The sequence below is a fragment of the Rhopalosiphum maidis genome, chromosome 3, assembly GCF_003676215.2.
Source record: "Rhopalosiphum maidis isolate BTI-1 chromosome 3, ASM367621v3, whole genome shotgun sequence".
Taxonomy (NCBI): Eukaryota; Metazoa; Arthropoda; class Insecta; order Hemiptera; family Aphididae; genus Rhopalosiphum; species Rhopalosiphum maidis.
Window position 1 is genome coordinate 47,128,508 of NC_040879.1, and position 72,089 is coordinate 47,200,596.

The window sequence follows — 72,089 nt, forward strand, 5'->3', positions numbered from 1 at the left end:
TTCTTTAAATATTCATTATTAATGGTATTAAAAGCTATATCATCTAATTATGCAAACCACTACAACCTAATAACATTTACACGGAATCTAAATATTTAATAATATAATGTATACCTATATTGTATCTATATCGTATTTTGATGATTTGTTTTAGGACAAAAGTTTGCAATGCTTGTGCTCAAAATAGCTGTTGCTACAGTGATAAAATCGTATAGAGTTAAGTCAATAGATCCAGAGGAAAAGTTAGGCCTCGTCGGGGAAATCGTATTGAACGCACTGAACGGAATCAACGTGACACTTGAAGAACGGACGTAGACCTATCCTAGTGCTCATTGACTATAATAAATACATTCATTTTGTATTGACTACTTCTACTGCATAATGTTAATTTTATTAAGTATTACGTTTTTAACTATATTGGTATAATTTCTTAAGTTTTTATGCATTGGACATTTTTTTTTTCATTATTATTATTAATTAGGTATATAAGTTTATATTATAACTACTTTATTTTTTTCCATACTTATTATTATATTATTATTAGATTTACATTTTGATATAGTATTAATTTTACTATAATACAAGTATAACAATAATAATAATATAATTTTTTTTTTATATAAATAGACCGTGTTTAATTATTTTTTATATTATATTAAAACAAAACATTTAATATTAGGTTGATCTAACACGGAGAGCCACGGAGATATGGGTCTATTTCAATTTGTATACAAGACATACCGAATTTGATTGAATAAATACTTCTATAAGTCACTTAGTATGATGAATTAGATATCTATTAAAAATATTATCATTATTATTAAAATTTTTTCAGTTGTAAATTCAAATTTATTTTATCATCAAAAATTAATAACAGGTTAGTGTTATTCAGCACTTTTTATATATAGTTATAATATATATATATATATGAAGAATGAAGATAAATGAAGAATTAATTCTTTTAAATTGTTACTGTTTGTCCCATATATTTTACATAGGTATGAGAGAAAGAGCCTATATTACAATTAATCACGCACTTGTTAAACTTCAATTATATATTTATTCACGATGATTAAATTGATTAATTATATCTGGTAAAAATAAAATGAATAATACATTTTAATTCTATCTACAATTTCAAAATAATAACATTAATATTTCAATAAATACATATTATAAAATATCATTTTCTACATTTGCACATGGGCATACAGCAACATAGTTACCTGTATATTTTAATATCAAACAATAAAATATTGCAAATATCAAATCTAGAATTAACTTTATCATAAAAGGTACTCTCGTTAAATTATGTGTTATTAAGCAGGTGTTGTGTTGATCGAGTTAAATATTTAATACAGACAAATTTATTTTTCAAAAGAAAAGTACTATTTTTTTCAGCAGAAAAATATTAACTTATCTGTGTTTAAAAATTAATTTTAGGCGAATCTCTGTAAGTGATGCCTACGAGTTATGTTCATATAGTTATTTGCTATCATAATAGCTATCACTATTGCAACTAACAGTTTCAATAATATAACATAGGTGGTGTTTTTGTCAAAAATTAGTTTAACTTGCTATAACTAATAAAAAAAAAAAAGATCAAATGTCTAATAATAATATAATAATATAAAAATATAATATATATATTATCATTCTTAGAAATAGAGGCTGCACACAGTTTCCATAAAGAATCGTTTTTCGTGTGCAATAATTTGAATTCAAATTTAGTACATCCATTTCAGGCTTTAGTGGTGAACTACATAATATTATAAAAACTACGTATATTCAAAACCTACTATAGTATATGTAACCTCCAACAGCATGGTGATTTCACCAGGTTTTAAATCTTGGATTCAATTGTTGTGCTGTTATGGTTAAATTTTTTTTGAATTTTTTATTGGAAATACAATTTTTCAAAACAACGCGTCTAATTATTTTCATATCGTTTCATTATGTAAATTTATTAAAACTAATAACATTTTTGAAAGCATTATAATCTTAATGAACATATCGTTAACAATTATAAGATATATTGGTATATAAATGATATTCAGTATTCTTGTTTCAATAATAATTTCCTCATACCACTCAAAATCTAAATTATAAAGTGTAAAATGCCTGATGTATAATTTTCTTCTTTTTTTTTTACTTTTTAATGGGTGTTTCACGAGGTACAAATTTCTATTTTCCAAGTGAGAATCTTCATTTTTTACTGTAAATTACTTAGAGGATAATTTTTCTGAAAAGTAGAAATATTAAAATTATGTTTTTAGTAAGTAGTTTTTGATACTACTATTTAAGATAATAGACCCATGCTAATAATAGACTTGAATATAGAGACTATATCGCAAGTTAAAAATCTTAGTAATTAATACTAATATTTTTGATAATTTTAGATTTTTATTTGTTAAAATTTTCAGAAAAATTATCCATTAAATAATTTATAATATAAAACGAGGACTTTTGTTTGAAAAATAGAAGTTTTTTTATTTCCAGATGACACTTTTATAGTAGTACAAATAAATCTCAAAAATTTGAAAATATAATCATTAATTAGAATTTAAATAAATTAATTGTTAAATAAAAAATGGATTTGAGCATACTTGGTGAATCGCTTTGTATATTATCTTTCTTCTAATTCATATTGTACTTATTAGTTCGATAATAGTAGTTATTAATATGTGATTATGAGACGGAATTCGATAAATACCTACTTCGGAAATGTTTATAATTATATTATAAACACGATTCTACTTTTACTCAGACATGTATTGATAAAATGTTTTAAATTACTATTATTATTATTTTTATTTTTTTGACATACGTTTCTTCTAAGAATGGGTTTATTTATAATTATTTGTCAGTTAGGATCTTTAAAAAAAAATTTATTCAGTTGGTATTTTTTTTTTGTAACATCTACCTTTTTTATAAGGATCATATTAATACATATTAAAAACAGAATGATTATGTTAATAATCACAATTCATGAGCAATGTGTATACCATGATCGTTACTAAACTTAATCATATGTAGATACCGTATCATTAAAATACATAGCTGAGTAGAATTCTAAGTCAATTGAATTTATTTGTATATATTTAATAAATGTATTAATGATAAAACTATTAAACTCGTAAATGATACCTAATAAGTAACTATCAAAGGATAAAATAGTTACAGCATATTAAAATTTACAATGTTAGAATATTTTTACAAATTTTCGATTTTTTTTTTTTAATACATTATTATTTATTACTTATTAATATGAAAATATAATTTTGCAACGAACTCGAAATACCATAAGCTTGAGAAAAACTTTAAATTTCTTCTACTATTTCGCTCATTATACTTAATTGAGTGAATGTTTAAGAATTGAATAAATATTTGTATGTACACTTACATTAATATTTTAATATACATTAAAATTATCTCTGTAAATTGTTGGCATACAAAATAACTGTATTTACGCATGAATGTATGTTACAGTACACGACAATGATCGGGCGCCAAGATAAAATATTTAGATATTAAAATACCTAATTCTATCATTTTGAAAATACAAACTACAGGAAATTTAATCTTTGTTAATAATGGTGGCGCCTGTGAGCATGTTTGATTTAATGCGTGTTCCGAGATAAAAAAAAATATGATACCAATATAACTATAATAACCAATTATGTTTGTCTACTATATTTTATATTATCGATGCAATACGTAAGTGTAAAATAGCAGATGAAAAATACGTGATGATAGGTGCATTTTCTTGCAAGATTATATTATATTGGTGTCCATATTATTATAAATGTATTATATTATTTTAATATTTACTAATCGATTATAAAAACAAGATGTATTGAATACATTTCAGAGATAGTTATGATATAATCAAACAAATTATGAAGAAAAGACAGGTAAAATGCAATATTGACTCACATTTGGCGGACGGCATGATTTTGCCGATTTCGACATGATTTCGGTATAATATAGGTATTATGTTATACCTCATGCGTACGTATCGTATTATTATCTGTATAATTTTAATGATTTAATTATTTTCATATGAATTGGCCATATTAAATAATTAAAAATGTAAAAATACTGTTTAAAAAAATATTAATTTGTAAATGAAATATTTATGTAAATTATTGTTATCAATAATATTATATTAAAAAATATAAAAACGGACGAGTGTCGAAAGAATACTTATAACAATATATTTTTTATTACACGAGGTATCTTAATATGACTTTTTTTTAGATTTAATTACTTTAAATTCTTAAAACACTTCGTTGTAATACTTAATGGGGGAGGAGGAGGGGACTAGAAATATTAAATAATACGTAAATTTGTAAATAATAACACAATACAATAATTTATTATATGACGAGTCGAAGTTAGAAAATATTTAGATGACTTCAAGAGTTTTTAGGACCTTTAATCTCTCCCCGGGGGATATAGTTCACGGCTATGAACTATATAGTCTAGTATTTCATATCTTATGTTAAAAAGTACGTCTAGTAAAGTTTAAAGTATCTACCTACTAAATTTTTTGTAATTGAACATCGTAAATAATAACGATTATTCCTAGCAATCTCGCCGGTCCTGGACAAGGCTAAATACATAGACGCGCCTATGTAACTATGTTTATTGATGATTTTATTTTAAAAAAACCCGATAGAATGGTCAAAATCAAAAATAAATTAAGGTTTTTATTCATTATAATATATTTATCACATGTAAAGTTGCAAATTTAAAAACATACCTAATTATTCCGAATAAATATACTTAGAAACCTGGTACCTATTTACAAGAGTTACAATAGATAAATATGAATAATTGAAAAATCTAGTAAACAATCAAATACTTTTATATTGTCGAGTATTTTGTTATTTTGATAACAAATATCCATATTTTCACGATATTATAAGTATATAATGTAATATTGTATAAGCTGCTACAATTAAGTTACCATGTAGATATTTTTAATTTATATTATACGTCATTACTTTAGAATTTCAGCTCAGATACTTATTATTTAATTAGCTTTTGATAATGCGTGGACAACATATAAGACTGATCGCAGTTCATCGGATTCGTATAGTAGAAAACCTATTTTTTTTTTAACCAATCAACGAAAATTTATAATATCTAGATTCTAGGATATGTGACTTCTTAAAATAATGATATTTTAATTTTCTTTATTAGGTATTAAAACAAATTTAGTTAGAAGAATTTTATTAAGTAACTATCTATAATATCGATGGTTGGTAAAAGGACAATATTCGTAACCCTGGCTTTTTAAATTATATATATACATTTGTATATATTATTATAAAATTCAAATAATTAATTTTCTCGTGTTATAAAAAAGTGTCATAATTCACAATTCAATTTGGATTATACCCAAGGCCGTAACTGGGAGAGAATCCAGGGGTCTGGACCCCCTCCCCCCCCACAAAAAAAAAAAATTTTAAATGTGGAAATATTTTAGTGGTGAATATAGTTTATTGACTATAAATTTTCAGCATTTATATTTAAAAAAATTGTTGGACCCCTGAAATTTTTCAGTTATGGCTTTGATCATACCCAACGATAAAATTGTGAAAAATGTTGCTAGTCATTGATATTTGGTACAAGGTGTATTTCAAGCATTGAACTTTTAAAGTTTAATATTGAAATGTAATGATAAGAATATTTTTCTTCTTAAATTTCCAATTTTGAAATATTTTAAAATAAAAAGTTCATAACAACGTGGATACTAGTGAACACGATTCGTATGACAATCATTATAAAATTACCAGTGTGGCAGTGCAGTAATAGATAATGAAAATTCCCTATTATATCGATACACTGTATATTTTATTGACACAAGTACAAAAAAACGACCCTATCCATTAATTGAAGAGATAAAAAACGCTATTAGACAATTGAAAAAATAGTTTGAAATATTTTAATTGTATAAAAATATTAATACGACAAATCACAAATGTAGTAACACAAACAAATCACTATTAATTTAAATAATTATGTGGTCAAATAGTGTAATCCTCGAATAGGTTAAAAACAAAGATAATTTTAATGACGTCATTAATAATTTACAGCTCAATTATTTAAGATTACTATTTTATTAATTATCACAAACTAAAAAAATATTTATTTATTAGGTTTAGAACGATTATATTGATGAATATCATTTTTTATTTAAAATTTTATTTTAATTTTAATTGGCCTTAACCATATATAATATAGTGTAGATTTGAAATCAAATAATATAGGGCGACTTTGGATTAAATATATACTTAAAAATATTTTATAATAATAATAATAATAATTAATAATCTTGTATTTTCATTTAAACTTTCCAAATATCTTTTTTGTTTCGATCTACTAAAGAATTCACTGCATTCACTTACGTATTATCTAGGTAAATTATACAGTGAACTTCCATGTATATAAAGTCTCAATGGGAATTAAGAAAGTTATTATCATAAAGAAATTTTTTAAATAGAATCAAATAAATTTAGTCCCAATTTTTGGTTATGGTTTTCAGAAATATATTGCGAAACATAACATTTTGTTAATTGAAAGTTTCACTGGGATATTACATTTTTAATTTTTAAAACAATAATAATATAATGTCAATATAAATTATATTATATTACTTTCAAATTTTGTTAGTATACAAAAGTTATATAGGACGGTACCATTGATACTTGCAATACACATAATATATTATTTAATAATAATTGTCTATCTTATATATTTATTTATTTTTTGTTTAAAATAATAACATTAATAGTATCTACCTAAATTGTGTTGGCACATTAAAAAATCTTTTAAAACTAAATATTTTCAAATGATTCATTAGTGCTTTTTTATGTTGGTAGATGACAATTTGTTAAATGATAGTAATCTAAAATGTGTAATTCAATAGGTACCTAATAAATATTAGTATAATTGTATAGATTCTACCTAGCATTGCATATAATATTAAAATATGCATACTATTATTAATTAAAATATATAATTTATTTGCAAAATCAACTTATAAAATAATATTGGTCAAATACAATACCTGACACGTGTGTAAGAAACTAAGAAATCTGATTATAAAATATGTCCCTATCATTTATTTGTATTTTTATAATTATTATTGTAGGTATGTCGTACCAATGTATAATTGTAAAATAAATATTTTAAACGTATTACTAGTTGTGATTCAGTGTTTCTAATAACGCTTGTATAACACGACATTTCGAAAATGTCTATATATTTTAATGTTTGATTTTATAGAATCTTATATATTGAACCATTCACTGATATTATATAATATTAAAATATTATATTATATCTTAATATTTTTCGACCGATTATTCAAAATCACATATCTAAATCATTAGGTAAGTGCAAGGGCACAAGGCCTCAAACGGCTAGACATCTAAATATATATATACATAATAGTAAGTAAATAAGATAATTATACGATTATTTGTTTTTAAGAAAATATGGTATTTAAGGACAGATTGATATTAAAGTAAATAGAAGCCATATTAGTTGTTCGTGAGATAAGCACTGCACCGAAGTTCATATGTCAAGTTACCAGAATTCAGTATATCTTAATGGTAACCGGTTGTGTAGTATTGCCCAGCACTTTAAACTCTATAGACGTGAGCAATACAGTTGCATACTAATATTGTTAGTAAATTCTACACAATGTTGCTGCGTACGATTTATAAAAACAAGTGGTCCGTCAAATCGATTTCGACAAAAGTAAGTACTCAGATAGGTACCTAATATTATGTTATTTTAATAGTCGCTTACAATGTTATTACTACATACTCGCAAAATGTACTTACAACACTTAAATATATATGTTTAAAATTGGTTTAATGTTTAAAATGCATGCCAGCGTGCTGTAAATCGTAATTTATATATTAGATACAAGAGAAAACGAATTGATGTATTTTTAACTTTTAAGCAATGCAAATAAAAATATATGTATATTAAATTTTAACGTCAAAAATTATTACGAACGACAGTAATAACTAATGTATACTGTATAATGTAACTGTTTTTTTATGTCCTACACGTGGCATGCTAATACAGACGATAAAAAATTTGGTACGTGTACAGTCTACTTGTCTACCACATATACTTAACTGATTTTAGCAAATCACATTATTGAACAACTACACATAGGTACTTTTTACAGATAGTATAACAAAAATATAAAAACATATAGCTAGGGTACCAAGGTACTTAAATAAGCGTTGTTGTAAGATTATGAATAATTCTATATTTACCATATCTTTTAGATAAACGGATTTCTTATAAGTTATAAAAGTATATATTACTTAATGGAAATTTACTTTAAAGTTTAAGCACTCAAGACAACGTTACTCCTAAATTTGCTATCAGCTTTTTCTAAGCCTGTGTATTATACAGCTTATTTACGTTGATATATTATTAGCGTTATAATTTTGTAATAGTAAATATTATTAGGTATATTAAACATTTAAAAAATTTGTATACCTAAAAAAAAGTTGAATGTAATCAAGATTTTTAAGTGTAAAATGAGTTATAGGTACCTAAGTAAGTATTTAATAATTATAATTTGATTATTATAATTATGTTTGTATTGTATAATCTTTTAAATTTTAGTAATTTTACTAATCGAAAAGGGGAGAAAAAACATAAAATACAAACCACTAACACTTATTTTAAATTAACCGTAGGTACTTATTGACAAAAATTAAATATATTATGTGGTATAAAGTGAAGTTTATAAGATTAGAATCATAATTTTTCATTCGTAATCTTATATAGCTGTTATGCAGATTTATAACTCGGGAGAATAGGCTGGCGAAGAATGTGTATAACAAAAAATATGTGACATATTCTACTGTTTTGGATTTAGGCGAGTAAAATATTTAATGAATTATTTATTGCGTAATAAATAATAATAAAAATATGTATCACGAACGTTTCTAATAGTCGATAACATCTTATTATTTGTTTATTATTATTATTATTTTAAATCTATACCTATATACTTCACTAAACTTGTTTTTAAATTAAGTAAGTAATTTTAGGTCACTATAATGGATGTGTTATATTTGAATGCAATGACAGGTATCATTGTATACGAAAAACAATTCTGAACTGAGATGACTTGTCAGTCTAGGATAATTAGTAGGATATATTATATTATTACTTATATTTAAATTGTAATATATCGTTGTTTTACTCGATTTCGTAAAAAAATAAATTTCATACGCTCATAAAATTTTTTTCCATATTGACGCTGGAGTTTTTTTTTTACACTTTTTGAAGAAAAAGTTATGGAGAACCTTGTGTTGGGTTTTTTAACTTTGGATATAAATTAAAAAATTTTTATGAATTTTCAACTTAAAAATTCCGTGCCAATATTCGCCATTTTGACATATTTCGTAAACAATTGAACTTTTAATGCTTATAAACAAAAATTGTGATAACGATTTTTTTTATTTTTTTTTTTTACTACAACAAGAAAAACTTATAATAAACCTTGTATTAAATTTTAAAGATTTTTTGGAAAGCCAATTTTTTTTATCTCGGCATTTCAAGAAAAAAAATTTAGAAAAATCAAAAATTTCAATGGTCTATAAATAGTTTAAAAAAATTCTAAATATTTTGAAAATTTAATCGTAAATAGATAACGCTAATATAAACATTTTGTGAAAATTTCAAGTATTTACAATGATTCGTTTTTGAGTTACAGCAATATCAAAAAATCGATTTTATCAAAAAGTGGTTATGCGTAAAAATTCCCCTTTTTCCGTTATTTTTTCAAGGTTTTTCCTAACGCTTTTGAATTTTTTTACTTTTGACCTCCACAAAGTATCAACTAGATTCAATTTTCTTTTCAAAGAGGGGCTGAAGTCAAAAATTAAAGCACTATTATTACTCCAAAACGTGATGACAGACAAAAAAAAAACACATCATTGTAAAATCAATACAGTAATCACTCTGTTCAGAATCTAATAATTAGCAGATTCAAACATCATCATATTTGCAAAAGGGTTTTATTTGTACTGCATTAATGTAAAACATAAAAATATTGAAATTAATTTCGAAATTATTGTAGTTTGTATCTGCAGACTTATTAGACGATACCGTTTGTTTTCTCAAGAAATAAATTTTCCTTGTATGCAGTGCCCCCAAAAGCGGGGCTGATGGACCTTGAGTACAGGGCCCCGACTATTTTAAGGGCCCGTGGGCGTGTTGAAATTTATTTGTTATTTTTATAAAGTTTTACAAAGGGCCCGTACAAACATTTAGTACAGGGACCCGATATTATATGTGGAGGACTTGCTTGCATGTACTATATGTACAATGTTTATGTAAAATGTATGTGTATAATTTAACATTAATCTTTTTATAATCTTAATATATTATTCAATATCTAATTTATGAATAATACATTTTTTTTAGAAATCATCGTTTGATGAAGTTTTGACAGATACATTTGGCAGGAAACATAATTATCTTCGAGTGTCATTGACTGAACGTTGTAATCTTAGATGTAAGTGTACGCTATCATCTATATACCTATTATTTAGTAATTAAATACAAACCTGACTTATCAAGTTTATATAAAAAATGGCTTTATGAAAAATGTTGTAATATAAAAATAACTACAGAATATGATGTACAAAAATTATAAATAATTTTAATTATATTAATAAAATGTTTGTATTACTTTTAAAACGCGTTGTAATTAAAATAAAATTTGTCTAGGTGAATATTGTATGCCACTTAAAGGTACAAAACTGTCGGATCAGTCAAAGTTGCTTTCGAATAACGAAATAGTTCGTTTAGTTTCATTATTTGTCAAACATGGGGTCGATAAAATTCGAATTACTGGTGGAGAACCTACTGTGAAAAAAGATATTATTCAAATAGTTGGTAAGCTTATATGGTTAATGTAATTTAATTAAAGTTTTTAAGTTAATGATAATCAATATTGTATTTTGAGGGTTTTCGGTAGACATTTCAAAAATAAAAATACCTATCACCATTTTCTGATTTTCTGAAAGTTTTATCCGGTAAAAAGCAATATATTAATGGAATTTAATTACTAAATACTATTTTTAAATTTACGAGCTGTATGTTATAGAGTTGTGTTTATTACAATAACTAAAAGTGGCATCCATACATGCTATATATTTCCAATCGTTTCAACAATTCTGTAATAGAATCACTCGAAAATAAAACAATCTCATTAACGATCATCATTTTCAAAAATAAAATATTTATCTCTATTTGTTTTTAGATATATTGAACACACACTATTATGAGCTGATACTTACTTAGATTATATTTTTGTGATTTTATTCTTGTAGGAACTTATAGATATAACCACTTACTTACTATTATTCGCGTGAGAGTTTAGAAAACCCTTAAGAAGCAGGTTCCGATGTGGACAACATTTAAAATAAATAAAGCTTAACTACGTATAGAATCCGTTTAGGTTTAAGCTTTAGAAATAAATTGACTTTTAGTGGCTTTTTTAAAAATATTATCACACATTGCAAACATTAGGTAGCATGATTAAAATTCCGTATTTTCTATTAGAATCACTCAGAGATATAAAAAAACTCAAAACGATTGCAATGACCACGAATGGCTTAACTCTAACAAAACTTTTGGTGGATCTTCAACGAGCTGGATTGAACGCGTTAAACGTTAGTTTAGACACGTTACAACAAAATACGTATGGGAACATCACTAGAAGAGATGGTCGATTATTGAAAAGAGTATTGGCAGGCATCGATCTGGCATTGCAATTAGGATTCAGTCCAGTTAAGGTGCGTATATACATTGTATAATTTATAGAATTCTATCTAGTTTTACTAGATCTTTCATACTCTTAATAGTTCCTTAACCACTTAATGACGCAACAAATTACAATTGGAAATGTATTTTAATATGAGAATAAAATTATTAACTATTAAGTAATATTGTAATGGGAAAAATCGTTAAATTTGATTAAATTATATATTAATACTTTATAATATAAAACATGTTTATAAATTTAAAACATTGCGTCAACATAAAAATTAAGTTTTTTAATTAAGGAGACCTTTAAATTAGAACCGCTCCTAAACTGTCGTCTTTAAAGACCCCCGCCCCATTATGCGTGTAAATAAAGTTTTTGCGTATTTGCTTAATGACGGCGCATCCAGCTTGGTGAAAGAACCCGTTGTTTGTTGAGGTCGTTGACACATGTTTTAAATACACGACCTTCGATAAGTTATTGAATCTATGGTTGTTTTATGCATGTTTACTGTCTAGTGACTATAATGTTGTCCACCGCACTGTCTAACATACGCTAATTCGATGCCAAAATATACCGTGTCGAATCTTAAAACTCTTAAGCCAGTCGTTTTATGTTTTGATTCTTTGTTTGTTAGTTGTTTAGCTATTTTATGTGTATTATCGACCTCGAAATAGGTAAATTTATGGCTCTCGTATTTATAATCCACTCAAATGTCAATATTGATCATAGTTTTCTCATTGACGTTATTCCATTTTGGTTCCATACGCTTATTATTCCGACGTAGAGTTGGAAAATAAAGAGTTGCCGTCCATCGGACATTTTTTTAATTCATCAATCTGTTTAAATACATATTATACTTATACATTTTTCCACGCTCAGAGACTTTACAAACATGTTTCGTTGACAACATGTATTTTCTATTAGTTTCAATTACCTGGTTTTTATTTTTTTTAGTTTCTGATCGGAACAATGAATGTATTGTAGTTTTTTTTGTGAAAACACTTTTTATAGTAAAAAAAATGCTTCATTTTTAAACTTTGGGGGGTGGTTTCAAGTAGCAAATTGAGTTTAGTTGATACATAAAAAGAAGGGGTCAAATGTAAACTTTACTAGTAGTTTAAAAAATAACAGGAATAAAAAATTGAATAAAAAACGGGAATTTTTATCTATAGGTAACCTAAACTAGTATTTGAAAAACCAAACCACGAAAATTTTCAATTTATTTTGTAGTTATATATATTTATAATATGTTTAATTTTTATAGTTAAGGATTCAAATTTGAATATAAGATTTCTCATTTGTAATTCATACAGTAACCATAGAATCTAAAATATATATAAACACAGTTTTTTTTATAGTCGATTTAAATTTTAATTTGGATGGAATTAGATATTTATAAATAAAAATAACGATTTTAGTTATTTTGTTATAAATTTTTAATATTATTCAGGCACATAAAACATTCAGCGTACATTATTATTTTATACACTTAATTACATTTTCTAATGTAGTGTTTTCGGCAAAAATCAATACTGTATTACTATAATGGTAAAATAATTTATTTAAATAGCAATATACAATATACATAATACCTAATACAAGTTGACAGACCATCTTTAAAATTTTTTTTTTTAATAGTGATTTATTATTGAATTTAAATCTAACACATAAATTACTGTGAATTATTTCTCTTTGATGAGCTATAGTTGGAACCTACAGTACAGCAGAACGTTTATCTGTTTCCTCCCTTTATTCATTTAAAGTTGTTGAGCATTTATTTTATTTTATACATCATACTGATAAATTAAATTGTATTTTAAAACTGATATTTTTACTTTCGCTATTAATACTATTAATATAATACTTAAATTAAATATTTTCGTTTTCATTTCGACGAAAAACAGGTTCTATTTCATTCATGGAATGTTTCGTTTAAAAAAATACTTCAGACTTGTTATTTATTTGTAGTGTTTGTATATATATAGTTTCCATGTTAATCGGGATCATATTAAACAGGTTTTATTGTAGAATGAATATATAATGATTATTATAATTATTCCGATAATAACATCAAGAATGGTTGATGAAATACGATGAATTTATAAAGCATAATATGTATATATATAATTTAAAGGAGGACTAAAAAAATGTTGAAAATTTGTAAGTTATGTTGTTGGTAAGTTGGTTGTAAGTAAATTTGTAAATTTTTTTTAAAAATCGATTGTTTTATATACTTTATACACATTATATATAATATATATGTATATATATATATATATATATATATATATACATTATATACATAGATTTAACAATATTTTTTTCATTTTATTTATTTGTATCTTGAACCATTTAAAATTATTTCAATAACTACATTTCAATGAATGTAATAAATCGTACATAAAATAAAATAAAAATTTAAACTAATTCCAAAATTTAATTATAGGTACTATATAAATGATTAATAGGTATTTCAGTTAATAATAAAATAAATAAAAATCAGGAATATTATACATAAATCATTATGTTGATGTTATTATGGTAAATAGTAGTTACTAGTTCTATTGTTATTTATTCGATTTTTATGTATCATGATTATTGATGTGAACTCGGTAAATAATTTCATTAGGTTAATATTTCAACGATTAAAATTAAAAGTGTAGAGTAGATTATATTTTATATTATCATTTCGTCAAAATCGTTTTATAGAGAAAACATTATTATATATTTAAAAATCCAATGTCGTCGACATTTGAATTTAAAAATGTATGTGATTTTATACTAAGCTATTTTTTTAAATTCTAGTTTGAAAAATTATGAGGAATAATGTTTATGGCATTGATATAATTTTTAACTTAAATATAATTTGCAAATTGTAGTAAATTTGTACTATAAACGCTTATACAAATAATCATGTTCTCGATGTTTTTTATTTGTTGAAATAAATAGTTGTGATTGTTGTGAAGAATCTTATGTTAAATTTTCAAATTTTTTACAGAAATCATTTTTATCAACATTAAACGAATATAAAACCAAGGAAATTAAAAATAATATTCCTAAAATGTTTATAATATATATTAAATATACACAATTCTAATTATATAGCACAAAATAAACCAAAATATTTTTTAAATTATAATATCTAGAAAATTATATTATAAATATTTGATGGAATCCGAAATTTAAACTATGATTTTTCATTTTTTGTTCTGACTATTCAATAGATAATGTTATTAAATCATATTAAAAATAAATTGTTTGCAAAATCTCAAAGCCTTTAAATTTTGTATATATTATTCTTTTGAAACTTAATGTAATTTGTAGCATCAATAAGAAGATTTTTTGTATGATTATAGTTGTTGATATTATTATTCAGCAAGATTTATGTTTTGTAGTTGTTGATATTGTTGTAATTGTTGTTGTTGCAGGTGAATTGTGTGTTGATGAGAGGAATAAATTTTGACGAATTACGTGATTTTGTTGAAATGACTAGAGACCGTACAATCAGTTATCGGTTTATTGAATTCATGCCGTTTTCAATGAATGATTGGGACGAAAAGCGAATGGTACCTTATAAAGAAGCAATCCGAGAGATCAAAAAGTCGTATCCTAATTTCGAACCTTGCGATAATGAGCCAAATTCAACTTCAAAGGTAAACTTTATTTAGTGTAATAGAATCGTAAAACTAAGTATAACAACGTAATATAATATACCATAATATAAAATACTTATTTCATATATAAATAATATATTTTTTACCGCCTGTTAAAATTTTATATTATGTTGTTTGTAAAAACTGTTTCGTGTGAAAAAAAATCACTTAATTTACAGTCATGTAGTAAAAACCTATACAGGAGACAATATTTATTGTGTAGTTATATTGTTCTTATTCTGATTCTTATATTTATTATTATTATTATTATTATAGTATGAGTAGTATGTGTATTTAGTTGTTTTTATGTTTTTAAAACTTAAAAACTTTTGTATTGGTTTTACAATAGTGCATTCACTATTTATATCATTATTAAATTTTAATTAAGACGTTGAAGTAACAAAATTACTTCAATATTAAAATTTGATAATTCGTAGTATTAATTAAGATCTAGTTGGTACGTTTCCAGATAAAAACTAAAAAATTCACAGTACTTTTTGAAATAATTTGAAAAAGGGGAAAAAGTAGGTAACTGCTCTACTGAATAACTATACATCGTCATTGAAGATAAATCACTGTTATGTATGTATTAAATTTGAATTTAATGATAAACCATTGCATATAAAAAACTGGACGAAAACAGTCTATCAGTCTATATTACTAAGCATGTTTACGGTATATTTATATTGCTATTAAAGAAATTTATTTACTATTGAGTATTAGTAGGTAATGATTGAATAAATTTCTATCTGTTTTATTCTTAAATTGCTAAATGGACAAATCGATAGTCAAATTTTACTTGGTAAATTAAATTTTTCAGTCCCACGTCGAGGCAATACTAGGCAAATTTGAAATTATTACTTTTTATGAGCCATTTCAGTCAACGAACTATGGTCAAAATACTAGTATAATTAGGTGTATGAAATTAGTTAATAAGTATAAAATTGATATTTTTCCATTTGTAAATGTATATGTTTTCAATGTATCTTAATAACAGAATTATTGCAACTACCCGTATGAATAAATAAAATAAATAAAAATACTGCATTTGGGAGGTCATTGTGTGTGTATAAAATATAATAATAAATAAATAATTAATATACATATCAAAAGTTTCAAATATCCCTTGTGAATATTATTAAAACACAACAAAATAGCTAAAACTATTATTCTTAGTTTAAATATAGAATTTCATCAAAATTTGGATTAATTACACGTACGTAAAGTTGGCATCCCGATTTTGTCCGATCGTTTCCAAATCAGTCTCATTTTTTTGCGACTGAAAATGCCACAAGTAATTATGTACTATCATGGGTCAACGTGTAAAGTCATCTTAAATTAGTATTTAAATAATACCTTTATAAAATATTACAAAATTTGAATTTTTCTGAATATTTTAATAAAATTGCCTACCTATACCAAACTCTTTAAATATCGGGTTGGTGGTGTCCTATATGGCTATATAGACTTCTATTATAATATTATATATATATATGCGATACGCATTTGCCTAATAAAATAATGTTTTTATTCAAAGAACTAATCCATGTTTCATAGATGTATCGGGTGCCAGGATTTGCAGGTAGCGTTGGCTTCATATCATCCATGACAGAAGATTATTGCGATAGCTGTAACCGACTCAGATTAATGGCCGACGGAAATCTAAAAGCATGCCTGTTTCAAAATAACGAAATCAATTTAAGGTAAATATTAAACGCGAACTGTTATCAACAACGATTTTGATTATGGTAGTTATTATATATTATTCGTTCCCCGATTTGTATATTTAACTTCTGTATTTATATTGTAAATAATAGGTATCTAACGATATTTTCAAATTAATTAGACTTTGTATAAAAAATATTGTGCTATACAAAATATTTTTTAAATGAGAACCATTTATTTTCCATCAGTTGTTAAGTTGATGAATAATTTTGTATTGTCAATATTTATATTTTAAATTATAATTCAAATGAGAAGTTTTCAATTATTTTACTTTGCATAAGTACTAAAAATTAAATTAATTAAATAAATATCTGAATAAAAATTTAAAAAAAAAATAAACTTTATTAATTAGCTTTTAAACATGTCTTTTTGGTGATAAATATCTATATAGTTTATATTTCAAGTATATAACAATAGGTCTTAAATCCAAACCTACTTTATTATATGTTATATAGATATAATAGGTACTAGGTATACATTATTTTAAATCGTTAAATGTTCCCTAAGTCCTGTACGTTCTAACTATTTCTGTGAATCTGTGATTGATCAATATATTATTATTTAAATACAGGATTATTAAACTGCAATCTATAGTAAATTTATAAAAATGTTTTTTTAATAAATTGAAATTTTTGTAGAATCCTAACTACGTTTATTACTGTATTTATGATGTACCTGTGTTACGTACCTAGTATAGTAGATATTATTTAAATACTGATAAGGAAAATATAATGCTATTTGAATTACTTGAATTGTATATTGGTCTAGAGATCCGCTTCGGAAAGGAGCTTCAGATGATGAATTACTGGACATCATATCGAATGCTGTGAACGATAAAAAGCGGAAACATGCTGGTAATATTATATTTTTAAATTCAATAAAATAACTAACTGCCAACAGGATACATTATAGGTAGTTTGAGCTATGAGGAAATCCCCAGATCAATTAACGATCAGCGTGCTGATTATAAAATGTATTTAATCTTACTTAGACTACAAATGTATGAATACATTTTATAAAATGACGAGTGAAGCGGTATTCTAACTAAATATTTAATTAATTATTCGTAATATTGACAAAATCTAAAATTTAAAGAATTTAATTTAATTATGTTCATTATACTTATACAATTTATTGTAATATTATGATTGTCGAAATGATTGTTGATTTGTAGGTAATTAGTTTTCAAACTAATATATAATATATGTTTTTTTAATGTCTCGGGCAGTGGCGTAGCGAGAAACTTGGTGGCAAAACAAAATTTTACAGAGTATATGCTAATTAATATTATACTAAAAAATTAACTTTTAAAGCCTTCATTTGAGCGAACTTGTCAATCACTTCTTTCAAATTTAATTGTCGTGACCGTTTATTTTCAATGGAAATTAAGGTCCTGTGGCTCGCCAAATTGGACATACCTTGATGGCCCCGGGGCCTAGACCCAGGTGATCCGGGCTAAATACGTTATTAGTCTTGATACGTATTTATGTAAGTTCTAAAAAACATCTGGGCCGCAATTTTCACCGGCGATAAATATTACTATAAATTATTATATTATATCCATCATTGCATGATAATTGATTACGTTCATTATTTGATTTTATAGAGGTTACATTTTTTACACATAATATATAAAATGATGTAAATTGTATACAATAGGTAATATCAATATATAGACATGATGGGGTGTATGGTAGTTAGCGTTTAAAACGAAAAAAAAATGTTTGCTTACTTACCTACATGTTAAATTAATCGTGTAAATTAATCAGGTATACTATCAGGATACTTATATAAACAATAGCTTAATGATTCCAGCGTGATATACGATCGTACCAGCTTTGCCGTTTAGTATTGTTGAAATATTGACTAAATCGTTGCAGACTTTTTTATTCGTTCGTGACACGACATTCGCCCATTTTAATAAACACGTTGATAAATAATAATTGAAAAAAAAATGTATTTCAGATTTAATACAACTTTTGTCATTAATAATTTAGTGAGTAATATTTCTAATACCTATTAAAGCTATCTAACAAAAAAAAAATATTAATTATTTTTATAATAAAATTTCTCACTCATTTATATTTTTATTGAATTAATACATTAATATATGATTTATATTAAAAATAAAACTAACATCCTATTAGCATTCGTATTAAACAGTTATGTCCATAAAATTCTGAATTTAATTTTACACCAATATAAAAATACTTTATGTCAAAATAGAAACAATAAAATTCAAATGATATATATGTAGTCATTAAATTGTAACATCACATTATATGTCATGGAACCAACTAGGTATAAAATATAAATTACAATATAAAATACTTGTTATGTTATTATTTATATTTTTAATTTTTATATTTGCTTTGCTATTATATTTCAAAACTATGTCAAAATTTTCTGCATATTATTATTATATTTAATCTAAAAAAAAAATGTATAAGGACCTGTAGAATTTTGCACAGATTCGTACACAGTTCATCGGTGTCACACAATACGGGCGTGCACGTTAAAGAAGATTATTGTTAAACATACAGTAGTGAATATTTTCTGTTGATGTTGACATCTCGCCAATACCGTTTACTACCGATTCAGCACTAATTTAGTTCCATTTGTGATATCATATTTTATTTATTACTGATGGACAATATGTAGGCATTTTTTCAACTAAGTTCTAACAAAAAATTCAGAAAACGTAGCACTATAGTTTATAAGGTCTTACAAGTGTACCTAATTTAGTTAACAATATTTGTTTAAGTATAAAATATTTATAGTATGTAATTGTAGGCGTACACCAAAAATGAATAATCAGTCGAAAATAAAATACAATTAACATTCTTAATTTATTTTAACATCATTAAATATTTAAATATTATTTTTTCGTCGATGTAAGTATAGATAGACACAATGAATTATCGCTGAATATCAAAATATAAAATATTTGTATGGGTTATTTTTTATAGTATCAATTTACAGGTATGCTATTGTGCAGTACATATCTATTTATAATTTTAAAGTCTAAATATCCTATTTCTATGAGTATAATTGTATAATATATAGGTATGTAAAAATGTTAATAAATATATATTTTTTTTCGTTGCAATTTAATTCTTATTAGATTATTCTGGTTAGGTACCAATAGTGAAATAATTAAACCCTAACATTAAGGTTGTAAATATATCAATATGAACAAAAAATATTTAATGTACTTAACCTCAAATGATAATAAGTAAATATTTTTTTTTTTATAAAACCAATACCTAGATATTTGTTTTATACTAATAATTGTTTATTTTTAAAGTATTGTTAGATAAATAGATAACTATATTATTATGTATATATACATAATATTTAAGTATTCATAAATAACAACTTGACTCACCACCTTGAAAACAAATATATTATATATATAAATATTGATTAAATATAACGATGTTTTAGGAGTGAAAAATCTTCCTCATATGGCGAATCGTCCAATGATTTTGATCGGCGGATGAGTAAGTCCGACAACGCATACATCATATAAAATATTACCTAAATTGTAAGACTTAAGGTCTAAAACTTTTATACTTATACTGCGGTGCGGCTACACAAAATTCCAGAAGTGAGCTCATCTCCTTATAAACAAAAAGAGAAGATATAGAATCTTAAGTAAATAATTTTACTTAAATGTTTATATTTAAACAATTTTTTAATCTTTTAATTTAATAGTTAATATTTATCATTATATTATCCGCTATTATAATTTAATAACTAATAAGACCTACTACCTACATATATTAAACTGTTATGTTCGAAAATAAATACCAAATAACTATTATGTAAATTCTGATGAATGGATATTTTTTATTTACAAGAAAATGAATTATTATTAATTGGTTATTGATTTTACAACGATGACAAGGTGCTAGTCTTGACAGATCTCATTAGGAAAATCATAATATATTATATAGGCATAACTAGATCGAAAATAATTAATAAGACATAATAGTAAAACATTGAAATGCCACTAACAGTAATATTTATTAGAAAAAAAAACCTAAAAAATATCAAACCTATAATATGCATAAATAGCTAAAAAAAGAGTTAAAATATTTTGTAATTTTATATTACATATAAAAAATGTTGAAATTTGATGAGAATTTCAAATGCAGTTAATCGTTATTTTAATTGCAACGAAAAAATAATTTATTTCCCAATTTATAATAATATCATATATTATTAATATTTTTATAAAAACAATTATGCGAATAGTTTAATTTTATTTATAATTTGATAGTATGAACATTTATTCACACAATAAATTCTTTTTTTCTAATTTTAAAAGCAATAAGGCAATATACTTTATAGTGAATGTAAATAATCTGAAAAAAAATATTTATATAAATAAAATAATTATTAAATTATCAGTGTAACATTTATCATAAAGTATAACTGATTAGATCTTTTCTCATTTTTTTTAAAAAGTTAAATTTAAAATATGAAAAATTAAAACTTTAATACATTTGTAAACGTTGTGTTGTGTTATCCTAGTTATTACTACTTATTTTATATTATTCTAAAGATGTCTCATTAGCTACGATAGCTGTTCACCGTGAGGCTTCAAATATATTATGCCCAATTTCAGTATTAAAGACGGACTGACAAAAACAGACTGATTTACTAATTTAAGTATAATTGTTACCCATTGATTAATTATTTTTATTTTATATTTTTAATCAATAAATCTATCTAAAACCTCGAATGTATTTTTAATGATCAAAAGTCCCATGTCAAGAAACAAATATTTAAACGCACACTATTATTGTTTTGCCTTATGATGCGTAGACTATATAATATTCGCCCCCACAGTTTTTGAACGATTTCCGTGAAACACGTCCGTGGAAATTCCCGTCACGTCGTGTTCCCGGGAATTGCCCATTTCTGCGGTTACAGAAAAAAAAAATATATATATTTTTAGTGTACAGTTGTAGCGCGTTTCGAGGGTTTCGATATTTCGAACGACTAGGCGGAGGGGTGTTTGGTCGGAATATTGAGGCTGATTATTTGAATTTTTTTTTTAAACTGAATTAATTCACTTGGCACCGTTGTACCCGCTTAGAGACAATACAAAACGTATGTCGGTCGAAAATGTTTTTCCTGTTTTCTTTTCGTGTTACAGTCGCTGATCGAAGCATATCGGCGGTGACCGCGAGCCACGTCGGCCGTTTCGACAAAAACGTTTATACGACGTGCAGCGGCGGCCGTCTGGCTAGAAACTTTTGTACGGCGTTCGTCAGCGACAGCGGCGGCGGTGACGACGAGCCGCGCCTGACGCACGTGGACGGACGATCGGGGCACGCGCGCATGGTGGACGTTTCGGGAAAACGCGAGACTCGGCGGACGGCCACGGCGGTGGCTCGGGTCCGGTTGGACGCGACGGCCACACGGCTGATTGCCGAGGACGCGTGCAAGAAGGGTGACGTGCTGTCCGTGGCCAGGCTGGCGGGCATTTGCGCGGCCAAAGCCACGTGGCAGCTGATACCGTTGTGTCACCAGATCAGGTTGGATTCCGTGACAGTGGACGCCCGGCTGGACGAGCGCCGCGGCCGCGTCTACATAACGGCCACGGTCGTCAGCGCCGACCGCACGGGCGTCGAAATGGAGTGCCTGACGGCGTGCGCAGTGGCCGCGCTCACGGTATACGACATGTGCAAAGCCGTCAGTCGGGACACGGTCATAGAGCGCGTCAAGCTCTTGTCCAAGACGGGCGGGAAAATCGATTACCGAGCAAAGGACGACGACGACGATTAGTGCCAAACGATCGAATAATGAATATATTACCTATACATTATTATTATGTCGGGGCAAAGCGATCGTTTTGGAATTTTTCGACGAATAAAATTACTTTAAAAACTTATTGTTTGTTGTAATATTCTATTTCTTATATCGTTGATGACGCAGTGTATTATTGTACAGTACCTAATCAGACGTTGATTGATGTTTCCGATTTCTTTATACTTATTATAATAATTGTTGTGATGAAAAATATATAATTATTTTATACGTGTTAGGTGTATTTTAATTGTATTATTCGCAAATTTTCGATTAGATAATTTGAAAAAATATCAGATAGATTTTTAAAAAATCCAATGTCAATTGTCAGTACATCGACGTAGGGTACACAAGTTGTTACTAATAACTGCGTAGGTATTCGTGCATAGACATCGGACATATTATATATCACATATACATAGGTATGATACAATAGGTATATATATATATATATATATATATTTATATTTATGTACCTACGTTCTAAATACATCAATACGAATCGTTAACACTATAAGTTTAATTTTGATAGATATCGATTTGAAGTCATCATTTTATTCGCTGAAAAAAGTTGCAGTTATAGATTGGATGTAAAAAATAATTAATAAAAATGATCGAATGTTTTACGCTTAAATGTTCTATCGTAAGTGTACACCGCAAGTTATATTTCGCAAGTTTTTTTACACATATATATATATTCCCCTATGAGCACCATCGTTGTGAATTTGAATAAAATAATTCAAATACTTTCTTTTTTATTAAATAAAGTTAGGTTTTAAAAAAAATAAAATAAATAATGTTTGGTTTATTTTATTAACTTTGACTAAACTACTGCCCACTCCAATAATAGTTTTATTCGGTGTGTATAGAAATACCATGACAAAAGACTCAACATCATGAAAGATATAACTTCGAACAGCGTTGCTCGTGACAAATTGAATGCCTGTAAATTTACTCTTTTTTAAAATTCGTTAAATTATACAAACCGAACAGATTTTTAACAAAACTATTAGGGTTGTTTTAATTTGATATAAATTACAATCATAAAATATACAATAATAATAACTATTTTATTTATTTTATACCAGGCAATACAATACATACAAAAATTTTGCACAAATCAGTTCATTCGTTTTAATGACTTTCCTAGGTAAACGGAATAATTAAAGAATAGCCTGCAAATTGCGTGTTTTGAGTAATTATATAATACATTAATTAATCTGTTATCTTTTGTAAATCATAAATAAAATTTGAACACTTTTCACTTGTGATGTGCTAAATATATAAAATGAAAAAGTTAGACAGGTTTTTAATTGCAAAAAAGTCAATTTTCTAGAGCTGTCCGGTACTTAACTATATTATTATTTTATTTACTGTGCCTAACCAATAATAGATTTCCGTTTTTCGAAAGAAAATTCTTCTGTGAGTCCATCTTTGAAATGAACATTTTTTTAAAACCCTTCTCATTGTACATCTAAAGGAAATATTAAAAGAAACACTGTTCCAAATTTTTAGTTCATACATTTTGTCGTTGAGAAATAACGGCGAGTGAGCGGTACTTGGATTTTATGCATTATAAATGTGTAATGAAATATTTATTAATGCGTCATAATATAATACAACTCATCATTCATCACTTGTATATATATAATATTATAAATTAAGTTTATTTGCATACAGTTATTACATAATATTTATATGGTATTATATAGTATATAAATATAGAATATTATATCACTTGGGCCTATAATTATTGTAATGGATTCGATAACGCGTTTGGTATTAAATAATCTATGAAATTAATATGGTATTATATTATAAATGTTGTTTTGAAATGGTAACTATGAGTTGTACATGTTTTACATTCATATGTATTATTATCGAATAGCCCGTTATACAATATAATATATTATTTAGCTTATAAATTATAATACTTAATCATAGTTTGCTTCCCATATAATTAACATATATGATAGCACACTGTGTTACAAGTAGAAATAAGAAATAACTAATAATTAGTCTTAACATTTTTATAAATAATAATAATACAATAATTAATTATAATAATATTTCTTAACGCGGGAATTAAATGAGAGTATAAAACGCACATACAATACAGTTTCAATTATAATTATTTTTTCTTATTAATATACCTAAGCGTATGATTAACAACATTAAATAACCATAAACAAAACAAAAACAAAAACAAAAATCAGCAATATATTTTAACATTTTTGAAAAAAATTAAAATATTAAAGCTTGTACGATTATTTTAAACGGTTTGATAAGTTGACTATTACACAGATTTTAATTACACTAAAGTGTTTGATTTATGATTATGAAAACATCGGAGTTAAGTTGTTTATAAGTATCTTGACATTTTGTTCCTAATAAATCAATGAACATAAAAATCCAAATTTTTTTTTTAATTTATTTATCTGGGCAAATATACATTTTTCAATTTAACTTTCGAAAACATGAAATAATGTTACTAAAATAATAACTGTGTGTAGACAATATTAATCTTAAATCTTTAATTAAATTAACATAGAAAAAATTTAATATTTAAAGCTATTGTAGAATAGCACATTAAAAAATCATTATCATGGATTTGATCTGTAAGTTCAATTAAATTTTTATTGAATCATATTGGTAGTTATTATATACATAGTTATTATTCTTTTAAATTCATGTAGGTACCTAATAACTCGTACAATATTTTAGTAGTTTTTTCATGACAAATAGTTATGTTGAGTTTTTGATATTTTTACACATTGAGCAATGTTCTAAATATGAAAGAGATTTTTATTAATTTTTATTAATTTATAAGATTAATTTGGATCTTTTACAAGCAATACTTTTATTTTAATTTTTTTTATAATAAAACCACAAATCAGAACAAATATTTTATTGATTTTAACTTTTAGATGTATGATCCCTAAAAGAGTTAGAAAATGATAAGATCTGTCATTAAAAAAGGAGAAACTATATATATATATATAATTGTTTCTTTAAAAATAAATACATTTAGCTAGCTAATAACTATTTGCAAAACTAAAATATTTTGTTTTAAAAATGTACTTGATAAAAGGTAAAAAAAATCTTATGATTAAAATATAAAAAATAAAAAAATCATAAAACTAAAAATAATATAAGTATTGCTGGCCCCCAAATTGTGATTGAGATGACAACAAAAATTCAGGTTGAGTTAACAAAAAATCATGATGTTTAAAGATTGGAATTATATGCACGCCATTTGCATATTCATACTAAATTTATGCACTATATTAAGGATTAAAAATTACTAAATTTCAATAAAGCTGATTCCATAGACCAAATATTTTATTTTACATATAATTGCATTTGGAGGGTTGAAGTATATTTAGTCATTAGTGTATATAATGTATATATTTTGTAAAATTTTTGTAAATAATTAAGTCATTTCAACTATTAATTTTGGAAATTGAAACTTTTAATTATTACTTACTCGTGAAAAAAGGGAGATTGTCAGTTATTGATTAAATATTATTTGATAAGTAAAATTATTAAAAATTAATTTTTTAAAGTAGTACATAAATTAGTATTTGTTCATTGTCTACATTGAAAATTTAAACTGTTATCTCATTATTTTGTTGTTTTTTTAAATTTAAAATTTGTTTTATTTAATATATTTAAATTTAAAACCAAAATAATGAATTATTTTGTATTGAAGTATTTTATTAACTTAGATTTTTTTGATATTGAAAGGTACAAAATTTATTTTATTTTATTTCAATTATAATAAAAAATAATTATCAATTTTTATTTTCATTTAAGAGTGTAAATTTGTGATACATATTGAAACATATTTTTCAACTATTTATGCATTTTGGTACAAATATATTGATCCATTTTCTTTGCACATTTAAATCATATTTACCTAATTTCTAATGCATATAATTCTGGTTTCTAATGATATTATTTTGTTTTTAAGGTCTTGAAGATAATCAAAATTAAGTCAATATATTTTTTAAAAGATTGTACAAATCAAGTTTTCATAAACATAAATAATTTTAATTGAATTGATATAGGTATTAACACTTTCAAGAATTATCATTTTGAATTGCAAAAAAGTGTGCATAATATAATATTATACACTGTTGTTTATAGTTTATTTTTTTTATGTATTTAATAAAAATAATTAATACAAGCTATAATTGACATATTTGCTGACTTGAATTACCAAATTAAATTGACAAATTTTATTTAAATTTAAAATAATAATATTACATACATTTAGCAGTAAATCAAATTAAAACAATAACATAACAAATAAATAAATAAATAAATAATTATAAAAATATTGTGAAATCAATGTTTAATATCAAATAATACACCTTTTAACTAAATAAATAAATAAATAAATAATACATTTAAAAATATAAGTTTAAATACAGTTTAAATAATGGTTTACATAAGTATGCCATTAAATCTGTACATAGCTAATACTAGGCGAAAATATTTGCAAGCAATTTCATATCATCTTGTAATACAGATAGAAGTTCTATTATGTAAACACTGAATACAGCAGAATATTTAATCAATTATACGGTCACTTATAAAATATTATAAAAATTTGATTACTAGTAATTAATTAGATGACTGCGCTTAGGCTAAATTAAGATATATAGTAATAATTAATAGCAAATTAATTATTCACATATTCTAAAAACCTGTTGAGCATAAGCGAACATTTCGTTGAATTTTTTAGGCGAGTTAAGTGGCCAGCACTGATTTAAGTTAACATTGTGGTCCACAGATGTACATATAATTCCATTTGGAGGGTAGGATTATTGACAATTTTGGAGGGAAAAGACTCTTTGGAAGGAGATGGCCTATTAAATGCGTGCCTTGTGCTGTTTAAAAGATTATAAGTGGTTTATTTTCCCGTAATACATATATTGTATAAATATTGTAAATACTTGAAATTCTTGTTCACATTTTATAAAACATGTTATTTTTCTTATAAATCACATAGTAGAATATGTATTTATATTTTACACATTTTAGATATGTCTAAAATTATAATTTAAATTTTGCGCAAGAAATACTTAAAAAGATATTTTACTCTATAATACACATCTTAGAAATATTGTGAGCAGTACAAAAATATATTAATATTAATTTATATTTTACTGGTTAAGTTTTTATTTTTTAAAAATAAGTTAATATTGTGTATTAGTATATTTTATAAAATTGTGTCTATTACACTAATATATTAGTAGGAATGAATAATATATTTTTAAATTATATTTTATGATAATTATAGATAGATATTTTGGTAACTGAACAGTGAAAAGAAATAAATGAAGACTTTATTTTTAATGAAATCTGATTTTTAAAGCTACAAGGGAATACAATTGAAACTATAATATATTATAATCATACTTATTACTAACTGTTTTTATAATTAAAATTATTTTATACGGGTATCATTTTTTAATATTTTTGAAATAGATTGTGGATCAGGACTAAAAGTTGACCAATTTTTTTTTTTTGTTTTGGAAACTTACTTCAAATAATATTGAAGAAAATGTTAGTTTTATAAATTCAAACTTATACTTTTAAATATTTCTAATGTAATAAGTATTCTTAAATAATACAACCACTTTAAGTTTATCGAGATATAATTCATGTGTTTACATAATAACATACAAATAAACTGGATTATTAATTTATTTTATTTCAAAATACTATTTTATAAAAAATAAATCTATTATCTGTCAAAAACAAAACTATAACATCATGCCATAATCTAATAAAAATGTTCATTCTAAAGATAAATTATACTTGTGTACTATAATTATACTATGTTTTTAAAGCCATGTTTAACTAAATAATTTTACGCTTAGGAACATTCGTATTTAAGTAATAAATAACTGCTGAAAATGTCTTTGGTACATTTTAAACATTTAATCTATTTCAAAACTATAAATTTCAATTAACTTAATGGAAAATTATTATTAGCAGTATTTATATTTTTGTAATATTGTTTTATTCATATTGATAGATTTTGAAATATAAAAATTTTAAATAGGTTTTTTTTTGGCAAATAGGTACTCGAGTAAAAATTTCCTCATTTGTTTAGTTAAGAAAAAACTTAAAAACTGTTAAGTATTCACTTAAATATATTAACAAATATTAATTTTAAACTAATATGGAAAATAAACGTTGCATTTCAAATCAACATTTTGGTACTAATTTTAATTTATATAATTTTATTATAATATTTGTAATATATTTTTAACAATTAATACATGTATATATAATTATATATGAACCTACATGAATAATGTTTATAAGCTATTAATATTAATCTACAACGATAACAATGATTAAGTAATAAGTTGTAAGTTGTCTGACTAAAATTAAATATTAATGTAATACATAATGGAATGGTAAACTAACACTGTGAGCTTTATTTAAAATTACCGACTACCATGTACTTATTTTATTTTTTTTTAATACTGAGATAAAAATATCGCAACAAATTGCTGGATTAATTTTATATACTATTTAACATTACGCCTTATTATGTTTATTTAAAAAAGAAATTAAAATTATGTTAAATGTTTGTATTATTAAATATACTAATATATTATGCACTAATGGTAATAATATTTTTTTTAAATACATGTTTTGCAATGAATTATTATCATTGATATTATCTTCTCTCATGTCAAATTTAATTAACCATTTTTCATCAATAGAATAAAAATTTTACTTCTTATTAAATTAATTTAAAAAAAAAATTCTATACATTTATTTATAAATAAATCAAATTAATAATTTAGTCAAACAAGCATGGAAAATTCAAGTAATTAGGCTTTTAAATCTATTAAACAACTATAAAGCATATAAATTATATACCTTTGTTTGATATTAAGGAATGTATCACTCAATATTATCACAGCAATGAAGTTTTATCATCATAATTGTTCGTTAAGTTGTGTTCGTAGTTCTGGAAACATTTCTGCTAGTAAAACATCTAAAAGTCTGTAGAATAATTGTTTATTCATTACTGAATTCTGTGTACATTGAAACAAACACATAAACAGTGGAGAAAAAACTGAATTATCCAATAATTTTAAATGTTCAACTGAGATTTGATGATCAGTCTTTTGTGGTGCATCATCTCCAGGAAATAGAAGATCTACAAGAGTAAAAATAATATTGAATTTATAAATGTTTATGCATTAACAAAATTTCTACATACTTTCTAATAATTCAATTAAGTTTGATATTTTAGAAGGTGTAATTGATCTTATAATACGAAGACTGATGTAGCGCTGTATAATAGAATCAACAATATTACCACATATTGATTGTATGGCCAAAATTAATTGGACAACAGAATTTGACATGTTGTATACATGTACACCAAAAAAAATTATGCAGTTAATTGGACCACAGAAAAATTTTATTTGATCTGATATTTCTTCTAATGGTGTTTGGTTTTCATCTTCAACTATGTTTAAGTTATTACCAAAAATTGGATTTTCAGCAATTTTAAATTTTCTTTCAGGAAGATGTTCACTTAAATCTTTCCACTCATACCTGTAATTTAAAGCAGATGTATAATGAAATATTTAATTCAGAATCATTAAATTATTAAAACCTTATTATAAATTGTATAATATAGTTGAACAGTAATTTATTATTAGTTATAGAAATATATTTTATTTATACCTTTGTTTTAATTTAGTTTCAACTGAAGCCATAAATACAGAGATGAATGATTCTAAATTTTGTCCACGTTCTTTTCTTAAAGCCATTGGCATAGATTTCCTTAACAATCTTCCAATGGCTGATTCAGAATCTTCAAAATTTTCTATGGATGTTAAAAACATATGCAATAAATCTGACCCCCTAAGCTCAGGTTTCTGTAAAAGTTGATTGAGAAACTGCACATAAATGTCATTATTTTCTGTCTTTTGTAATAAAATTCTTCTTGAGGGTAATCGAGCATCTACAAATACTCCGTGAAATTCAGTAAGTTTTGATTTTAAAGTATAAAAGTCAGCAAGTCTTCTTTCTACACACCATTGTTTGATTGAATCATTTTTAACTGTCTCTACTGTAATAAAAAATACCAATGATTGACCACCATTGGATCCAGATTCTAATTTCATAGCTGATGTTACATCAGTTACTTTCCAAGTGCTTAAATCTCTTTCACTATTAATGATTTCATTATCAACAGATAAATCTTCTCCATACTCTGGATCACATTCAGAAGATAAAGAATCAAATTGACCATCATAAATAGTACTTGATTTCATAGCTCCTTTAATCCTATTTAATTTGCGACTTAGTTTAGAAGCGTGATCTTTTTTTTCATTATTAGACAAAGATTCTTTTGATGAACCAGTATCTGAAATATTACGTGGTCCACACATCCAAGAAAAATATTCATTAGAATTATGAAACTCTATCCAATAACTATTTTGTAAGGTATAATATGTTTGTTCATAAGCTTGATATAGTGGTTTTGAATTTTGAAGTTTAATAACATCTTTAGATAAAACTTTTCTTAGTTGACTTACTAACTCGGGATCAAAACTTATGCAATCTGGTGAATGGGAACTAAAATATACAGAAAATATATCCCAAGCATCTCGATAGAGCATGTCAAGTTCTTGAGATGATATTTCTGGTCTTAACATGCGCTTGTTAAACTGTTCAACATCCAAACAGAATTGTAACAAATGCACAGCACCTTTTCTTTTCAAAAAAACTGTAAATGCAGATAAAATTGTTGAGTCTTTAAATATACTACGCATTTCAAGTTGTACAGTATCATGTTGATTTTCACCAATAAATTTTGATAAAAATTCAACTTGTTCATCTTTGCATATTGTAGTTGTTGAATTAATAATTGATGACTTTGATAATTTTGACCAAGTAATAATAATGTTGGCTGGATTACATATTACATCTGATATTGGTAATAATACCCAAAGTGAAAGAAGTTCTCGCAGTAAAGTATAAAATATCCTGTAAAGCAAATTTAATCATTAAGTTATAGTACAGTTAATGTTTATAGTCTATCCAGCGAGAGAATGCGCCAATTCTACACAATTCCCCGCGTCACCATGGTATCATAACTGAATTACTTATGGCTGGGTATCATTGAGGAATGCGAAGAAAAACTAATTTTGGTTGCTCTGCAGTGCATTCTCTTACTGGACAAAGTATAGAAATGGATTTTATTTTAACAATAATTTGAATTATATTCATACATGCATTGAAGATCGGCTTGTCTCATTAAAAATGGTAGTAAACTCGAAGATACTTTTTTAAGATACATAATCTCAACTTTACGATTACTGACAGCATAATGGTATGCAATTTTTTCACCCTTTTCCATTTGTTGGCAGTGTCTTATATGTGATAAACATATTGGAATTACTTTGTACAGCACAATATCTTCTAAATTTAACTGAAATATTTTATAGGTTAAAAAAAGTAAATAATCTTTTCATGAAAGTAAAATAATATTACATATTTTATTTTAAATACTGATTTAATACTAATATTTATAACTATTTCACTAACTTGTAATAATCTTTTAAGCAATACGCTTGTTGCAAATCGTATTACTTGCTTAATTTCTTTTATAAAATGAGAATCATTTGAAATATTCTCATACCAACTTTCTACATATACATTTATGATTTTTGATAATAACTAAAAAAAAAAAAAAAAATTAATGAATAAAAAATTATTCACTATAAAATATATTTACTTTATCTATTGAAGAATCAATTTGTTCAGGTATTAATAATCCTTTCCAAGGTGTTTCTTTATTCAGACATTTTAAATGTAGGTCACATGAAATACAGTTTTTGCAATTATTACAATTATACTTGTTAGTCTTATCAAATTTATTCTCTGATACAAAACTGGTATTTAAATTTTGGTTTCTATAAAATAAAAAAATAATTATAAAAATATTTTAAAATATATGAGGCCATTAGGGTATCATAAATACATTTTAATGCTTTGTAGTTGCAAGTATTATTAGCAAACAGATTATAAAATATAATATAATTGAACTTACTTAAGGGCATAATCAAACATGTAATATCCACAACCAATTGCAATAATAACAATAATGAAACTCAAACATCTAGACAAAATAAGAATATAACATTTTATATAAATCAAATTCAATAATAATTATAACACAATTTTAATATTAGCAAACAATATATTCTGTTAATTATAATAGTTTGATTGCCAAAAATAGAAGAGAAGTTTATACTTTATTTTTAAACTAGGTACTCAAAATTTGATAGTAGCAATCTTAAAAATATTAGTAAAAAAATTCACCACTAGTTTTTTGTAATATAGTACCTAAATATGTATATATAACCTATATTATTATAGTAGTTGGACATAAATAACTTGTAATTATTTTTCAACGTTTAAGTTAGACTAGAAAAACCTGTTGCATACAAATGATTGAAAATCTTGATTTTAGTAGTATTTATATGTTTATAGGGATAAAAATGAGTTTATCTATCAAATTCTAATGCATTATTGAAGGTAAGTTGGTAAAAATATCCCTTGCCTTATAATTTATTAAATTGTACACATATGCAGATTTATAAGACAAACAATTTTAATTATCAAAATTTAGATTATACAATATGTTAAGAAAATTCCACCACCCTATTTTTTTCCATCCAATCCACGCTCAAAATAGTAAATATTTGTTTAGCAGAACTACTTTTGTATTGTAAGCTTTAATAATAGATTGAATTGATTTGATAACTCAAAGTTAAGAACATTATTTATGTTTTATGAGATTAAAATCCTTCTGCAGTTTATGAGCATTTATTATAATGAAATATTGTAAAAAGCCAACATAATAACAAATGTGACATACTCAACTTAATTTTAAACAATTAATCAGTTCACTCTAATATTAAGCCAACACAATATTGGTTTTATTGTACTCAATACTCAAATTTACTATGTTGAGCATGAATCACAAAAGGATAACACCATTTGTTTTGACTTCCTCTAAGAGAAAAAAATGTAAAATAAATGATTTATCAATTGTTGGAAAACAGTAAATGCATATAAAGTTGTGCTGACAACAATATTTTAATCTTGACATAGTGTTTTATATATGCTACCATATATTTAAAAGTAACTTGATAAATACAAGCTGAAGATTAAAGAATGTTTTCAAATAAATAACAGTATTATAATGACAAGAACATGCTTCTGTGCCAGCTCGTAGTAAATTGGACAAAAACAAATAAATGAACAAAAATTGCAAATACCAATGAAATGATTGAAATGATTTTTCAAAGTCCTACCTAGCGTATAGTGAACAGACATAATCAAACCGTGCATTGATGTGTTCGCAACTTACCCCCAAACGAACAAATTGAACAGAAGTACACAAATAATGGCCACTACGCCATAGTAAACAATCCTGTCATCTGTCAACAGGTCGAGGATGTCTTTCATTTTGCTCCATAACAAACACCCAAAGCGCCGTGCAGGAAACCGACTAGGGGCCGTAAGACGCGAATCGGTCGATCACGACATTAGGCATCGTCGCTATATAATGTCGTGCATCTAATTATTTACAGTTAACGACAATTATTATTATAACGACCGTGTAACAACACACGAATATCGTGTCACACACGCAAAGTAGTATATTGTAATTGCTATTACTTATCATAATAAGCCAAGTGATTTGCTACGAATTCACGCGTTATCTTATCAACAGCGACGGTGATTACGTTTTTATCATCGGGCGTGCTCGTTTTCTCGACGTGTGTGTGTGTGTGTGTGAAACTGAATAACGGGCGCGGCTCGTAAGTATATGGTTACGATCGATAACATACGATATACCGTAATGTGCTATATATATATATATATATAGGTTGTATGTAATATATTTCATAGAAATTGTTCATTAATTCATTATAATGATACTCGGCGGTCAGTGTCGATCGAACGCTTTAAAATATTACAATAAATTGTAGCCTATATAGATATAACATTATGATTTATAACAAATACAATAATTTACGAACAATATTTTTAAACTTCAATGCTTACCTATCGGTCTGATTAAATACAATTTAACAAATAATTCGTAATTTTTCGAATATCAGTATTTATATATACCCCCATAGATAAAAAAAAAAAAAAAACCAAGAATTTCGTCTTACGATTTTCTACGCAATGAAATTATTCTGAACAATGTTTTTTTTCGAGTGGAACTATTAAATTTTTTTTCATCGTATTTATCTATTTATATGAAATCAGAAATAATAATATGCAATATTTACTTAGCATACAGCTATATATAATCCTCTTTTTTCTCCAATAATGTAGTTTAGCTTGCATGATGTTTTTTCTTTAATGCAACTAATCTTATCCTTGGAATTATTTTTAAATATATCTAAAGTCCGTATTTTCAAAGCCTTGAGATTTTTTGTAATACTGAAGAGAATCTATTCTGTGGAGATTCAAACCTATGTTGTTCACATGAGATTCTCTTTTTCTACTGTCAATTTTTTAGTAGGTAATGTTTTTCTGAAAATTTTGAAGAATCAAAATCAATATTCGAACTAATAGTTTTTTACTTAGGTAATTAATTATTGTGTAGGTACTAAGCATAGTTGGTAAAACGTGTGATCTACCGACCGTCGTGATCTACTATATTAATAGAATAATAGGTAACGTATATATGCCTTTTGTGCCAAAAAAATTTACCTATAATTTAAATTTTTGATTTTTTTTAATATTTTTATATATACATATATGTTTTATATTTTTTTTTAACTTTTAAATCTAATTCACAATAATACGATAGTATATGCTTTTTATATAATTGTTATAATTTATTTAGTGTTCGCCAACACATTTTTAACCATTCCTCTATTGAGAGTTGAGACAGTCTGTATGAAGTGAGGAGGAATTTATGTTATAAAATACCACCGGAGCCGTTTGGGAATTTACTTTTTTTGTAAAATGGGAGCCGCTTAGGAAAATGGGAGCCGAATGGGATACGACCATAAATATATCTTATTTCATTGCCTACAACATTAAAATATAATATAATATCAGCTATATATATTGTCAGCTTTTTCTATTTATAATTAAATTGTTCACAATTTGTTATATAACTCTCTACAACCACCACAAGCACGTGCTTAAAGGTGGTAGATATTTTATTTAAATATTATTTAAATAAAATTACTTCCAAAAATAATTTAAAAAAGGGTGGGCAAGTGGGTATCGCTCTGGCGTCTAGTGTGTAGTAGAGATGGATAATATGGATAATAAAAAATTTTATGAATTTTCAATATCAAAGTTTCTTGCAAATTTTCGCAATTTTTACATATTTTGTAAACATTTGAACTTTAAATGCTTATAAACAACAATTGTGACTAATGATTTTTGATTATTTTTTACTACGATAAGTAAAACTTATTATAAATCTTGGATTAAATTTAAAACATTTTTTGAAAAGCTAAAATTTTTTTATCGGCATTAAAAAAAACTTAAAAAAATCAAAAATTTTAATCGACTATAAATAGTTTAAAAAATGTCAAAATATTTTGAAAATTTATTCGTCAATAGATAACGCTAATATAAGCATTTGGTGAAAATTCCAAGTATTTACAATGATTCGTTTTTGAGTTACAGCTAAATAAAAAAATCGATTTTGTCGAAAACTGGTTATGCATAAAAATTTTTGTTTTCCGTTACTTTTTTAGGGTTTTTTGTGTCGCTTTTGAAAACTACGGGGAATTTTGACCTCCCCCTCCAAAAAAAAAACCAACTAGATTCATTTTACTTTTTAAATAGGGACTGAAGTTAAAAATCAAACCATTATTTTTACTTCAAAACGTGATGACAGACACAAAAATAAAAATAAAAATAAAACATTACATCATTGTAAAATCAATATATTCCTCACTTCGTTCAGAACCTTAAATAAAATCACACTTCAAGTACCAAGTACAAGAAAAAATCATTAGTAATTAGTAATTACTAATTAATTAAAGGAAATAATTAGTGTGGGCATGCAGCATGCTTGGTAAATCGTGCTTTCTCTGTGTATATAATATGTATTTATATCCGTCGTTTGACTTATATAATATTAGGTATTAATGGGTATTACGCTATGCTGCAGTGCGCAGTATATAGACTAGGTATATCTGTAGTAGTGTAATACAATACTTAGTAGTTAGTACTATAGTGTAATACTGTAGTTGTAGCACTGTACATATATTGTACATATTATGTATGACGATAACCTCTGCGATGGCCTTTAACTTTGATCAAATTGGTCGAATTTACTTCTCAGAAAGTAAAAGATAGCTAATGAGTATAGTTACAGAACTATGCCGACAAACGTTTTCGTAACTTATTATTACTGTATTTACGGGTGGCCAGTAGCGAATGTTGAACAAGCGATGAATAAGCTAACTAAGCTATAATTTAAGCCTTTATGATTTATCAACCTTTATTATTACATTGGTCGAGTGCCGAACGAATCTACGGGTACACAGTACGAATTTAACTATAGTGCACTCGAACATTTTATACACGAAAATTCTTGTCGTGAAAGATGTCATATACATGCCGCAGTCTGTCAGTCTATGTCTATCGTTTATAATAGTTATAACACAATAGTGTTATATGTAGTCGACCACTATATTTTTAACATTCACATCCATCATTCTTGAATATTACAGTGCGGACTGTGGAAAAAATTCAGACTAGAAAAATCATTTGATTAGCTCTCAATTTTGTTTCGTCCTGGATATTTTTATGTAATGTTATTTATTCTATAAACGTATGCTTATTTTGAAGTTTTATGGAACATTTTATCCTCAAATTAATGTATAATTAGGTACTAATTAGTAATCACTATAAACAAATAATAACTCATATTTTGCACTTAATAAAAACATAATATAATATTAAATTTTGAAAAAAAGTACATAATAGTTTTTTATTTAATAAGTAGTTTTTATTTTTAAAAATGTCAATGTTGTCTATATTATATGTTTGTCAATATTATTCAATAAAATTTCTTTTTTTTAAACAACAATACTTCTTATTAATAATATATTTATATGAACAGCCGACTGCACACCAGCAGCGGCCCACTCGGAAAAGTTACGATATTCCGCCGGCATAGTCCCATCACTGCAAACATCAAATATCATAAACTTGCTAGATTATGAACCGTTATACACTATTGATATATTTTTATTCTTTAGTCTTACTTTTTAAATTAAGATTGACAGTGTGATTAATTTTTTTGCAATCTTTTTGTTTGCAACTTATAACTTATGGTGTGTTTGCTATACACAATGAGTCTATCGTCTATGTAAATATATCCTATTGTATTTCAATTAATTTTATTAAGATTCTAATAGAAATAATTCTACATAACAATAAAGACATGGGCATAGTAGTTTTCTATGGACATTTTTTAGACAATTATATTAATTATTAACTTTTGATTCGTGTTTTAGGGGAGCCCCCCGTTGACTTGGCTAAGTCCCACCCGATGTATGCCGTTATACATCTGATATTATCTGATATTATCTGACAATTTCAGTTATGTAGTTATTTCACTCAAAATATTAAAATTATTGAACCTTTTCCGTTAATTCACTACCACTATTTTTTTTTTTTTTTGGTCCAAATTATTATGCCGGAGGACGACAATAATAATATTATGTAGTTTTGGTTCATTGCCCACCGTTAAAATAAGCGGCAACATTTTACAATCCCCTTGACATTTCCATTCCGATAACACACGTTCGCCGACAAACTGATAACACGAGTTCCAAATTTCTGAAATCTGAATCTGAACATTATCAAAATATTGAAAAAAAAGTTATAATATTTTCTTTCCGATTTTGTATGCCTATTTCGTATTATTGTTATTATTGCACTGTTGTGCGTTTGAGCTTGTAATCGTCTATCTGTTCATGTTTAAATGAACGTTCCGCGATCGTTGTGAGCGCAACATAAATATTTGGTCATGGACAAATTACTGTACGTCGTCTCGGCGACGCATTTGGTTCTCTGCCCGTTTACCAAAGTCGAAGAGAGTTTCAACATGCAAGCAATGCACGACATTTTGTACTTGAAGAGTAATTTATCACAGGTGTGTGTTGTCGAAAAACTTGTTGTGTTCGCCGGTGTGAATGTTTTGATGTTCAAATCTTATTAAGTGTCAAGTTGCCAAGCCCAAAATCCCTTATTCGCGTTATTTGGTCAGGACGTATCACTGAGTTGGAAAATCCTAGAAATCTTTGTGTATTGATTTAAATTATCTTGAAAATCTTTTAAGGACTTTTTAAAATGTTGAATTAAAATAGTAAACCTTTTTTGATATTATATTAAATATTTTCTTATATTAAAACAACAATTTCTAGATAATATGAAAAAAAAAAAAATGAATTAAAAATAATATTCTAACTATGGCTACGATTGAAAAATCTTAATTGAATAAAATATTAAATTATATGAAAAAAAAATCATGTTTACAATTTAACATGGGTGATATGATATTCTTGTTTAGAAAGGAGTTTACCTTATTAAATATTTTTATCGAAATAATTAAAAAATAATATTGATTAATATTCAAACAAGAAGTTAATATTTTTCCAATATCAATAATTAATTTTTCCATTTTGTGTTAATTTATATTTTTGTATTTTAACAACATATACACGTATGTGCCTATAATATAAAACTTATTAAATAATTATATTACAAATACAGTAAAACATAATTTATTTTTTTCAGTATGATCATTTAGAATTTCCTGGTGTTGTACCTAGGACATTTTTGGGTCCTCTGTTCATATCGATATTGTCATTTCCATTTGCCTCTGTTTTTAAATATCTTCAGTTCAACAAAATGTTCAGTCAATTATTAGGTAAAATTATCAGAATATTAATTATTATTTGTTTATATCAGTGTTTCTCAAACTGTGGGCCGTGGCTATATGACTGGTGGGCTGTAAGATATATAATATATATCTAACCTAATCCTGGTAGGCCATAAAATAATTAATTATTTTGATTAAGGGAGCCATGACTGTTTCACATTAAATTTATGGGGGCCCCTTGACAAAAGAGTTTTAGAAGCACTGATTTATATGTTTACGTTGTATGTTAAAATTAATTAATATTTTAATTTACAGTTCGTGCAATATTAGGTATTGTAGTAGTTACAAGTATCAAATATTTTAATAAAAGTATATCAAAGGTATTTGGAAATGGTGTTGGAAATTGGTTTATAATCTTAACAGCATCACAGTATCATTTGATGTTTTATTCCAGTCGTCCACTCCCTAATATCATGGCATTTCCTTTAGGTCAGTATTTACTTAGTAATAGTAAAACTGTTATGTAATATTTGTATTTACAGCATTGTAATGACTTTCATAATACAGTCTACAAATATTGTTTAAAATTTATAATATATATGATATGTATGTATTTATTATATATGAGTATAAATAAATTTTAATAATGTGAAAAGTTTTATCAATTATAATTTGTTGTAAAATTTGAAATTACTTATTAATTATTAACTAAATATTTACTCATCTTACCTATACAATTTAAATCAGTATGTTATATTAATTTTAAACAAAAAATAAAAAATGAATATTTAAAATGTATTGTTTCATGTTTTTAATTTTCAATTTTAGAGTATTGATATTTGTTAAATAATCATTTATATATTTCACTTTCTATTTTAATATAAATTAATATTATATTTGTTGAAAAATTTTAAATTATATTGGTTTTTTCGTTAGGGATACAGTAATGGTAGCATTGAGTTCTTGGATTAGAGGAAAACATATTTTATTAATATGGAGTTCGGCGATTGCTGTTTTAATTTTCCGTTCAGAATTAGTCATTTATCTAGGTATTATTATACTTATGGAATTGTTGTATAAGCGTCTTAAACTATTCAGGTACGTGCTACTTAATTGAATTGAATTAAAGTTTATATAATTATTTGCATTTTATATTTTTATTATTATAGGGGATTAAAACTTGGATTTTTGGCGGCCATAACTGTATTGACTACAAGTATTGTCATAGACTCTATATTTTGGGGTCGCCTAGTATGGCCTGAAGGAGAAGTTTTATGGTTTAATACAGTACTCAATAAAAGCAGTGAATGGGGTGTATCCTTTTTAAAAATAATTTGTGAATAAAAGTTTAAAGTAATTAAAATATGATTGTAATTTTTAAGGGGCCTCGCTACTGCCGTCAATTTGAGCTCAAAAAACGAAAAGTTTTGACAAAATTAAAGTTAGTTTAGGATGTTTGATTTTGATTCTGAAAAAAATTCTGAACTCGACAGAAAATTGTCTATAGATCATGCAGAATACTTTGTAAAAATTAAATCTTATATTCTAATGAAATGGTAATAAAAACTTGAAAATGTGAATTTTTTCATATTATAATATTAAATTTAAAATTAAAATTAAAACCAGAATGTTTCATATGATCTACAGACATTTTTCTGCTGAATTTAAATATTTTTTCAGAATTAAGATCAGACAATGTTAACTAACTTTAATTTTGTCAAATCAATAAGTAAGTTGTCGTAAAATTTGTATAGTGAATTTTTATTGTTATCGAGTTATTGACATGTACATGTGCGTACTCCAGCTGGTACCCACATCGCATTTCACTAACACTAATAATTATTTACAACTAATACATAGGTCTCGGGCAGCTAAGTTGACATTATGAATTGCCTAAATGTTGTCCCTTAAATAATAACCGTAGCGAGGCCCCTTTATAAATTATTACCGTTACTAAAAAGAAAACAATATTGAATAAAAATCTATTTAATAATAACTTGAAAAATAATAATTATTATTGTTTGTAACTATAATTAATTTGATGACATTTTTATATCAATATTGTTTATGTGTAGGTTTATTTTATTATATGTATGTATTTTTTCTTAATTATATGAAATCAGACTAAGCCATTTTTATGGTACTTTTATTCAGCAATACCACGAGGCGTTGCACTTTCTCTATTGTTCATACCCTTTGGTGCATTGTATGATATTCGAGTAATGCGACTTCTTATTCCAACATTGATGTTTGTACTGATTTATTCGATACTACCACATAAAGAGCTTCGGTTTATTATTTATGTATTTCCAGTATTAAACGTATCTACTGCTACCTTTTGCAATAAAATGTATGCTTAACTGTTATTACTTAACTATTATCTAGTCAGTAAGATGATTAACTTTTTTTCTGTTTATAGATGGCAAACTAGATTTAAACCAAAAGGATTCAAAAATATACTTGCACTTATATTCTGTACTGGTCATATTATTGGGAATTTAGTTTTTACAGTATTTTTAATGAGTGCATCAAATAAAAATTATCCAGGAGGCCATGCAATGACATTATTGCATACATTTGAAAACAATCATTTAGATGCTAATTATACAATACATATTGGCAATTATGCAGCACAAACTGGAGTAACTCGTTTTACACAACTAAGTGCTCATTGGACGTAAGTAATACAATACAAAGTATTATATTACCTTGAATGTTTTTTTTTTTTTTGTTAATTGAAATAATGATAACTCAATAATTATATTTACAAATATTACATTATTTACACTATTTTCAATAGTTACATTAATGTAATAATGCAAAAATGTGAATTAAATTCTTTTACTTTGAACTTTAAAAATATTAATCAATTCTATTTAGAGGATGTTATACTCGCATGTGTAATCTCTGACATTTACTGTCTTACTAATGTACATCATAGCAAATTTGCATTCAGTAGAACACATTTTGTGATGTTAGCTTTAATATTAAAGTAAAGTTACCCATCATATAATTTAACGGTAAGAATATTATCTAGAGAATGTCATATGCTTTTATTGATATTATCTTTTTAAGTGAGTTATAGTTATGTAAAATATTACAACTTAAAAATTATAATATCAATAAAAGCATATGACATTCACTAGATAATATTTTTACTGTTAAATTATATGATAGATAAATTTACTCTAATATTAAAACTAACATTATAAATGTGTTTTGCTGAATGCGAATTTGCTATGATGTACGTTAGTAAGACAGAGACAACACATGTGGGTTCAACGTCCTCTTAATTTATATTATTATCAATAAATTTAAATTAATAATGTCCATTAACATGTATGGCACTTTTAAGTGTTTAAAGTTTTTTTTAAATTTTTTTCATTCTTACATAATAAACAATATAATGTAAAAAAAATCATTTTAAATTAATTTATTTTTACTTAATTAATAGGTACAGTAAAAAAGAAAATCTGGAACCTGGATGTGAAGAGCTTATGTCTTTCACACATTTAATTGTCGGATCAAGTAGCCGAGATAATGAAGAAATGCTGCATTACAGAAATACTCATAATGTCATGTCTACAGTACAAGGATTTTCACATGTTTCATTTAATTATAATACTTTTCCTCCATTAAAAATCAAAACTAAAACACAGATATTTTTGTTGAAAAAAAAATTTATTAAATCGGGTGTTAAGCAAAATATAAAGAAAATTGTTGAAGAATTCAAAAACGAACAAGATTCAGAAAAAAAAATTGATTTAAATTTAGATTTATTAGATAAAAGTACTAAAAAAAATAAGCATAAACAAAAGTAAATTTGAATTCAGTTTTTAATAAAACAAACTGTAATGAACTTTATACACCTAATTTCCACGTTAGAATAATAATAATAAAGAATAAAAATTAAAATTAAAATGTCACTAAAGCTGTAACAATTTTTTTTTAATTTTTTTTTTTCTAATGTGGAAGTAATATATGTTTTTTCTATGGGTTACATTTGAAAGTACATCCTTAGTATAATTTTATAATGGTCTTTAAGACAGATTGAAATAAAATTACCTGTATGTTTATAAGCTAAATGTATAATCAACATTTAATCTTCCTTAATTTCTTGTCTAATATATTTTAATTTTTTTAATTTAAAATAGATTCAGATTTTATTTAAGTTTATATAGAGTTGAATTTAGCTTATAAATTAATAAAAACATATTTATTAATGACTATAAGCTATTATTGTTAAATATTCCACATTACTTCTATATATTATACATAACATTGTACATAATACACATATTCAGTTACATAAATCACTGAAAGTAGGTAGGGGGTATCCTAAAATAATTTTGTGGTGACTTACTTACATATTATCTATTGTGATAATTTTGTTTAACTTGATTTATCTGAGAATATTTTCAGGAAAAAAAATAGATTTTCAATTAATAGTCGACTATAGTGGATTGGAGCTGGCTGGTAAATTTTTAGATCCACCCTCCATTGAAATAAAATGATTTATGACCCTGACTACTGCATATATTAAAATTAAAAATTGTTCTTTAGTACATTTTCAAAACTAGTAATTGAATGGTTCCCTTGTTATTATTGTAATTAATCATTTTAGTAAAATTGAATTCAGTCTATAAAATAAATGTAATTTAATTCAAATATCCGTATTTTGAAATATTATTATTATACTTATTTTTGATTATGAAGCTAAAATTATACTTTTTTTTTTTATTTTAAGTGTGTTATAGTGTACCAAGTTGTACAAAGTAAACATAACTTAAGAAATTTTCAAATTAATTTATAGAAATAAATTTTATATTATTAAATTATTTGGTTTAAGTTCTAACTCTTGCTTAAATTGTGTTGTATTTATTATTATAATCTCTAAAGGAGAGTTCACGTGAAAGGCGTTTAAAGCGCGTTGACGTTGTTACCTCTGTTTATTTAATTTTTTTGTGCGTTTATACCTTTTTTTACTTGTGGCAATGTGCGTTGCAACTAAACATCTTAATGCTAATGTGTATTTAGACATGTTCTAAAGCGCGTAGACAAGATATTTGAGTTATCGTTGCATACCTGCGTTGAATGCACATTGTCTTCCAACGCGCGTTATCATAATATAATAAGGCATATACATATCATGTACAGTTAATAGCAATCGTATGGTAATAGTAAACGCTTTTCGTGTGAATTAGCTCTGAATTATTCATTGAGAAGTATATTTTTTTTCCACATTTATTTGATATTCAATTAAAATTATAACTCGTTTGTTAAAAAAAAATGAATAACTTAAAATTAACTGATTAATTAATGAATGTGTGATGTATCTATTACTATATTAAGTTAATTTATACTAGCAGTTAATTTCCTGTACTTAAAAATAAAATTTAATTTCATTGTATTGGTTTTAATCTTTTCTTTTTAAGTTGATCAAAAGATCTCTAAAGTTAATATGATATTTTTATTTAAAGTTTATATTTGTTAGAAAACTTAAATTCATTGTTTAGTTAAAATATTTGATTTCAGTACGCGACAGTAGGTACTCGAAGAGAGACAGCAAGTACCTAGACCAACTAGACCAAGCAGACTTGTGCTCTACTATGTTTAGCAGTAGGAAGCTGAATGTAACTGTATGTTACAGTGAAACCGAACTCATATGTCATGTGAAGCGAGTTATCATATAAATTGGTTGGGTAGGACAAAAATTTTAGACTTCACTTCATAAAAAATCTAAGTTCGGCGCTAATAGTAGATTATCCTTATCATTGGTATATGATATTTGTATTTCGAGATTTGTGACACTTAGTTATCTAGTTTAATAATTATATAAGCACTTACTGAAATGTATTAGTTAGCCATGAGCCCAAATATATATGTATAGTTTGGCATTCAGCTACCAATCTACCGTTTACAAATAATATGAGTGCTAAAAAAAAATATGTTACAATATTAAGTTTTTTTTCTTCAAAAAATGAATATTGTTTAGTTATTTTATTATTTTGTTTATAGTATATATATTACATATATTATATAAATATGTTATTATAAAATATTTTATATTTTAAGAGAATAAGAGAAGACAATTAATACAAAAATAGGAATTTGAAAGGATTATTTTGTTATAAAATGTTGGTGATACGATACCTATTTAGTATTTATAGTTAATCTATAAAGTGATGGGGTGGTGTGCATGGCGGAGCCCCCTACGGGTCTTTGATCAATCCATACTGAAAACTTTAACCGAACTAAAATCCTGCATACGCTACTGCTCTACTGAGTAACATGTGTTTTAATGAGTGTATACGCATGATGCGGGGAAAAGAGTGAAATGAATAAACTCGATGATTATTAAACCTTCGGTAAGAAATGATATGTTTATGAAATCACGAAATTGGACTTAAATTTAATTAAAAGTGGATAATATTAATTGCTATGGGAGTTAGTCGAGTTAGACGTTGAAACTTTCAGAATATCGTTATCGTGTTTCCAACCTTCCTCATCCTTTCTCACACAGTTACACACGCAGCAATTGAATTTATCCATAGTATATTACATTGAAATATTTATTCTGCACACGCTATTTATATAAAACACACTACAAGAATATGACTAGGTTTGTGTTTTTGTTTCTTTTCATTTTTTGGTGCTGAACGCGGCGGCGTATACGAGGCCACCGTTATGCGGCACTGGCTGCCGGGCGAAGAACTGGCTAGGCTCGACCTCATCCGGCGGACTGAGCTTGTGAACGATTTCCTTGGAGGGACGCTGGTTACAGTCACCGTTGTTGTATTTTCCCTTGAAGATGAAATTGTAAACGGATCTTGGCACGATGGTGCTGAGCGGGCGCAATCCCGCTGGCGGATCCTTGGTGAATGGTGGCACTAGTTTGCCGTTATTCAGCGAAACGGTTAAAAATTTTAAGTAAAGGTCACGTTCCTCGCGCATATCGTCGCTGTCCTTCATCGTGTCTATTCTACGCGAAACATACATCCCCGGTCTCACCATCAATTAATTATATTAAACAATATTTAGACACCTAAATAGGTACCTACTAAGTGGCACACAAAAGGCCGTTGAGGGATCAACTCTCAAAAACTTCTATTCTTTCAAGATAATAGGTATACTATAATTAAACCCAGACAGGAAATATTTAGGATAGGTCTAGCTCAGATCAAGATTTTTAATGTCCTGTGTATGAAATTTTTTAGAGGCACTAATATGAAATAATAATTTAAAAAAATTGTTAACAGTAGTAATATAGTTGTTATTTTATGGAATTCATAGACATTTAACTAATTTAAGTAAGATTATTAAAGTTAATTTTTATTATTAGATAAGTTATTCGGTATTTATCGTGGTTTTTTGTCCTGGGGTACGAGATTATAACACACAAGTACCTACATTTTTTGTCATAAAAACAAATATTAAGAAAATTTACCTGTCGATCCACGTATACACTTTGTCGCGTTCTTTGACTGACATGAGTTGCGCGAGCACGATCGCGTATTGCCGATCGCACGCGTATGATTCGTCCGAGAAAGCTGTCAGCGGTTCGATCGACAACCGTTTCTTTTCTGGGAAATCGACGGTTGGCGATTGTTTGGCCGCTCCATCGTCGGCAACAGCTTCTACGGTGTCCGCTGGTGGTTCATTAACTTCGGGTGAAGACATTTGATCTGTAAATGTTTAATAATTACAGCAATATTGAGTACGAAAAGATTACGAGACGACGATTAGGTACGTGGAAATATGAACGAGGCCGCCTCGGTCACAAGATGGAAACTATCGGACGGCTGAAAACACGGTTTGTACGAATTGCTTAGTTGAAGGGAATGTTATAGGTACACGTCAAGGTGTCATGGATACGTATCCGAAGTCTTTTATTGTTTATTCAGCAAATTGTATTAAATTGTTAATTATATATATCTCTAGTATTATAGACATTGTGCAGAGTTTATTATTTTAATGGTGAGCCAGAGGTATATTTGACCTGTGCTCGTGGGTACTAATATTTTTGTATATATTTACCACTATTGAATATAAATTATATTTTTCTTCGACCAAAGTAAAAACTGCTTAGCAAAGCAAGTTACAAATTGAAAATAGGTATATAATCATATCAGTAGTTAGGAACACTGTATTGATTGATTATACTTGTAAAATTATACATACAAATATTCAAGTTAAATCTAAGTACCTATCATCCAATAAAATAAATAAGAGATGTAAGGAATTTTAGGGGAATAATTCCATCATTTCCTTAAAAAAATCTCTTGCTACCACACTTGTTATTTAAAAAATTTTATAAAAGTAGTTATAATGCTTCAAAATATAAAGCAAAAAACTAGGTTTTAAATGGGATGCCATAAAATTATGTACCTGGTACTAATGTGATCCATGTGCTGTATAATTATTGGTGGAATCGATGAATCTAATAAATTATAATTTTTAATAATAATTAAATTTAAATCGAGTACAATAATTATTATAAAATAAAACGCCTTTTTTAATTCTTTAATATTTAAAAATAATTTTAAACATTCGAAATGTCACCGTTTAAGGTAAAACAAATAGCTAGGTATGACGAGAACGGGAAGTACCAATAAAAGAAAGGTAACATAATTTATCAAATGATACAATAGGTACGAATTTACAATAACGAATTATATTTCTTGGACATATTGAATTTCTAATAAGTATGAAATAATAACGGTAATGATGTCCCGATCTGGACATATTAAGGCCTAAACCTTCATTGTGGCCTTGTCCATATTATATAGCATTTTAATTAGCGAATTAAAAAAATTGATGGAGAGATACGTTGTGTCGTCGTATGAATATGTTTGTTGACGTTTATTGTGATATTATAGTAATAAATAATTCACAAGACCTTTTATGTGACCTTTTTATATTTTCAAATCGAAAATCTTATATCATATACGTATTTGATCTAAGCCGAAAATGTTCTGTATCCCCGGGAATTTTCGATCCCGGTCAGCACTAAACAAGGGCATAAGGATTCAGTGTGCCTTGTCTTTATAATTTCGAAATTTTTATAGTGTTAATATGGTAAACCTGAGTTTATATTGCAAAAATCAATAAGTGTACGGTAGACATTTTAGAACTTCACTTATACAGTGAAAAGGCAGCTAGTAGGTACTCTAATAAAAGACTCAAAGCTATAATAAAATATATTTATTCAATTTTCAAAAGAATAAAATGGAGACACCTGAATCATTAACCACCTGTAATGAACCGAGTAAGTACAATATAGACAATTATGATACGTAAAAACCACGAGTATTATGTTTAATTGTACGCATATTAGTATAGAGTAGAAGTATAATGAACATTTTCACGCTAAAATACATTCAAAGCATATTTATAGTATATTATATTATATTTATTTAAGAATTAATCATCCATGCGATGACAATTTATCAATTTAAATAATAAATTTAAACATTAAAAAAAAAAATAAAATTTATTTGTATACCTACAATAATATAATATGATTAAATATTTTTCAAAATAACATTAAGTAGGTACCTAATTTAAAAATAAAAACACTTTCGAAACTTAATAACAATATCATGTACATTGATTATTGTGAATTTTATACTTATATAATGTATAATTTTATACATTTGGACCATAATATCTGTTCGTATATATTTATATATATATATATATGTAAACATTACAATATGTATTTGGGTATATAATAATAAGAAAAATAACACTTATTGATTCACCACCTTCATTGGAGTCTGTAATATTACATCAGTTGTATTCAAAAGGAAGCCGTTTGAGTGGATGGGGGTTAAACTCGTATACAAGTACACTTAAATGTTCCACTTAGATTATAAAATATAATTTATTTTTAAATACCTTTGTTTGACCAAATATACTGATGTCAACATCAGTTCTTAAATTTTTAGACACTAAAATATGATTAAATAAAAAAATCAATAGGGGCATATGACACTCTCAGTCAACAGCCTCCACCCCTACCTCGAAAACATTATGCCCTTTTATAATATAGTATATACACACACGATGACTCACTGTTTATTCCTATCAATAACTTAAAATGTTTTTCTTTTAAAAGTTTTGAAAAATTGTAACCTACCACCTACTCCTGTATTAGTGAATGAGAGCTAAATTAATTTTAAATATTTATATATAATTCATGTTTTATATTAATAAAATGAAATTTTTGTATGTGTAAGCGATCCACAGCCAAGTATATTACGTTCATGGTTCTGAAATTTAGCACATAGATAATGCAATGGATTAATATCTTAAACCCGAATTTTTAAATTTTGCATTTTAAAGAGGGGACCACACAAATATTTGCTGACTCGTGAATAATAAATATTTTTTGTATGCTTAGTGTTACCATTATAATAAGGTACATAAAATTAAAGTTATTATGATTGGATATAATTTTAGATTTTTATTTTATATTTGGTCAGCGTCACTAAAATGGTTGTGTCCGAAATATGTGTATAGTTTATGTTTAACGGAGCTTAAGACCATGGGCGTAAATTTTCCTTGTTAGAAGGAGGGGGGCTAAGATTATAAACATAGAACAGGCCCGTGGAGGGCTTCGCTCCTAGCACCCCCTGCATATAAATTTTACAATTTTATTGTAACATTTGTTATATAAGATGTGTATAAAAACTTCAAAATCATTTATTTAACGGTGTATAATACATAACTTTTTATCGTTGATGTTATAAAATATTAACGTATAGCTCAACCATTTTAATTTTATTAGAAATTTAGAATACAAAGTTCATTCGTGAAGCTTAAACATAGCATAATACATACCTATCGGATATCTTGGTTAGGAATTACGTAGTAAATTTTATAATTTTCTCTAATAAATAACCTGAAATTTGTTGAAAAACTTTTAAAAAATGTAGTAGGCTAAGCCCCCCTAAGTCCTCCCAATTTACGCCTTTGCGAGACAGATTAAATCCACAAGTATTATTTTGCTTATCACGGTTAACGCCGTACAGGATCAATTAGTATAAAATATTGCTATTATTTTAATTATTACAAGTGTAAGATAGCTAATTTATGAAGCTTGACATAATAACATTATGTAGATGTTTTAAAATTTCAATTTGAGAAATTAAAGATTGGTTAGAGATCCATAGTGGAGATGTGAAGTATATCATTATATTTCCACGTGTTCTGATATTTTATCATAACTATAATACACATAGGACATAGGTACTGCGACGTAGACTGCAATAATCGAATTTTTAATTAGAGGAAGATATCAATCAAACTTGAGTCAGAAACTCGTTAGAGGTAAAAATATTGAATAATAAGGAAAGAAATCACACTTTCTGAATTGAGAAATGACCAGACATCATCCGCGTATGTTAATATTATTACAGCAATGAATTGTAGGCCTATAACAACGATAGAATAGTATTTCTAGGAAATTGTTGCGCAACGGTTGTGGTTGACAAGCTCGAGCGTCATCCTGATGCCATAATCTAGCAGAATTATCGCATGTACGCATGTATGTGTCGGGTAAACCCGAGGACGCGTGAACCGCGGGAACATGACGATGAGCAACGCTTGACCAAAAGGGATATGACTAAGTTGACGTGTACCGGTGTGGCGTATTTTTTTGGTAAGGATGTTAGGAGGATTTAGGAAAATTGTTTGTTATTATTACAAGTTTTATTTATTACAGCACAAACTGTAATTTAATAGATTATTACTAAAAAATAGAATTAAAAAAAAAATGGATGCTCTGATACAATTAAGGTTCTGTCTGGTATTCTTTGTTTATACAACTGACGTGTGAGCCATGACCAAGAGTCACCTTGGCTCAACAACTAAGTGGGAATCACTGGTCCGGTAGTCATATACGCCAAAATATTACAAATATGCTATATGCTCAAACAAAAAAGTATATAGTGGGGAAATAAATACCTAGCAAACCTTTTGTTATAAATAAAATTGATTGATTTTGTTTTTTAAAAATTCTAAATAAAATGTTGAATTTAATATTAACATAATTATCTAATAATTTGTTGATTTACTATTAACTTTATAACATCCTGCAATAAATAACATTATATATTTATATGCTACTATGGTATTAATACATTATTGGTTACTATAATGTATTAACTATATTATATTATTATAAGCTATTGGTTTCAACATTGATATTATATATTGTATTATATTAAATTATGTATTTATGCATTTAGGTACCTATCTAATATGTTAACAATGTAGATTGGTTTCAATAAATTAATAAATCAAAAATAAACTTCTTTATTTTATTTGTTTTCAGGTGTTGAAAAAATACCAGAAGAAGAAGAAGTGTCACGGGATGATGTAAATATTGAGGAGGAATTAAAAGATGCATCAAGTTGCACTGGGTTCGAAAAGGACGAATGGTATAAATACTCAACTATTGTCAACATTTTATTGGTTACCTTGTTGTTTGTCACCTTCAGTTTGATAGTGGCGATGACAGTTTATTTGTTACGCATTCTATTCATGGTTATAATAAAACATTTATATACTACTCAAAGTTTGAAAAAAGAATTGTAATAATGGAAAAAAAAAAAAATTTAATCACTACAACATGACGCATTGTTGCATTTTGTATACTTTTAATATTACTAGTAGATATAGATTATTAAACTTATTTACACGTATGATATTATTACATATTAATATTTAAACTCGTATAATCTAATCATTGTTTTATGGGATCACAATTTTTTTTTTATATAACACGGACGATAATTGGTATAGTGTATTTATTTTTTTGTTATTTTTGTACAAAGGTGAAACATTTTTACAGTTATTGACTAATTAATTTTTATACTGGTTATTTTAATTTGTATGATTGTATGTAACCGTTTATATAATGTATGTTACAGTTACGATTAATACTATTATTTAAAAACATTATTATTTCTCCAATTAATTAAACTATTTATACTTTTTATTTACTATAATTATTTAATATAATATTATATACAAAACAACTGTACATATGTTCATTACTTTATTTATTGTATGTAGTCATAGTGGTTTCATCGACAAGTACTAGGGGGAATAAAATAATGGTAATATGAAATTTAGTCATGTTAAGTATTCAAATCGGTACCTGTACTACAATACTTTTGAAAAATGTGTTTTAAATACTTAAAAATACTTCTATTTTTATTTTTATTTCTGAATACTAAATACTTTTAAATTGTGAGTGGAGCGTTAAATATATTATTGTATCAATGTTCAGCATTGAAGGAAGTTTCTGGAAGAAAATTAATCTAGTTAGTACTATGGGGAGCCAAAAGTAAACATTTTTAAGTACTTTTCAAAAGGACCGTGTAAAACAAACAAAAATAATAGAGAGAGAGATGGTTAAATTCTTAAAACTATTATGATTAAATTATTATCAGAATATAATTAATTACACATACATCATTTATCAATTAATAATGAGAATAAAATATATAATTATATTTTATTTTCCCATATTATCGAACGTGCGCGAAGTTAGTCCCTTTAATATATGATATTTACCTTAACCTAGTTCTATACCAATATTTTTGAAAATACAAAAACTTTAAATTTGAAAAAAATAATTTATTTTATGTCAAAATTATTAAATTATGTGTTTTAACTTAGCTTATTGGTTTTTAATTGTTAAAAATGGTTTTTACTTACCACTCGTTGTGCCAAACGTAAAATATTCTTAATATTGTTGTAGAAATACAGTCGTACAACCATTGACACATTTGTTATTTAATATGATAAGAATTTTTTTTTTAAATATTGTCGTTGAAGTAGTTGAAAATTTTTCGCTAAAATATTTTTATTGAGAAATTGTTAAACAATTGTTTGAAATATGATTGCGAAAATCTCATTGGTAATACTTGTGCAAATGTATACTAAACGCGTGCTATATATTGATATTTTAAAAATTGCAAAGTTCACAGATTTTTATTCTAAGTAAGGCTGGTAAGTAAAAACAATTTTTAAACTATTAAAACCCCATAAGTTAGGTTGAATACCCAAAACTTAATAAATTTGACGTTAAATAAATACATTTCTAATTTAAAATGTGTGTATTTTCCAGGAAAGGTATGAAGTTCCAAACTCAGAAAACATTATGGTTCCAAATTGTTTCAAAATATTGGCTACAACTCGTTTGCGCAAATTTACCTTTTTTAAAAACCGTTTGCGTACAAAAACACAACTCATTTGCGCACAATTTGCGAACAATAGAAACCTTTCTTCAAAGAAATTTACTCTCGTATAGGGTGTACTAACCTGTGTGCGTACCTTCAAAATTTTTGAATTAATCATTAGAAGGGCTGTGCATTTATTGCACTAAAAAGATATTAAATGTATGCATGCATTTTCGCACTAATACAGGAAAAATATAAACTGAAAAAAAACATTCAAATGCATTAAATTCACAGCACTGGTCAATAGTGATGGCGGAAAATTATTATACTCTTACAACATTTTCTTTCACCTTTTATAAGGCTTAGAACTTTCTGTCTAATCATATTCTGGTATCATAGACTGGTGGGTTTAAAAATGCTGTTTGAGTTATTTAACTTATAGCACAGCTTTTTAAAAGATAATAAGCCATCATTATTTACAATTTTCGTCTAGAACGTCATTAGGGTCTAAATAAGGTAAACCGAAAAAATATTTAAGCCACATACCAATTTCAGAATCATTTTTTGAGTATTATTTTAAATATTTTTACACTTAAGTTTTTTCCTATTAACTGCACTGATAAGTTCATTATGGTGGAAATTTATGAGATACTACGATTGAAAATAATCGTTATACTTTTAGACATTCTGTACACCCAAAACTATACCTATTAACAAGATTTCCGTTGTTCACAATTTTGTGCCCAAACGAGTTGTCGCAATTTATAAAATCTATTGATATGTGCGCAAACGAGTCTCAACCTAAAATATTGGCGTAGGTTTTAGGTTAATAGGATAAAGTAAGGAAAGGGGGGAGCCAACTTCACGCACCTTATTATTAATCCTAATATATTACATTATTACACCAATATCACAATTAACTAAGCTTTTCTGTGTTCATACTTAAGTTATTAGAAAAACACCTATATAGTATATACCTGATACCATGATTATTTACTTTACATTATTAAAACTTTAGTGTTAATATAATATAATAGTATTTACATTAGAAAATGTGAACTTGATATACGTCATTATTTTTTTCTTATTTAAAATTTGACAACCTAATTTATGATACTGAAGGTTTCTGTAACAAGTGAAACATATGCTTTTCGTATATAGATACTAAGTATTTGAGTGGCCATCCATTCGACAGCTAGCAATGTCACTGCACTAATTATCAACTTCAGCCAAACACTATGCCAAATCTTGCCCACGATTATATGTTTTATTATACTCGAACAGGAAATAAAAAAAGTCGATTGGACGATTGTAAACTCAGTCCGATAAATTGTATCGATAAAATATGATATACACAATATAATTTAATATGAAAGTAATAAATAACGTACATATTATCGTGAATAATTCATTGTTCAAACATAATTAAACATTGAGACAAAGCATTTCAATATCGTAATAGAATTTTGCAATAAAAAAAAAAACAAAATAAGTTTTGAAGGATTATGATAATTTTCATTCCTCGGAGTAATTTTAAATGATTCTCAAAATTATTATAAGGTGCTATTAATGTTACTGATTGCTAAATAGTAATTAGATATAAAGGTTGTTTTTCTATTCTAGTTATAATTATAAATCATTTTTACCTGAAAAATTGAGGCCAAGTTTACAATCACAAATAATTTTTTTTAGTATTAGAAAAATAATTAATTAATAATTATTAGGTATATAAACGTGTACTGGGTAAATTTGTTAAATTTTTCTTTCCTCAGTAATGGTTACCCATTTAACTGTTCTGTTAAAGAGTACGTAGTACCCGTATGTGTTGTCTCTGTCTTACACACGTACGATATGGCAAACTTTTGTTCAACAGTTTCAATAGTGTACTGTTAATTTTGATACTAAAGAGAATTGACCTATAATACAATTTAATGGTAAAACTATTATATAGGGCCCTACGTATAGGTTTTTATTGATATTACTATTTTAAGTTGGTCAGTGGCGTAATTGATGTGTTACAAATATTCTAGTTAATATCAATAAAAGCCAACGTGGGGCCCTAAATAATAGTTTTAACTTTAAATTTTATAATAGGTCAATTCACTCTAATATCAAAATTAAGAGGACATTATACCTGTATGCGTGTCTCTGTCTTATCAACGTACATCATAGTCTATTATATAACGTTATAATTTATAAATAATATTTGATACTTATGCATAAATATGATTAACATAATTTTTAATAAGAAAAAAAAGTTAATGTACCTATAACCTATTGGCTATATTGATGAGTATATCTAAATTATTATCAATTTTTTTTTTTATCAATGGCAATAGTTCCAACTTTTTCAATCTTGTTATTGCCATCATACTGTCATGTGCATGCGTTTTTACGGTTTAATTGTACATACACAACTATTAAAGTATTAGGAACGTTCACTAAAAAAAATGAATTCGTTCGTGTCCACGTTCTCGAAAAATTAAAGCGTTCATTGGGTCGTTCATTTAATTTTTTAAATTTTTTTTTATGAACCGTTAATCTGTAGTAAATATAAAAAAACATAAACATATACGACTCAACCCAAAAATAAAAATACAATTTAGACTTTACGGCATATACAATTTATAAAGTATCTGAATTATATTTTTAATATCTGAGTATCTGACATGTTATTTGAGTTAGATTTTAATAAGGATTTCATAGTGATAAAATTAAGCAAATACTAGGACACTATTCGTTAAAAATTCGTAGAAATTATATTGCCGTTGTTGTATGTCAAACCAGGGCCGGCCACTGGATTTCACATATTTAATTTTTATAATAAATTAGTAATCAAATAAATATCATACGAATTATAATGGGAAAAAAATAATTAATATAATATATTTTATACATATTTTTATTAAATGGTAAGTAAATTGAACGTCTTAAAAATCAATGAAATTCATTAAAAATATAAACGCCGTTCACATTCGTGTTCTATTTGAAAAAAACGAATGACGTTCACATATCGTTCACTGTATATTATGAACGTAAACGCGTCGACGTGCGTTCATGAACGACGTTCTTTCCTAACACTAAGTCAACTAAGGCGTTACATTAAGATTAAATTGTATTAGTTATTACTTATTTAATTAAGATAAAATCATAACCGTATGATCAAATATTCAATTTAATTTGTATTGCTTAACTATATATTGTTGTATGTCATTAAATATTTTAATAAATTTAAGTTAAATTCATTATATAATTTAATTTGTTTTTAATATATACTAATTACTAATTATTAGTTATTCAATAAGTGACTGAATTGATATTAATCATTTTTAGTGGAGTACAACGGTCACGCTTAATATAAATTTTTATACTATTTTATTAAAAAGTGTATCACTTAAATGCCTGTTTCATTTTGATTCTAACTAATTATTGACTTGAAAGTCGTAACTGTCATAAGTCAAACACGTGATAAGTACAACTGTATACTTTTAATAGGTATATTTGCATTAGCATTTTTTTAGAAATGTTAAACCTGTCCCGACGTTCAATCGGTAAGGTTTCAAAATTAATTTATTACTGGATAAATTATACTTCACCATATTTACACGACCAATTAATATATCAAGGTTTTCAATTATAATATTTATTAACAGTATAATATTTTACATAGAAACTACAAACACGAATAATATAATACTTAAGCGAGTGACAATGACTTGACCGGATGAAATGTATACATATTAATGTAGGTAATAGTTCACATTGCGCAATATTAAAATTTAAGTTAGTGTTTACACTTATAATTTATTCATTTTAAAAATTAACGGTTATGTTTATTACCTACTGTATTCATTGTTTTTTTTCATTATCAAAATTACGAATTCAGTATATTATTTAAAAATCGATTTATAAAACATTAAAAACATACAACTTTATGTATCCGTTTATGTTGTTATAAGTTAGTTTTCAATTTTTTTGTAAACTTAAATTGGCTTAATTTTAATTACGTTTTTGTATTACAATATGTTTGATTTTTTTTAAATTAAAAAACGGGCTATGCTTAAAATATAGAAAACATAAATTGACATTTTAACAATTCATATTGTAGGTAAACATGATATATCCAAATTAGTTTATAATGTAAGTATAAATAATAGTGTCGAACTATGGGCAATTCAAAGGTACATAATGATTTAATAAATTTTGTAAATCGTTGTTTTTATTTCGGCTATTAAATCAATTATATAAGCTGAACAGTATCTACGTTCAAATACAATATTTGTGCTTTAAGAATGTTATAATTTATAATATTAGTTCAGTTGTCAGTTGTCGAATAATTATGTATTCTTATATACCTACGTAATCTGAAAATGTCAAAGTCTCAAACGGTTATCAAAAGGTCATATTCGTTTCATAATATATGTTTTTACTTATTGAAATAATATTATGTAACATTGTTGTGTTATAATGTTGCAGGTGTTTTGTTTCGTTTAAATAGTGCTCCAAAATTAATGCAAATGGAAAACGGACAAACCCCCAAAGAAAAGTATCTGCACGATTTTACATACCATGGACAGGAACTGTCGGTCACTGAAGCGAAAAATGTCTTATTCCAGCATTTGGACAACAACGGATCTGTGGACCTGGAAAAGGATGCTAATGGCATGGCGAAAATACGCTTAAATAATCCTCGTCTCAAGAACGCTATAAATGGTAATAATAATACCGTATAATTATATTAAAAATGTTAAAAATACAAGGACTATAATCATGTGTAAATAGTAAATAGGTATTAAGTAAACGTTGCGATGTGCAGTGCAGTGACCTTTAGATCGACACTGAACGAAGATATACGAAATGGTATAGAATTAAATAATCTTTATTAGTACCTATATGTCCTATATTCCATTATAATCGGAACAAAAAAAAAAATGTTCTTATTAACGACTGTATTTTGTATATAATGAATGTTCATATTTTTATAAGTAATAATATGCAGTTTATGGATGTTCATCGATCATACTTATATAAATTAAACAGCAAATTTATATTTTGCATATATTTGCATATTTTTCATAAAAATGTATATTTTCGCATATTACCTAAATATTTATATTATTAATTTTTTTTATTTAATTTCATAATAATACTATATACATTTTTTTCATAACACAAAAATTAAAAATATTTTTGAAAATAATACAATATTACGTTTCCGTACATCATTATTAGTTTGTAGCCTTGTAAGTTGTAGGTATCTAATTCATTAAGTACTAGTTTTCCTATATCATATATTTTTATCCAGTATACTTTGTCCATTATCGTCAATACTACAGAACACTAGACGACTTTAGTTTGTAGTTTGAAGTGTACATTCGGCATTAGTCAATGGATTATAAAAACGTATCAATTTTGTTCGGTACGAGTGATCGAAAATACGAGTTTATCCATGTAATGCATAATATTATACAGTTCACTACGTACCTGGTTAGGTGATAAGGAGTAGTCAGTAGTCCGTCGTATAATATCATTTATTAGGTATCGCGTTATCGCCGACTCTCATGCTATATTTTGTTTTCTATACTAATTAACAAAGTAGACTCGCAATTCATGTTAAAAAAACAAAACGTGCTTTTTTTGTTTTTCCGGGTACAAACAACTCAGTAAAAGAATACGCTGTTTCACATTTTCATAACATTGTTTGTGTTTGTTGAAAACAGTTTCAAATTGATGAGCACGTTAAGTCTTTTCACATGACAAATATTTGAAAGATCTGACTTCTAGACGAACGTCGTTAATCAACAGTACCTACAGTCATGAATGAAAATGAAATGAATGAAAATCAATCGTCATTTTTATAAAAACAGTTTTATTTTGATTGCTTTAAACAGTTTAAACTTTAAACATATACTACTGCATAAATTACAAAATGCTAATCTTAGGTTTCTTTTGGAAAAATATACTTATTTACGTATACCCGATAAATGTGCCCTTAGGAAGAATTTATGATATAATCAAATGTTTCACAGATGTTTTGAATAAATTACGGGAAAACATAGGATCGATGAACCTATAGGCCCGTAGCCAGACCGAATTTTTAGGTGGGGTAACGACTGAGTTTAGGGGGGCAACGTCCTCCTTTTCCCCCGTAGCTAAGGGCCTGCCCACAACCTACAGTTTCAAAATCTTATGTTTTAGTATCAAAAGTTCTTGAGATACAAATTATAATACCATATAATAATTTGTATATTATGATTGTCTTAAAGTATTATGGCTGGAGGGGAGGACACGACGTAAATGTTTTGTTAATGTTATTTGATGCAGTTCCATACATGGTTAAGACTGACAACAGTTTAAAAACATTTTATTTAATCTAACTTATAAACAAAAATAAAATATATTCATAAATAAATGAAAACAATAGAAAAACATAATAGTTAAATTATCCGGACACCGGTGTTACACGTACTATCGCTCATCAATTGACGTGACTACGCGACCAATCAACTACTATTTTACATTTGGGAGTACTAACTTATAATATATACTAAGGCTAAAACATAACTAACATATTAATAATTATCGATATTCGAAAATATTTTTTTTGGGGTTAGGTGCTGTAGTAATGCTGTATGAATGTATGATACATTCTGTATCACATAAAAATATTATTATACAATTATTTTCTGTTGCAATAATTTATACTTACACGTATAATATTATTATGATTTTTTAATTTAATCGAACATTTTGCAAACTATTTTAGTATTAACGAACAGCATGATTTTAATTTTAAAAATAAAGAGACCACTCTGTTGACTGCTCTGTAGTTAAGCGTCGAGTGACCTTGTCGTTAAAGAATAATTCACTGTATTGTATACATGTGTTAAATTTGAATTACTTACGAAAAACAATTTTAAGCGATTGCGGTCTGTCGGCTTATATTACAAATTATATTATAAGAAATATGTATTTATATTGCTTTTAAATTATATAAATAATTTACTTTTAATTTTTTCCGTTCATATAGTAAAAATGATGTTGGACCTAGACGAGATTACAGAGAAATTGTCCCAGTGGACCGACTGCAAAGGAGCAATTATATATGGCGCTGATGGAAATTTCTGTTCCGGGGGAGATTTGAAAATGGCGAAAAAAATTAACAACGCGTTTTACGGATATGCAATGTCCATTTACGTTGGCCATATTCTCGACAAATTCAAAAAGCTTCCCATTATTACTGTTGCATATATCGACGGCACGGGTAATATGATCATATTATTATACTTGAATACTTTTTATTTACAACAAAATAAAATAATTTCTCTATCGAGATATTTATATATTGATATACATTTTTATTTTTTATCAATGGCAAATAATACATCAGTAAAAATAATGGTTTGGTAAGCTGTTTGAATTATTGTTGTTTGTTGATTGTATGTTTTTTTATGAACTTGCGAAGCACTTCTGAAAATCAAAAACATATTATAGTTTAAAACCTAGCCTTGGGGTCAATATTATTTATTACATATCATAATAATGTTTGTTTGTGTGCATATGTGTGTGTGTGTGAGTGGTTCTAAAATTTTGCACACAGAGTATAGGGGTATTTGTATAACCGAGTACGTGCATCTCGAAGAAAATTTTTGAATTAGAGTTAATTAATGATTAATGTACAAGTTTATATATATATATCTGTATGAATGATATAAAATAAGAAATCCTAACTAACTGTTTCACTAATTGATTCATAAACACATAAATCCAAGACTATGGTATTTACAGACCAATAATTTTCACGATATTATCTTCGAAAGATTTCCTTGTCCTATTAAAACAGAACTTTTCGAAAACCGCATTTTTAAAAATATAAATTTTTTAATTAGGATCGCCATTGGTTACAGTAAATAAGATAGTTATTGTAATTACGTATTATAATTTTAGAATTGTATTTTATACTTTGCCAAAACCACCCAAATGACTGTATCGAAAATATGTGTAGCTATTAATTAGTTACGTGTAATGAAGTTTAAGACAGGGTAAATCCACTGCAGGCATTACTCAATTAGTCATGGGTAACGCAGTACGGGATCAACTGCTAGTATAATATAATAATATTATTTAATGTTTCTTTTTTTCGCATCAAAACAAAACATTTTTTCATTATACACGCACATTAAATATTATATTATGTTTGACGGTGAAATGAATAAAAAAAAATGTGTCTACAGGTGCGATTGGCGGAGGTGCTGAACTAACGACGGCGTGCGACTACAGGCTAATGTGCAATGCTGTCGACACCACGGCCATAGGGTTCGTTCACTCGAAAATGGGCATAGTGCCCGCGTGGGGTGCCACCGGTCGGTTGGTGTCGATCGTGGGCGCCCGGAAAACGTTAGACCTGCTGCTGGAGGCCCGGCTGTTTAGTGCAGCCGAGGCGATGGACTTGGGTCTGGTGGACGGCGCGGTGGCCACGTTGGCGGACGCCGAAGCGTGGCTGTCCCGGAAGATCAGGCCGGACGTGAACGTGATCCGGGCCATCAAGCGCACGGTACGATGCCACGACGATTCGCAGGAGGCCGCGCGAATGATAGAGAGCAGGATATTCGCGCCGCTATGGGGAGGACCCGTCAACCAGGCTGCAATTGAACGGCAAGTGAAGCACAAAAAATGAAACCGACGGCGTGGAGAACTCGACATTAATCAAGAGCTACTAGGCTAGTCTAATATTCCACCCACCTAACCATCCAAATTTTGAATTTTCTATGAAATATTTCAGTATTTTAATTAGATTTGTTTTTATTTTTATGAAAATTTTTCATTCAATTCATAAATATATAATTTACCGAAAGTTTATAAGAAATTGTATATTATCAAAGTTACTATTTATGGATTGTATAAATGCTAATCAATAAATAATTATTATCAATATTTATACTAAAAAAAAAATCAATGTTTCACACTTCATACTTCGAATACTACTAATATACTAAATTATTACCAATTGGCAATTACCCACCACACTCACTTATCATTCCTCAAAAATTCACTGTCATTCGATTAGGTACCCTTTTTGCCATCTCACTAGATTATTTACTAAGGCATTTTTTATTTTTTATTTATTTATTTGATATTTACAATCTCTGTTGGACATCACAACAAGTAAATTGAATAATTTATGTACATGTTTGACTTGAATAATATGAAGAGGGAGGCCAACCAGTGATGAAACTCAACGTGAATTTATTTTAGATTAGCAAATCTCTGCAATATTTTCTTTTTAGCCTATGGATGGGATTTATTTAAAAAAAAAAAATTTAAGTATGACATACTTATTGATTATATTGATGAGTTTATTAGCTGATTATTATTAATATTGAATTTTTATCAATGGCACGTTCCATTTTTTTTTAATTTTATTACTACCATCATATTGCCACACGCATACGGTTTTTACGGTTTAATTGTCTTAGCTAACTAAGACATAACGTAATTAAATTTGATTAGGTGTTTGTGTCAAAGTTTATTTAATTAAAATAAAACAATCACTATGTGATCTAATAAATAATATTCAGTTTGATTTGTATTGTTTAACATGTTCTATGCAGTTAACTCTTGTGATAAATTTAAATCGAATTAATTATTTTATTTATCTAATTTGCGTTTAATATTTACTATTTATTTAATAAGTAACTGAATCGATATTATTCATCTTCTATGTTTTTATATGGTTTTATTAAAAAGTGTATCACTTAAGTACCTACCCATCTATTTAATTTTGATTCTAATTACTTATTGACTTGAAAGTCGTAATTTATTGTCATAAGTCAAACACTTAATAAGTACAACAGTATACTTCAAAATTTTTTTAAAAATGTTTAAACTGTCCAGACGTTCAATCGGTAAGGTTTCAAAATAAATTTATTATTGAATAAATTACACATCAACACTATATTTACCAATTAAGGTTTTTGATTAAAATATTAAAAAATTGTATGTTACGGGTGCTAGTAAAATCGCGTAAAATAAATAGGGAAAATAAAAAAATTCATTCAATATATTTTTTTTAGTTATTATTTGTTTTATTATTATAAACTAAAATTATAATTTGATATGAAAAATGTAATATAAAAACCATTATCATAATAATAATATAAAATAAAATTTATATAACGTGTATCTCCGAAAACAGGGTACACTAATTATCACTCGTTAACCTGTGAATATTTTTCAATTCTGTTTGCTGGACGTTAAATTAGAATCTATAGTTACTAGACTAATGGATTATAAAATTCTATGATTTATAACTTCATTATTTTTTTTAAACGACAACCCTAATTTTGAATATTATTTTCGAATTAACCATTTTTTCAAGGAATTTTGTCTATCAGCATGTATTCTTTACCCAAAATAAGCAAAAATTAGAACAAAGTATAACTTTGAAAAAAATGTATTAAATTACGTTTTTTATTTTTTTTAGACAATGTATTTTTTTTTGTTCTAAACACCATATGAAACATTAGAGTATTACACATTTATTATAAGAGTAATAAATGATGTACTATTTATGAATTATTATTTCATTATATTATTACCTACATATTATGAAATTACAGAAATATTACAAAGCCAATGCTCATTATAATATTAGTATTAATAACTCTGATAGGACGAAAAATACACACAGTTAGAAATAAAATAAATATTTAAATGTTTATGAATGTTACTTAGATTTGAGGCATGTTCTACTCAACTCACACAACGAGAGATTTTAGAATAGTTTATACAATAATTTCTGTAAATTAAATTGTAAATAAAAATGTATAGTATTGTTAAATAAAAATAGAAATTTAGAATTGTATTTCCTGAAAATACATTTTTTTAATAAATTATGTAATTTTTGTAATTTCATATTGTGTAATAATAAAATAAAATAATAATTCATAGATAGTAAATAATAAATGTTTAATGTATCATATTATAATGGGCATTGGGTTTGTAATTTCTGTAATTTCATAATATGTAATAATAAAATGAAATAATAATTGTTATAGATAGTAAATAATTGATTATTCTTATAATAAATGTATAATACTATAATAGTATAATATATCATAATATTATGGTGTTTAGAACGCAAAAATACGTAAAATAATAGAAAAAAAAATAAAATTTAATACATTTTTTTAAAGATATACCTAACTCTAATTTCACAAATTTTGAGTTTAAAATACATGTTGATAGATCAAAATTGAAAAAAATTGATTAATTCGAAGATGATATTCGAAATAGGGATTGCAGTTTTAAAAAAAATAAAGTTGTCTTGCGTATGTGTAAAATACGCGAGATTAAAAATTGGTAAGTCGTAGGAATTTATGATTCATTCTAGTCTAGTTTAACGTATCGCAAACAGAATTAAATTATATCTACAAATAATATAAGTGATAAAGTGTAACCTGTATTTGGGAACACATGATATAGACGCACATAAATATAATACATAGAAACTTCAACACGAATAATGAATAAATAGTAAATACTGAAGCGAGAGACAATGACTTGACCAAGTAAAATATATACATATTATATTGTAAGTAATAGTTCACTTCGTGCCGAATTATTATTTAAGTTAGTGTTTTCACTTATAATTTAATCATTTTAAAAGCTAACGGTTATGTTCATTACTGTATTCATCTTTACATTATTGTTAAAATTTCGAATTTAGTATAGTTAAAATCGATTTATAAAACTTTAAAAACACATTACTTTATGCTTTTAAAATATTTTAAGATATTATTACATATTTTTGTATTATACTTAAATAAATATCAATTTTTTTTATTACGTTTTTGTACTCAATATGTTTGATATTTTAACATAAAAATTGACAGTTCAACAACATATTATATTTTAGGTAAACATGATATAGGTATCCAAAATAGTTTATAATGTAAGTAAAAATAATAGTGTCGAACTATAGGTAATTCACAGAGTATATAATGATTTGTTAAATCTCGTAAATCGTTGTTTTTATTTCGGCTATACAATCAATTATATAAACTGAACGCCGAACAGTGCATTAAAATACAATATTTACGCTATACGAGTGTATTAATTTATAATATTAGTTCAGTTGTTAGCTGTCAAAAAATTATGTAGTCTTATATTTACATCATTTGAAAATATTAGTGTCAAACAGTGATAAAAAAATTAAACGCATTACATAATAGGTTTATGTTTTTTACTTGCGTATATTACATAACATTTTTGTGTTATTATGTTGCAGGTGTTTTGATGCGCTTAAGTGGCGGTCCAAACTTAACGTGGGTGGAAAATGGACGAACTCCTAAAGAAAAGTATCTGCACGATTTTACATACCATGGACAGGAACTGTCGGTCACTGAAGCGAAAAATGTCTTATTCCAGCATTTGGACAACAACGGATCTGTGGACCTGGAAAAGGATGCTAATGGCATGGCGAAAATACGCTTAAATAATCCTCGTTTCAAGAACGCTGTAAATGGTATTAATAATATTGTATAATTATTATATGTATTTTTTACTTAAAGAACTTATGTTAAGAATACAAGGCCTATAATTATGTGTAAATAGGTATTAAGTAAGTAAATGTTGCGATGAGTGCAGCGATCTTGAGATCTGCACTTTGAACGAAATGGTAGAATGAACTTTTTTTTATAAGTACCCACATTCGATTATAATCGAAGCTGAAAAAAATGTGCTAATAACTAAAAAATTGATGTATTACCTACCTTTTATAGTAGTATACTTATCTATTGATTAGGTAGGGACTTATTATAGGTATGCTGTTTGAATTATTGAAGTTATTCTAGTCTAGCATAATGCATCAGTGGCAGATCTAGGATTTTTTTATGGTGGGTGCTATTTTATAGTCCTTAAGTACTTATTATGTACAATTTGGGGAAAACAAAATTAATGTTATAACTAAGGACTGTATTTTGTATATAATGTTTATAATGTTTATATTTTTAAAAGCAAAAAAATGCTATAAATGGATTTTCATTAATCGTACTTAAATAAAATTGTAAATTCTTATTTTCATATGTTAGCATATTTTGGATGCAAGTGCATATTTTCCATGAAACGTATGGCTTTTTTATATTACCCAAACATTTAAATTATTAATTTTATTTATTTAATTTCACTATAATACATAACTTTTTTTCAACAATACAAAAATTAAAAACAATATAATATTATATTTTCATAGATTATTATTAATTGGTAGGTATATGTACCTAATACATTACGTACTGATTTGCCTATATATATTTTTATCTGATCTACTTTGTTCAGAGTTATTGTCATGCCGGCAAGGTTAGGTATACGCTGTAATGGTAAATCACAAAAAAAATATTATAATATACAATTGTTTTTCTCTGGCAATAATTTATACGTATAGATATACTATTATTATGAATTTTTATTTACTTGAAAATTTTGCAAACTATTAATAAGCAAGATTAATATAATTCAAAAAACAAAAATCATTCTGCTGACTGCTGTACAGTTAGGTTTCAAGTGAACCCCATCATTAAGGAAGAAGTCACTGTATATCAGTGTATCGTATCCATGTATTAAATTTGTATTGATAAATCATTGCTTACGAAAAACGATTCTAAGCGATTACGGTCTGTCTTCTATATTACAAAGAATATTTTTAAATATATTTATATTGCTATATTAAAGACATTTATTTTACTATTGGAAAAACGGTACGTTAAACTAAATTTTACCAAAATACCGCATAGGAAAATGTCTGTATGCGTGTATAAAATATTGTAATAAACGTGTTCAAGTACCAAAAAATAATATTTTTAAATTATAATAAAATAAATAATATTATTATTCTTTGTTTAAATACTTAATTTCATGTAAGTTTTAACTTAAAATGTCCATGGAAAATTATTGTGACCTCATATTTTTTAATTTTTTAATTAAAGTTTAACTTATATGAAAATATTTAAAAAGTTGAATTATTTATTCGGAAAATATAATTTAAAATTTTAACTTCTAAAACAAAAAAACGTGGTGTAATTGTGTATAACACTTTGTATAAAGTATATATTAGATATCTCATAGGTAACGTATGCAGTATATACTATATGCTTTAATGTTTTATACAGTGTAATCTATAATCTATATTCAATTTTATGATAATTTTCATGTGCAACTTTTAATTTTTTTCCCTTTGATATAGTAAAAATGATGTTGGACCTAGACGAGATTACAGAGAAATTGTCCCAGTGGACCGACTGCAAAGGAGCAATTATATATGGCGCTGATGGAAATTTCTGTTCCGGGGGAGATTTGAAAGTGGCGAAAAAAATGAACAACGCGTTTTACGGATATGCGATGTCCGTTTACGTTGGTCATATTCTTGACAAATTCAAAAAGCTTCCCATTATTACTGTTGCATATATCGACGGCGCGGGTAATATGATAATATTATGATACTTATTATTATATATAAGAAAATAAAATTATTTTTCTATCGTGATCTTTATTTTAATGGTATACAGTTTTATTTTTGTGTCAATGACAAATTAATACATTAGTATATTTAATGGTTAAGTTAGCCATTTGAATAATTGTTGTTGGGATATAAATCAAAGTATTTTTTTTTTAGAAACTTGAAAGCACTTCTGAAAATCAAAAACTTATTATGGTTTAAATTTAAGCCTTAGGTCATTATTATTTATTACATATCATAATAGGCAATGTGTGTGTGTGTGTGTGTGTGAGGATGGTTCTAAAATTTGGCACATACAGCATAGGTGTATGGTATTTCTAAAACCGAGTATGTTAGCAAATATTGAATTTGAATTAGTTTATTATTAATATACAAGTTTGTAATATATATCTGTATAATGTATATACCTATGTAATATATAAAATAAGAAATTCTGACTAACTGTTTCACTAACATCTAAGACTATGATAACCTAATAAATCTATGATTGCCTAACCTATGATACACCCACTTTAAATATTAAGTTAGACGATGAAAAGGATAATAAAATGCAGTGGCATAACTGGGATTGACGTCACACGAGCTCACGCTGACACGGGAGTGATGCTGACCTGGCGAGCCAGGATTTTAAAGTATTATTGGTATATTAAAGATTTTAGACCACGATTTAAGTAATATTCACGATAGTAGGGTATTCTGGGATGTTTCGGTTTAAAAAGTGGGCAATTAATTTTAATAATCCGAAAACACATGGAATATTTTGGTGTTGGACAAAACAATTCTTGAAAATAATAGCCTAAAAACTTTATAATCCCAAAAATCCTTGAATACTTTTGTGTTGGACACAAAAATCCTTGAAAATTATGGTGTATATACTTTAAAATCATAAAACTCTTTGAATATTCTGATGTAGTACACAAAAGTCTATGAAAATATTCACCTAATATTATTTAAATCCCAATAGTCAGTGAAAATCATGGTAAATGAAACAAATTTCCTTGAGAATCATTAAATACCATTAATCGAAATTAATTTTACAGTCTTTAGGACATAAATATATATAATATAAATAGGATTTTAATGTGTTAGGTCAATATTCTTAAGAATATTTAGGATTTTTAAAGATTTTAGAACATCATTTTAAGGAATTTTTCGCCCTTTATAAAAATTTTCCAAGAGTTTTGGGAGTTTAAACTTTTGAGACCTTTATTTACGGATAATTAAGTTCCCCATACTAAAGTATTCAATGTCAATTGGGATTATATAGATTTATGACCATGATTTTAAGAAACTTTGTACCTTTCATCAAAATATTCAAGGATATTGGGAATATAATGTTTTTAAACGAATATTCTCAAGAACTATTGGGATTTTTAAAGATTTTTCACCATTTTTTAAAAGAATTGTTTAACCAACAGTAAGATAGACGGGGAATTTTGTTTGTACATAGATTTTAGGCCATGTCATTCAAGGAATTTCGTGTCCTATACTAGAATATTTTAGGAATTTTAGAATTGAATAGTTTAATTATTGAATTCTTCAATATCTTTGAATGTTTTGGGTGGAACACATAATTTCTCGAATTTTAAGCTCTAAAATTCTATGAAATTCGAAAATGTCTTTAAAATCTAAAAATCTTTAAGTTGGTCTTTTATTCTGTGATGTTTTTCACTTTGGTTATCCACAGCTTATATGTTTGCAATTTTAAACAATAATTACGAATGATAAATCCAAACATAAATAGTGCTTTTTTTTAATAGATAATATAATATATAATATAATATTTTATGGTTTAGAATGTTTAGATAAACACAAATTTTAGATAGCAGTTAGCTGGTACCAATAATGTTAAATAATACCTATAAGAGTTCATTAATAAAAGGTGCTACTAGTTAGTTTAAAAAGTAACTATATAGCATAAATATTATTATTATTATTATTCATGATTATTGCAAATTACGATTACATACTCAACAAGAGAAATCTAAAATAAATGACAACGTTTTTGAAATAATTGAAAGAAAAATATTTTATTCTTATAGGTAATATGTTTAATAATACATTACATTCCTTCTTAACTAATTATGTTTCAAATATTTTAACTGTTGTATTATCTGGGTGGGGGAAAATTATACTTTTATCCCTCATAAAATTGTCAATTACCACAATTACGCCATTGATAAAATGTGTCGACAGGTGCAATTGGCGGAGGTGCGGAAATAACAACGGCGTGCGACTACAGGCTAATATGCAACGCTGTCGATACCACGGCCATAGGGTTCGTTCACTCGAGAATGGGCATAGTGCCTGCGTGGGGTGCCACTGGACGGTTGACGTCGATCATAGGCACCCGGAAAACGTTGAAAATTTTACTGGAATCACGAATGTTGGGCGCAGCCGAGGCAATGGAGTTGGGTCTGGTGGACGGAGTGGTGGCCACGTTGATGGACGCCGAAGCGTGGTTGTCCCGTAAGGTCAAACCAGACGTGAACATTATTCGGACCATCAAGCGTACGGTACAATGCTACGAAAATTTGCAAGAAACTACACGAATGCTAGAGAGCAAGATATTCGCGCCGCTCTGGGGTGGACCCGTCAACCAAACTGCGATCGAACGGCATATGAAACACAAAAATAAATGAAACCTGCGGCGTGGAGAACTCGACATTATTCAGGGGCTAGTCTAATATTCCATTCAACCAGCTATTTGTCAAAAACTAGATAAAAGTATTTACTGATATATTTTAAACTATTTAGTTTAAAATATTAGGTAATACTAAATTATTATCAATTACTTACCTCATCCACTAGCCACTCCTTAAAAATTCAGACTGTCACTTGTCATAGGGTTACCAAACCGTCCTCACCCTTTTCGCCACCGCACTAGATATTTTTTTATATTATTTATAAAGGCATTTAAAAAACGAAATATAACGAATTTATATTAGTAGTTATTAGTTTGTTATAGGTAACAAACTAACCGTTACCGAGATTTTATTGTTTTTATAAGTAAATAAATACATTTTAAAAATATTTATTATGAGTAATTTTAGCTATTACACCTACTTTAAACTTATCCACGTCATTCGTAGTGAGTATTGAATGAACATAATATATTTATTAAAAATAAAAAGTTACAAATGGTTTTGGCTCAATTCTATGTAGAAGACCTCTACAATTGTATAATGATTTTTATATTTTATATTTTGTGAATCGATTGCCTGTTTTAAGTAAGGCTGGACAAGTTAATGATTTGTTTAAACTCAGTTAAGTTAAGTTAATATGCACCAATAAGAAAAAATTAAAAGTTAATACAATATTTTAGTTAAATCAGTGAAGACGTTAAGTTAAAAGCTAATACACATTTTTTTTTAAACTTTTTATGAAGTTAAAAAAACGTTATTTTTTTTTATTCGTT

The 72,089-nt window shown here is 26.3% G+C and overlaps 8 protein-coding genes across 14 annotated transcripts in view; 6 read left to right on the plus strand and 2 right to left on the minus strand.

Annotated features, from left to right (window-relative positions):
• LOC113555493 (cytochrome P450 4C1-like) overlaps positions 1–499 on the plus strand; it is a 17,645-nt gene extending 17,146 nt beyond the window's left edge. For all 3 annotated transcript variants that reach the window (XM_026959827.2, XM_026959828.2, XM_026959829.2), the window contains one exon: positions 155–499. In XM_026959827.2, coding sequence (XP_026815628.1) covers positions 155–315 — 161 coding nt within the window. In that variant the 3' untranslated portion in view covers positions 316–499. The remainder of the gene's footprint in view (positions 1–154) is intronic.
• A 7,137-nt stretch (positions 500–7,636) lies between these two features.
• On the plus strand, positions 7,637–23,211 carry LOC113556735 (GTP 3',8-cyclase, mitochondrial). Of its 2 annotated transcripts, none has more exons than XM_026961861.1 (8): positions 7,637–7,773; positions 10,477–10,567; positions 10,783–10,950; positions 11,620–11,852; positions 15,253–15,477; positions 17,035–17,180; positions 17,971–18,056; positions 22,370–23,211. In XM_026961861.1, exons 1-8 carry the CDS (start codon positions 7,717–7,719, stop codon positions 22,999–23,001), a joined length of 1,638 nt encoding a protein of 545 aa, XP_026817662.1. In that variant the 5' UTR covers positions 7,637–7,716; the 3' UTR covers positions 23,002–23,211. The 2 variants fall into 2 exon arrangements, with proteins under 2 accessions (XP_026817662.1, XP_026817663.1); XM_026961862.2 differs by lacking the exon at positions 22,370–23,211 and adding an exon at positions 20,650–20,932.
• A 6,647-nt stretch (positions 23,212–29,858) lies between these two features.
• Positions 29,859–34,739, minus strand: LOC113556820 (sorting nexin-14-like). The gene is made up of 8 exons (XM_026961981.1): positions 34,451–34,739; positions 33,125–33,193; positions 32,810–32,987; positions 32,620–32,751; positions 32,304–32,503; positions 30,751–32,058; positions 30,278–30,618; positions 29,859–30,214 (listed from the first exon to the last, which is right to left on the minus strand). Exons 1-8 carry the CDS (start codon positions 34,546–34,548, stop codon positions 29,991–29,993), a joined length of 2,550 nt encoding a protein of 849 aa, XP_026817782.1. The 5' UTR covers positions 34,549–34,739; the 3' UTR covers positions 29,859–29,990.
• Positions 34,740–38,922: 4,183 nt separating this feature from the next.
• On the plus strand, positions 38,923–44,585 carry LOC113556719 (probable Dol-P-Man:Man(7)GlcNAc(2)-PP-Dol alpha-1,6-mannosyltransferase). The gene is made up of 8 exons (XM_026961839.1): positions 38,923–39,232; positions 39,877–40,009; positions 40,277–40,450; positions 40,906–41,059; positions 41,131–41,275; positions 42,085–42,311; positions 42,381–42,638; positions 43,416–44,585. Exons 1-8 carry the CDS (start codon positions 39,107–39,109, stop codon positions 43,780–43,782), a joined length of 1,584 nt encoding a protein of 527 aa, XP_026817640.1. The 5' UTR covers positions 38,923–39,106; the 3' UTR covers positions 43,783–44,585.
• A 1,568-nt stretch (positions 44,586–46,153) lies between these two features.
• Positions 46,154–52,577, minus strand: LOC113558626. Of its 2 annotated transcripts, none has more exons than XM_026964120.1 (3): positions 52,447–52,577; positions 47,409–47,646; positions 46,154–46,943 (listed from the first exon to the last, which is right to left on the minus strand). In XM_026964120.1, the coding sequence occupies exons 2-3, from the start codon at positions 47,639–47,641 to the stop codon at positions 46,604–46,606; spliced, it is 573 nt and encodes a 190-aa protein (XP_026819921.1). In that variant the 5' UTR covers positions 47,642–47,646; positions 52,447–52,577; the 3' UTR covers positions 46,154–46,603. The 2 variants fall into 2 exon arrangements, with proteins under 2 accessions (XP_026819921.1, XP_026819922.1); XM_026964121.1 differs by lacking the exon at positions 52,447–52,577 and adding an exon at positions 48,350–48,401.
• On the plus strand, positions 49,109–52,608 carry LOC113558627. 2 transcript variants are annotated; one of them, XM_026964122.1, is made up of 3 exons: positions 51,298–51,364; positions 51,420–51,626; positions 52,302–52,608. In XM_026964122.1, the coding sequence occupies exons 2-3, from the start codon at positions 51,503–51,505 to the stop codon at positions 52,562–52,564; spliced, it is 387 nt and encodes a 128-aa protein (XP_026819923.1). In that variant the 5' UTR covers positions 51,298–51,364; positions 51,420–51,502; the 3' UTR covers positions 52,565–52,608. The 2 variants fall into 2 exon arrangements, with proteins under 2 accessions (XP_026819924.1, XP_026819923.1); XM_026964123.1 differs by lacking the exons at positions 51,298–51,364; positions 51,420–51,626 and adding an exon at positions 49,109–49,229.
• Positions 52,609–58,063: 5,455 nt separating this feature from the next.
• Positions 58,064–63,760, plus strand: LOC113558439 (ethylmalonyl-CoA decarboxylase-like). 2 transcript variants are annotated; one of them, XM_026963899.2, is made up of 4 exons: positions 58,064–58,296; positions 58,633–58,869; positions 61,187–61,420; positions 62,391–63,759. In XM_026963899.2, the coding sequence occupies exons 2-4, from the start codon at positions 58,668–58,670 to the stop codon at positions 62,831–62,833; spliced, it is 879 nt and encodes a 292-aa protein (XP_026819700.1). In that variant the 5' UTR covers positions 58,064–58,296; positions 58,633–58,667; the 3' UTR covers positions 62,834–63,759. The 2 variants fall into 2 exon arrangements, with proteins under 2 accessions (XP_026819700.1, XP_026819701.1); XM_026963900.1 differs by lacking the exon at positions 58,064–58,296 and adding an exon at positions 58,375–58,555 and having other exon boundaries at positions 62,391–63,760.
• Positions 63,761–63,895: 135 nt separating this feature from the next.
• Positions 63,896–71,656, plus strand: LOC113558438 (ethylmalonyl-CoA decarboxylase-like). The gene is made up of 4 exons (XM_026963898.1): positions 63,896–64,061; positions 66,446–66,682; positions 68,399–68,632; positions 70,868–71,656. The coding sequence occupies exons 1-4, from the start codon at positions 64,034–64,036 to the stop codon at positions 71,311–71,313; spliced, it is 945 nt and encodes a 314-aa protein (XP_026819699.1). The 5' UTR covers positions 63,896–64,033; the 3' UTR covers positions 71,314–71,656.
• The last annotated feature ends 433 nt before the right edge of the window (positions 71,657–72,089 follow it).

Bases quoted from the DNA above. Each gene is read 5' to 3' on its own strand.
- LOC113556735 (XM_026961861.1), top strand. From the start codon at position 7,717: ATGTTGCTGCGTACGATTTATAAAAACAAGTGGTCCGTCAAATCGATT. The intron at 17,181-17,970 runs GTAAATATTAAA...ATATTGGTCTAG, and splicing joins AATAACGAAATCAATTTAAG to AGATCCGCTTCGGAAAGGAG. The intron at 18,057-22,369 runs GTAATATTATAT...TTCGTGTTACAG, and splicing joins TAAAAAGCGGAAACATGCTG to TCGCTGATCGAAGCATATCG.
- LOC113556820 (XM_026961981.1), bottom strand. From the start codon at position 34,548: ATGAAAGACATCCTCGACCTGTTGACAGATGACAGGATTGTTTACTAT. The intron at 32,988-33,124 runs GTAAGTTCAATT...TTTATTTTATAG, and splicing joins ATGTTTGATTATGCCCTTAA to AAACCAAAATTTAAATACCA. The intron at 32,752-32,809 runs GTAAATATATTT...TTTTTTTTTTAG, and splicing joins TTGATTCTTCAATAGATAAA to TTATTATCAAAAATCATAAA.
- LOC113556719 (XM_026961839.1), top strand. From the start codon at position 39,107: ATGGACAAATTACTGTACGTCGTCTCGGCGACGCATTTGGTTCTCTGC. The intron at 40,010-40,276 runs GTAAAATTATCA...TTTAATTTACAG, and splicing joins AATGTTCAGTCAATTATTAG to TTCGTGCAATATTAGGTATT. The intron at 40,451-40,905 runs GTCAGTATTTAC...TTAGGGATACAG, and splicing joins TATCATGGCATTTCCTTTAG to TAATGGTAGCATTGAGTTCT.
- LOC113558626 (XM_026964120.1), bottom strand. From the start codon at position 47,641: ATGTCTTCACCCGAAGTTAATGAACCACCAGCGGACACCGTAGAAGCT. The intron at 46,944-47,408 runs GTAAATTTTCTT...TGTTTCGCGTAG, and splicing joins GTGTATACGTGGATCGACAG to AATAGACACGATGAAGGACA.
- LOC113558627 (XM_026964122.1), top strand. From the start codon at position 51,503: ATGTACGCATGTATGTGTCGGGTAAACCCGAGGACGCGTGAACCGCGG. The intron at 51,627-52,301 runs GTAAGGATGTTA...ATTTGTTTTCAG, and splicing joins CGGTGTGGCGTATTTTTTTG to GTGTTGAAAAAATACCAGAA.
- LOC113558439 (XM_026963899.2), top strand. From the start codon at position 58,668: ATGCAAATGGAAAACGGACAAACCCCCAAAGAAAAGTATCTGCACGAT. The intron at 58,870-61,186 runs GTAATAATAATA...CCGTTCATATAG, and splicing joins TCTCAAGAACGCTATAAATG to TAAAAATGATGTTGGACCTA. The intron at 61,421-62,390 runs GTAATATGATCA...ATGTGTCTACAG, and splicing joins TGCATATATCGACGGCACGG to GTGCGATTGGCGGAGGTGCT.
- LOC113558438 (XM_026963898.1), top strand. From the start codon at position 64,034: ATGTTTAAACTGTCCAGACGTTCAATCG. The intron at 66,683-68,398 runs GTATTAATAATA...CCTTTGATATAG, and splicing joins TTTCAAGAACGCTGTAAATG to TAAAAATGATGTTGGACCTA. The intron at 68,633-70,867 runs GTAATATGATAA...ATGTGTCGACAG, and splicing joins TGCATATATCGACGGCGCGG to GTGCAATTGGCGGAGGTGCG.